This window comes from Budorcas taxicolor, chromosome 11, assembly GCF_023091745.1.
Source record: "Budorcas taxicolor isolate Tak-1 chromosome 11, Takin1.1, whole genome shotgun sequence".
Classification (NCBI taxonomy): domain Eukaryota; kingdom Metazoa; phylum Chordata; class Mammalia; order Artiodactyla; family Bovidae; genus Budorcas; species Budorcas taxicolor.
Window position 1 is genome coordinate 25,610,622 of NC_068920.1, and position 72,089 is coordinate 25,682,710.

General features: G+C 39.3%; 1 non-coding gene and 1 pseudogene across 1 annotated transcript; one reads left to right on the forward strand and one right to left on the reverse strand.

The window, feature by feature from the left end:
• Nucleotides 1-20,819: 20,819 nt before the first annotated feature.
• LOC128056799 (placental prolactin-related protein 3-like) lies at nucleotides 20,820-49,230 on the forward strand (annotated as a pseudogene).
• Nucleotides 42,059-42,167, reverse strand: LOC128057028 (U6 spliceosomal RNA). The gene has a single exon (XR_008200224.1). It is a non-coding gene; the product is annotated as a U6 spliceosomal RNA (small nuclear RNA).
• Nucleotides 49,231-72,089: the final 22,859 nt, after the last annotated feature.

Consider the following 72,089-nt stretch of genomic DNA (forward strand, 5'->3'; position numbering starts at 1 on the left):
TCTAGTGGAAAAGATATGTATTTGAATAAGTAATTGAAATACGAAGAGATGGGGAAACAGGAAGTATTCATCCTGTGGGAGCAGAGAGCAAGGGAACTCGGCTCCTAGTCTAATGGGTTAGGAGTCACTTAAGATGGTCAGGCTTTCTCAAGCAATTAGACAAATTCCTACCTCTTTAGTGGAGAAACCAGATGAAACACTAGGCCTCTGTTTAGTGCTTAGTTTTTAAAAATAAATGATTGTCCGTCTTCTGCTTTTTAAAACAATACATACAATGTTTAAAGGTTGCTTTCTACTTACATTTACTACAAAATGGTAGCTACATTACCCATGTTGTAGAAAACATCCTTCAGCCTACCTTATATCCAATAGTTTGGACATTCGCCATCACTTAATAACCCCCCCACCCACTACTAACCACTAGGTCCTTCTCCACATTTGTGAATCTACTTTTCTGATTTTTTTCAAGCCCATGTTAGTTGAGTAACTTAAAGCTATTCAACTTTACTGCATACAAAAGAAACGAACTTTTCTAAATCTATTTACAAAATCAACACTCAAAGTACTATTCTAATTTTTAAAATCAACTTTCAAGAATAATTGGAATCAATTTATTGTCTAATTTAAGTAGTAAATTACCTAACTCTTTTGCCATGTCATTCAAAACAGTAAAACATCATTGGCCTAATTAGGCATGCTTTTAATGAACTGAGATATTAAATGTGCAGAAAAGAGGGGGGAGCAATGTAAGATTTCCCTTCTCTTTTCTCACTCATATGTGTACATTAATCCAAACGAATCCCAATGTCACGTCCTCCTAGATTTTTATTCATTCTCACTTAATTTTAGAACTGGAAGACAAGTCCAAGATTATCTGCCATGCCAGATTCCTTCTCTTTGCCCTTCTGGATATACTTTCTTCCTTCTCCACCATGTTTATGGCCTCTGTGGGATGGCCTAGGGACCACATCAACAGGCCCCCTCACATTCTGTCTTCCTGTTGCAATCAACAAATGGGAAGCCCTGGAAGGAGATGGATGGAAGGAAACAGAATGAGATCCATGAACTTATTCCCCTGGCTCCCTCCTCTTAAATTTTCCAGATACAATTACAGTGTCTTCAAGGTGTCGTCCTCTGCAGGACTCTGTTTAAGTTCCACAGATGCCTCCTTCTCCCATTTCTTTGGATCTAGGCTGAAAGCAACTCATTTAATAGCAACCAACTCCCATAACTTGATAACACTCTCAAATATTGTCATTTCAGTATACTGTTTAATTTGTTTGATTTCTAAATGCTACAATTTATTTTCCCACATGAAAACACTGAATCTGAAGAAATATGACTGTCAAGTTCAAGTTAACACAACCAGTAGCCAGCAAGTGAATGACGGTGGGAAGAAACCAGAACATTCCTTTGCCAGGAACAGAAGCTTCTCTGAAGCAAATTAAACACACAAAAAGATGGAGATGTTCTTTGGACCACAGAGCAGGGAAGTTCAGTGGGACTGACTTGGAGAATAGGAGGAGGCAGAGTCCAACCTTTATTATCAGGAATGTGTCTCTTTTCTCCACCCTTTCCGTAGCTCCAGGTTGACAGGCAGGCTGTCCCGACAGAACAGAAAATGCAGCTACTAGAAGCTGTATCTTTACTCATCCCAAAAGCTCTAGAGAAGTCCCAGAGGCAAGTATAGTTACCCACAAGCCCACCATGAACAAATTAGGTGAATCCTGAGTGCTCAGATCAAGACAGGTGTCCATTCCTGGAGTGAGGAAATAGGGTCAGCCCCACCCCCAAAACATAGACTCAGGTGGGGAATAGATGATTTCTAAGAGAAAGAGACAGAAAGAAAGCAGAAGAAAGAAATATTTCCCAGAAATAGGAGCAGAAGGAGTGTAGAACCAACAGACAACTGGTATACCAAAGTGAGAACAGAATCAGCTGTCTGAACCTAATTCAATTTATGTTTCACTATGACATATACCCGGAGAAAGCAATGGCACCCCACTCCAGCACTCTTGCCTGGAAGATCCCATGGACGGAGGAGCCTGGTAGGCTGCAGTCCATGTGGTCGCTAAGAGTTGAACACGACTGAGCAACTTCACTTTCACTTTTCCCTTTCACGCATTGGAGAAGGAAATGGCAACCCACTCCATTGTTCTTGCCTGGAGAATCCCAGGGACGGGGGAGCCTGGTGGACTGCCGTCTATGAGGTCGCACAGAGTCGGACACGACTGAAGCGACTTAGTAGTAGTAGTAATATGACATATACCAGAGAAGGCAATGGCAACCCATTCTAATACTCTTGCCTGAAAAATTCCGGATGGAGGAGCCTGGTAGGCTGCAGTCCATGTGGTTGCTAAGAGTCGGACACGACTGAACGACTTCACTTTCAATTTTCACTTTCAGGCATTGGAGAAGAAAATGACAACCCACTCCAGTGTTCATGCCTGGAGAATCCCAGGGACGGGGGAGCCTGTTGGGCTGCCGTCTATGGGGTCGCACAGAGTTGTACATGACTGAAGCGACTTAGCAGCAGCAGCAGCAGCAGCATGACACATACAGCAACCAAATAATCTGACCGAACCTAAATCTTATTCCACGGAACCTAAAGAAAACAATCAAGTTGTACATACCAATGATCAATATTAGTGTTGTAGTTACAAGTCACAGAGAATTATCACATACATTATCTCATTTAATTCAGTTATTCCAGATTCAGATTTCCATATACTTTGCTGGTGGCTAGTGTTGTAGTTACAGGTCACAGAGATTATCACATACATTATCTCATTTAATTCAGTTATTCCAGATTCAGATTTCCATATACTTTGCTGGTGGCCTTTCAAGGTCAGATAAATGTTTGTGAACTTTGAGAATCCAAAGATTATTTCTAAATGCTTCAGTGGTGTTCACATGTGGTTAAGAAACTATAATGTAAACATTTCAGAAGAACTCATGCTTGTCAGTTTTATTGTGCTAAGAATCACTGTGGAAATTCAGCCATAGACCCATTAGGATATATTTCTGGGTCAAAGACCAAAGTTCTTGGAATGGTCATGTCTTCTTTTCTGCAACCTGCATTTTGCCCAGACCCCAGGGATCACTCTAATACTAAAATAGAGCTTCCCCGCTCCCCGTGAAAACCACTGACCAAGGCTTCTGCCATAATATTGCAGAAAAGCATGGATATGTGTGCCTACTTACCCAGAAATGCATGGTTAGTATAAAAACGTCAAACAAATGATCAAGAGGCCAAGGCTGGCAGAGTCTCATTATGGTTTTGGGACAAACTGTGGGTTTTCTCTGGTGAAATTTAGAGGTCAGAAAATGCATAAAGATGACCCCATGATGAAGTATTTAATAAGCTGGGGGAGAAAACAAACTTGGTGTGGATTCTACTCGATTTAGAGTGAAAACTAGAACTTGATTCAGAAGGTTAAGAGGAAAGACCAAACACAATAACATGAAAGAATGTATTTGTTTTGCCCTTTCTTGATAAAGGTAAAAAGTATTTAATACAATAAACCTAGCAAATTATATATATATATATATATAAGCATATTTAAGTTTATATAAATAAATTATAGCTATACATAAAACAGTATATAAAAGTGCATATATACAGTTTCAGACATTTTCTAAATTTCTCAGTTATGACAACAGATGTATTGAAGGTTCCCAAATTTGCAACTGAAACTCACATCATGTGACATTTTCAAATCTACTTTTCTAAATGGTGATGGCAACCATGGGTCAACCCGTTGGCAGACATGAGGTCAGTAATCCCCATGTCAGAGTTTATTTGGTGCTGCTAGTTAGAAAAACTGAAGTTGATACATCTGTCAAAGATCATAACTGTTTTCAGTGCATTTCACATCCGAGTCAGATGGAAACTCACACTCTCTGGAGGAACCATCTCAGAAAACTGGTGACAAATATGATATGAGGAAAGGAAAGGAGAAGTGAGTAAGCAAAGGGTGACTCTAAAATCTTGAGCCTCTAGCTGTGTATTCACTCAACTATGCTTACAGAGCCCTTTGCTTTTATACTGACTACAAAACAGTAGGAAAGAAAGCAGCCCAAGTCAGCCTGCTTTCTTACACCAATCAGTCACTGTGAAATACAAGAAGTAACCGTTTTAGGAGATGCAATCTTATTCACAAGGTGCTGGGAGGTTCCTCTTAGTCTGTAAATTGTTTCTAAGGGGATTAACTAAAAGTAAATTAAAAGAATCTGATTAAAATCTCCCAAGTCCTTTTGGAATTTAAGTAGAAATGAAATGCACGTCTGGTAACCAAGATTTAGTCACAGATGAGTCAGATCCAGAACCAGTTTAGACACATATCTGTTTATCATATCTGCTCAATCTGGAGTCTCCCCATTTTCCAAACAAATGACTGTGTAGTATCATTTAAGATGCACAATTCAGTTTTCATCTCAGTCTACATATGAACTTTGACATGTTAGCACTGTGTTGGAAAGAGGATGCAAACAAGTAGATTTATCAGAGGTTGAGAAGCAAAATAAGAGCTACTGTTGTGGAAGAATAAATGTTGCCTTGCCTAACTGCTGACATAATGTCTAACGGGTTAAGGCAAAGTTAAGGAACAGATCAGAACTCAAGATTCAATCTCTGAGGCTCATATTTTGAGATTTATATTCTGAACATAGACTTCCACAATATTGTAGTTCATTATAATCATTTCAGAAAATAATATGGGGAAACAAGGGTTGTCAGGAGAATTAATTTTCATCACAATATGGATAATAGTTTCTAGCATATCAGATAAGGTATGGAAGATGCATATGTCAAGTAAACACTGATATAATACGTTAAAACATTTGCATGCATAGATGCGCACAGAAGACTTTTTCTATTGTTATCATAAAGCATGTTGAACATGTAAAGAAAAAAATAAAGAGCCCTATCCCCAAAATGTTGTGTAATCTGAAGATACAATTATACTCTACCTAGGAGAATGCCTGACACCCATAAAATGTGTAATCCACAAATACTATAACAATAGTAAAAACTCCTATGAATACAACTAATTTTCTGGGAATCAGTCAGTCAATTCAGTTCAGTCGCTCAGTCGTGTCTCACTCTTTGCAACCCCATGAATCGCAGCACGCCAGGCCTCCCTGTCCATCACCAACTCCTGGAGTTCACTCAGACTCACATCCATCGAGTCAGTGATGTCATCCAGCCATCTCATCCTCTGTCGTCCCCTTCTCCTTATGCCCCCAATCCCTCCCAGCATCAGAGTCTTTTCCAAAGAGTCAACTCTTTGCATGAGGTGGCCAAAGTACTGCACTTTCAGCTTTAGCATCACTCTTTCCAAAGAAATCCCAGGTCTGATCTCATTTAGAATGGACAGGTTGGATCTCCTTGCAGTCCAAGGGACTCTCAAGAGTCTTCTCCAACACCACAGTTCAAAAGCATCAATTCTTTGGCACTCAGCTTTCTTCACAGTCCAACTCTGACATTCATACACGATCACTGGAAAAACCATAGCCTTGACTAGACGGACCTTTGTTAGCAAAGTAATGTCTCTGCTTTACAATATGCTATCTGGGTTGGTCATATCTTTTCTTCCAAGGAGTAAGCGTCTTTTAGTTTCATGGGTACAGTCACCATCTGCAGTGATTTGGAGATCAAAAAATAAAGTCTGATACTGCTTCCACAGTTATCTATTTGTCATAAAGTGATGGGACCAGATGCCATGATCTTGTTTTCTGAATGTTGAGCTTTAAGCCAATTTTTTCACTTTCATCTTTCACTTTCATCAAGAGGCTTTTTAGTTCCTCTTCGCTTTCTGCCGTAAGGGTGGTTTCATCTGCATATCTGAGGTTATTGATATTTCTCCTGGCAATCTTGATTCCAGCTGTGCTTCTTCTATCCCAGCTTTTCTCATGATGTACTCTGCCTATATGTAAAATGAGCAGGGTGACAATATACAGCCTTGATGTCCTCCTTTTCCTATTTGGAACCAGTCTGTTGTTCCATGTCCAGTTGTAACTGATGCTTGTTGACCTGCATGTAGGTTTCTCATGAGGCAAGTCAGGTGGTCTGGTATACCCTTCTCTTGAAGAATTTTCCAGTTCATTGTGATCCACACAGTCAAAGGCTTTGGCATAGCCAATAAAGCAGAAATAGATGTTTTTCTGGAACTCTCTTGCTTTTTCCATGATCCAGCAGATGTTGGCAATTTGATCTCTGGTTCCTCTGCCTTTTCTAAACCCAGCTTGAACATCTGGAAGTTCACAGTTCACGTACTGCTGAAGCCTGGCTTGGAGAATTTTGAGCATTAATTTACTAGTGTGTGAGATGAGTGCAATTGTGTGGTAGTTTGAGCATTCTTTGGCATTGCCTTTCTTTGGGATTAGAATGAAGACTGACCTTTTCCAGTCCTGTGGCCACTGCTGAGTTTTCCAATTTACTGGTATATTGAGTGAAACACTTTTACAGCATCATCTTTCAGGATTTGAAATAGCTCTATTGGAATTTCATCACCTCCACTAGCTTTGTTTGTAATGATGCTTTCTAAGGCCCACTTGACTTCATATTCCAGGATGTCTGGCTCTAGGTGATTGATCAGACCATCATGATTATCTGGGTCATGAAGATCTTTTTTTGTACAGTTCTTCTCTGTATTCTTGCCACGTCTTCTTAATATCTTCTGCTTCTGTTAGGTCCATACCATTTCTTTCCTTTATTGAGCCCATCTTTGCATGAAATGTTCCCTTGATATCTCTAATTTTCTTTAAGGGATCTCTAGTCTTCTCCATTCTATTATTTTCCTCTATTTCTTTGCATTGAACACTGAGGAAGGCTGTCTTATCTCTTCATGCTATTCTTTGGAACTCTGCATTCACATGCTTATATCTTTCCTTTTTTCCTTTGTTTTTCGCTTCTCTTCTTTTCACGTCTTTTTGTAAGGCCTCCCCAGACAGCCATTTTGCTTTTTTGCATGTCTTTTCCATGGGGATGGTCTTGATCCCTATCTCCTGCACAATGTCAGGAACCTCCGTCCATAGTTCATCAGGCACTCTATCTATCAGATCTAGGCCCTTAAATCTATTTCTCACTTCCACTGTATAATCATAAGGGATTTGATTTAGGTCATATCTGAATGGTCTAGTGGTTTTCCCTACTTTCTTCAATTTAAGTCTGAATTTGGCAATAAGGATCTCATGATCTGAGCCACAGTCAGCCCCCAGTCTTGTTTTTGCTGACTGTATAGAGCTTCTCCATCTTTGGCTGCAAAGAATATAATCAGTCTGATTTCGATGTTGACCATCTGGTGATGTCCATGTGTAGAGTCTTTTCTTGTGTTGTTCGAAGAGGGTGTTTGCTATGAACAGTGCGTTCTCTTGGCAAAACTCTATTAGCCTTTGCCCTGCCTCATTCTGTATTCCAAGGCCAAATTTGCCTGTTACTCCAGGTATTTCTTGACTTCCTACTTTTGCATTCCAGTCCCCTATAATGAAAAGGACATCTTTTTTGGGTGTTAGTTCTAAAGGGTCTTGTAAGTCTTCATAGAACCATTCAACTTCAGCTTCTTCAGCATTACTGGTTGGGGCATAGACTTGGATTACTGTAATATTGAATGGTTTGCCTTGGAAACAAACAGAGATTATTCTGTCGTTTTTGAGCTTGCATCCAAGTTCTGTGTGTTTGACTCTTTTGTTGACCATGATGGCTACTTCATTTCTTCTAAGGGATTTATGCCCACAGTAGTGAACATAATGTTCATCTGATTCAAATTCACCCTTTCCAGTCCATTTTAGTTTGCTGATTCCTAGAATGTCGACATTCACTCTTGCCATCTCCTGTTTGACCACTTCCAATTTGTCTTGATTCATGGACCTGACATTCCAGGTTTCTATGCAATATTGCTCTTTATAGCATCAGACCTTGCTTCTATCACCAGTCACATCCACAGCTGGGTATTGGTTTTGCTTTCGCTCCATCCCTTCATTCTTTCTGGAGTTCTCTCCACTGATCTCCACTAAAGGTATCTAAAGGGCTAATCTAGATTATATCTGTTTCTTATTTTATATTTGTCCTTAAAATGCTATTTCTTTAATAAAGTGTAGCTAATTTGCATTCTAAAAGTGTGAGGTGGATAAAAGTTTGTCACTCTTGTAATCTAAGTATAAAAGATTATCACAGGTACAGGCAATTAATATGCAGATTGCCCTACACCGAGAGACCTTTGGGACCCCTCACTAGAAGTAAGGCATATTTGAGATTTCAGCTCAGTTACAAATAGAATTAGGCAGAGAAAACTTATACACCCTGTTCTCATTTTCTCCATTTTCTTTTGAAATTGAGAACACACTTGAGTCACATTGAAGTGATATTATTGACTTGCATAACATTTTTTTTTTTTTTTTTTGCTCTGCAATGTGAATATGCATTGTTCAAATATTAAGCCTTTGATCTCAGTTGCTCCATCAGAACACTCTGTAGAGGCTGGAAACCATTTCTATATATGGGTTTGCTATGCTGAGAGGAAGACTACTTTAGCTTGGAAGAGGTTGTAAATATCCCATCAGAAAGCTCTTTTGAGTCCTCCTCAGCCTAAACACTTTAGTGAGAGGGGTCAAAGTCACCAACTGCTAAAACAAAACCTATGGTATGCAGTTCTCCCACAAGGAAGCCTAGCTAAGTGGAAACTCAGAGTTCACCAACTGGATTCCTAAAGGCAGCAATGGTCAAAGAGTAAAAATGCCCTTTAAATCAACAGGTACATTCTCCTAAATCCTACTGATTTTTACAAGTTGTCCAATAAGTTTAAAAGACTAGCTTCTTAGGTATCAATGTAGAAACAAAATTCAACTGTTCAAGAAGGAGGGAGTGGTAACAATAGTGGTGTAGTCAGTCCAAACTTTGAACTCTCAAAGCAACCAGCCTGCAAACTACAAAGCACCAGATGGTTTTATAAACCTGAAGGTCCATAAATCTTTCTTTACAGTTTCCAGAAAAAGAAAAAAAAAGTGTTTTCTTTGTGGGATTGAGGAAAATGTTTGCCATGGAGTATCTGAGCCCCCCAAACCCTAATAGCTTTTTAAGTTTTCTTGCTCTGCATGCAGGAGACGAGCAGAACAGAGGCCAAGAGAACAAGCTCAGAGCACAGAGTCATCTGGCAGCTGTCTTGCTGGGGAGAGAAGACTGAGCTTCTATTTCTCAATCTTGACTGTCTCACTGTAGTCATCACAAATTAATGAAGTTCTAAGATTTTAAGCATTTATGGACTGAGTTTACAGATTCCTCCTTCAATTGGAAAATAATATATGTTTCTGATTTTCAAATACAACTCCAAATCTCCAGTTTTTAAATCATATTCAGCAGTGGCCAGAAAGAGGGAATGATGGGGAAAAGACTTCCCTGATTGTGTTATTTATTCACTAATTTGTGCCTGATTCTTTTGCAACCCCATGGACCATAACCAACAAGGCTCCTCTGTCCATGGGATTTCCCTGGCGTGAATACAGAATGGGTTGCCATTTCCTTGTCAAGGGGATCTTCACCACTCAAGAAATCGAACCCGTGTCTCCTGCATTGGCAAGTTGGTTCTTTACTGCTGAACCAGCAGTGTAACTTTAATTTGTAATGGAGTCAACTTTATCCCCACAATTTTTAATATGTGTATTTGAGCTACCCATTTCCCACATCTTACCCAGTAGAACATGCTGGAAGAGTACAGAAAATTGGAGGGAAAGAGGGGCAGACCAAAGAGCAATTGTTAGCCACAATACAAATCAGCTCATTTTACTTTTCAAATTCTGTGTACACACCTGTGTGCAGAGCATCTGTGTGCCAACTTTGTCAGGATGGGATTCAATCAGGCAAGAGTCTGCAAAAAATAGGAGGCTTTGATTTTGCTACAAAAATTAGTGAATCCAAAAAGGGCAATTGTTCTTGCCAGACCCATCTATCTTTTGTAGTTTGGCCACTGAAATACGTAAGCATCCCATTATTTCATGTTCTTACATCCATTTCCTGCTCTATTCAACCCTTCATTACACATCACCTTAACTTCCTTCCTTGCTTACCAGGTTTCTTTCTTCCTTAAGTGCATGAAACCCTTATCTCCTTGTTTATCACAATGAGACTACGACCAGCATGGATATAAAATTTGCTTTCTAAATTATGAAGCTTTGAAACAATTTCAATCATGATTATCTATTCATATACCAAAATATCCAAATGATAGAGTACAAATAAACATGAAAAATGCTAAATCCTGAAGATGGCCTACCCTTAGAAAATTATGCTCAAGATCCTTTAATAATCACAAAAAAGTTTATGAAGAATTATTAGGCTAAAGAGGTTTCAAATTCCATGAAAAATGGAAAACAAAACATGGAATGACTTCAAGCTTCAAGGTACATATAATAAGAAATGTCAACAATCTGGGTTGTTGAGTCCTGGGGTGGATCATTAAAGGAGACTGTGGACTGACTTCCTAGGAATTGTATGAGGAGCAGAATGGTCACCATCTGATGTGGTTCCCACTCTGTAACCAAGCAAAAGGACTGAGAGAAATCAGGTCACCCCAATCCTATTTTCTAGTTCCAAATTTGATCAAAGCATTAACTTTTTAAAACTCCTACGCAAAGTCCCTGTAACTTTACTACAAGCACTCGTATTTCAAAATGTAAACTTTCCTACAGAATGGAAAAGTAGTCAAAAATTCCAGCTATTATGGTAACAAATAATAAAAGTATCTTTCCAAATGTAACACATGTTCATTTTAACAGCAGCCATTTCAGATGAGACTTCTATTGATAAGACACTCCCAGAGGTTCAAAAATCAGAGGTGGTAATAGCAAAACAAGAGCAAGTTTCTCAGTTTTTGCTGGAGTCTCACAAAGGCTTTATGATCTGCAGTGTCCAGAAGAAAAAATATATTTCAGCCACATGAAAAATGTCAAACCTTTTAGTGATAACACTAACATAACTCTGACATAACACTGTCAGAGACCTTCTAAATCTAAGTTAATGACATCCTTGTTAGAAAATCCTTCAGCTACCCTTTATGTGTATCTTTATGAATATACTGATGTCTATGCATTTATATTTGTTGAATATTTTTTTAAGATAATGAAGGAGGAATGTTAAGATTTTCTTCTTATTTGAAGGTTTTGTGTGGGATTTTCACATTTTTTATTCACATTTTACTTTGAAAAGAAGAGAATTAGGGCAACAAGATCAGTCTAAATTTTTTATCTTCAGTCACTGGAAAATGGGAACCTAACTTTGCTCTGCATGCCAATCATTTATTATATGGGGTGTGTGGTTGTGATGCGCATATGTATGCAAGCGTAAGACAACCGCTACTGCTCAAGCAGCCTGAAAAATTTCATGCACCACCGATCTAATCCTGACAAGAGTATCCAGCTTGGAAAACAAAACCTCCCCCTCAGTGCTACCCTCAGCCTCTTGGATCTCCTTAAAAACAGAAATTGTACAGAGGAGGCTTTTATTTCACACAGGCAGGTTCAGGTAGAAGTGACTTTTTCACCACTGGGGACTAAGCACCCATTTATAACATTTGTATGGAAGCTGACTTGTTAAATTTGCCCTCAAAGATAAGGAACTTACCAAAGCACTAGAAAGAGGAGAAGCAGGTCCCGTTAAAAGTGAGGCCAGAGGCTGAGGGGCTAGTCATCCACTGAGAACTACTTAATTATTAATCCTTTCGCTTAAGTGATATTTAAGCATAGGAAAAGTCTCCATTTTGCCGTTCTCAGTCGATGCTGCAAAGTTTTTATTTTTCCTATGTAGACACTGACATATATAAATCAAATGTCATGAATATTGACTAGCAAGCAGTATTTTTTGAGACAGAATTCGCAAATAAAACTGTAAGATATTTAAAGTATATAACATGATAATTCGGAGAAGGCAATGGCACCCCATTCCAGTAATTGTGCCTGGAAAATCCCATGGACAGAGGAGCCTGGTGGGCTGCAGTCAGTGGGGTCGCTAGAGTTGGGCACGACTGAGCAACTTCACTTTCACTTTTCACTTTCATGCATTGGAGAAGGAAATGACAACCCACTCCAGTGTTCTTGCCTGGAGAATCCTAGGGATGGGGGAGCCTGGTGGGCTGCCATCTATGGGGTCTCACAGAGTTGGACACGACTGAAGTGACTTAGCAGCAGCAGCAGCAGCAGAAACAACATGATAATGTGATATATGTATATATTATTTTTTAAATTTACTTTTTGCCATAGGTAACTTATACTTTTATTTTTAATATGAATTTATTTATTTTAATTGGAGGTTAACTACTTTACAATATTGTGTTGGTTTTGCCATAATATACAGAGTGAAGTAAGCCAGAAAGAAAAACACCAATATAGTATACTAACACATATATATATGGAATTTAGAAAGATGGTAATGATAACCCTGTATGGGAGACAGCAAAAGAGACATAAATTTACTTATAACTGGAGTATAATTGCTTTACAATATGTTGGTTTCTGCTGTACAACTATGTGAATCAGCCATAAGTATATATGTATCCCCTCCCTCTTGAATCCCCCACCACGCACCCCATCCCACTTCTCTAGGTTGTCACAGAGCACTGGGTAAGCTTCCTGTGTCACACAGCCACTTTCCACTAGCTATCTATTAATATTTTACATTTGGTAATGTACTATGTGTCAACGCTACTCTCTCAATTCAACTTGCCCTCTCCTTCCCCCATTGTATCCACAAATCTGTTCTCTGTGTCTCTCTTCCTGCCCTGAAAATAGGTTAACCAGTGCCATTTTTCTAGATTCCATATATACATTAATATACAATATTTGGTTTTCTCTTTCTGACTTACTTCACTCTACATAACAGGCTGTAGGTTCATCCACCTCAGCTCAAGTGACCCAAATTCGCTTCCTTTTAAGGTTAATTAAAATTCCCTTATACAGATGTACCTCACCTTCTTTATCCATTCCTCTCTCAATGCACATCTAGATTGCTTCCATGTCCTGGCTATTGTAAACACTGTTGCAATGAACTTTGGGTACACGTGTCTTTATGGATTATGGTTTTCTCAGGGTATATGCCCAATAGTAGAATTTCTAGGACATGTGGTAGTTTTGTTAGGACTTCCCTGATGGTTCAGCAGCTAAAGATTCTGCCTGCAATGCAGGAGTCACAGGAGATGGTTCAATCCCTAGGTCTCTTTGGAGGGGGAAATGGCAACCCACTCCAGTATACTTGCCATTTCCACCTACTCCTCTGCCATAGTGCTGACCCTCATTTACATATGTATTAGAAAAGATCTTCCCTGTTTATTAATAAGTCACATTCCTGTCATCTGACATGTTTACCTTTTATTTTTTGAAGAGAACATAGATAAGTTCCCCTCTCTTAGACAGCATCAATTATACAACACAATTTTATCAGTTGTAGTCATCATGCCATTCATTAGATCCTCAGACCTTATAATCTTCATGTTTTAAAATGTATAACCTTTAACAAACCCATCCCTATTTCCCACACTCTCCAAGCCTTGGCAATCACTTACCTATGCTGTTTCTGAGTTCCACGTTTTTTCTTTTTAGATTCCTTACAATTGAGATCATACAGTAAGTGTCTTTCTCTAACTTGTCTTACTTAACATTAGGCCCACCAATTTCATCCATGCTGCCACAAATGGAAGAATTTCTTTCTTTTTCAATGGCTAAATAAAATTCATATATATATATATCACATCACATTGTTGTAATCTCTTCACCTGCTGACAGATACCTAGATTGTTCCCATAATTGGTTGTTTCTAGGCTACTGTGAATATAGATGCAATGAACATGGGAGTACAGGTTTCCTTTGAGAAAATTATTTCATTTCCTTTGAATATATATGCAGAAATGAATATATATACAGAAGTGGGTTAATGGCAGCATTACTGTTACTTGTGAAATTTCATGAGATACTTCCAGAATGTATATTGGAAGTTGCACCAATATACATTCCTCCCAATAATCCGTTAAGACCTCCATTTTCTAAACATCCTGAACCACATTTATTTATTACTTTATGGTAAAATCCATTTAAACAGGAATGAGACGGTATATGTTGTACTTTTGATTTATAGTTCCCTGATAGTGATGTTGAGCATTTGGTGATATACTTCTTGGGCATTCTGTACGTCTTATTTGGGGAGAAAATTGTCTATTCTTAAAAAATAGCATGTATTTTGTAAACTGTACTTGAATATATAAAACTCAGTTACCTATCCGTACACCAAAACAAATAACAGAAATACAATAATCCCATTTACAATTGCATCAAAAAATAAAATACTTAGAAATATATTTAAGCAAGGTGTTGAAACATTTATGTATAAAACATTCAAGACACTCATGAAAGAAATGTATAAAGACACAAAAGGAAACATATTTCATATTTATTGATGGAATAATTAATATTGTTAATACATCCATACTACCCAGTTCAGTTCAGTCACTGAGTAGTGTCCGACTCTTTGCGACCCCATGAATCACAGCACGCCAGACCTCCCTGTCCATCATCATCTCCCGGAGTTCACTCAGACTCACGTCCATCGAGTCCGTGATGCCATCCAGCCATCTCATCCTCGGTCGTTCCCTTCTCCTCCTGCCCCCAATCCCTCCCAGCAGCAGAGTCTTTTCCAATGAGTCAACACTTTGCATCAGGTGGCCAAAGTACTGGAGCTTCAGCTTTAGCATCATTCCTTCCAAAGAAATCCCAGGGCTGATCTCCTTCAGAATGGACTGGTTGGATCTCCTTGCAGTCCAAGGGACTCTCAAGAGTCTTCTCCAACACCACAGTTCAAAAGCATCAATTCTTCGGTGCTCAGCCTTCTTCACAGTCCAACTCTCACATACATACATAACCACTGGCAAAACCATAGCCTTGACTAGACAGAATTTAGTCGGCAAAGTAATATCTCTGCTTTTGAATATATTATCTATATTGGTCATAACTTTTCTTCCAAGGAGTAAGCGTCTTTTAATTTCATGGCTGCAATCACCACCTGCAGTGATTTTGGAACCCCCAAAAATAAAGTCTGACCCTGTTTCTACTGTTTCCCCATCTATTTCCCATGAAGTAATGGGACCAGATGCCATGATCTTCGTTTTCTGAATGTTAAGCTTTAAGACAACTCTTTCGCTCTCGTCTTTCAATTTCATCAAGAGGCTTTTTAGTTCCTCTTCACATTCTGCCATAAGGGTGGTGTCATCTGCATATCTGAGGTTATTGATATTTCTCCTGGCAATCTTGATTCCAGCTTGTGTTTCTTCCACTCCAGCTTTTCTCATGATGTTCTCTGTATATAAGTTAGATAAACAGGGTGACAATATACAACCTTGACGTACTCCTTTTTGTATTTGGAACCAGTCTGTTCCATGTCCAGTTCTAACTGTTGCTTCCTGGTCTGCATACAGATTTCTCAAGAGGCAGGTTAGGTGGTCTGGTATTACCATCTCTTTCAGAATTTTCCACAGTTTATTGTGATCCACCCAGTCAAAGGCTTTGGCATTGTCAATAATGCAGAAATAGATGTTTTTCTGGAACTCTTTTGCTTTTTCCATGATCCAGTGGATGTTGGCAATTTGATCTCTGGTTCCTCTGCCTTTTCTAAAACTAGCTTGAACATCGGGGAGTTCACGGTTCACATATTGCTGAAGCAATATGTGAGAATTTTGAGCATTATTTTACTAGCATGTGAGATGAGTGCAATTGTGCAGTAGTTTGAGCATTCTTTTGCATTGCCTTTCTTTGGAATTGGAATGAAAACTGACCTTTTCCAGTCCTGTGGCCACTGGTGAGTTTTCCAAATTTGCTGGCATATTGAGTGCAGCACTTTCACAGCATCATCTTTCAGGATTTGAAACAGCTCAACTGGACTTCCATCACTTCCACTAGCTTTGTTCGTAGTGATGCTTTCTAAGGCCAACTTGACTTCACATTCCAGGATGTCTGGCTCTAGATGAGTGATCACATCATCATGAGTATCTGGGTCGTGAAGATCTTTTTTGGACAGTTCTTCTGTGTATTCTTGCCACCTCTTCTTAATATCTTCTGCGTCTTTTAAGTCCAGACCATTTCTGTCCTTTATCGAGCCCATTTTTGCATGAAATGTTCCCCTGGTATCTCTAATTTTCTTGAAGGGATCTCTAGTCTTTCTCATTCTGTTGTTTTCTTCTATTTCTTTGCATTGATTGCTGAAGAAGGCTTTCTTATCTCTTCTTGCTATTCTTTGGAACTCTGCATTATGATGCTTATATCTTTCCTTTTCTCCTTTCCTTTTTGCCTCTCTTCTTTTCACAGCTGTTTGTAAGGCCTCCCCAGAGAGCCATTTTGCTTTTTTGCCTTTCTTTTCCATGGGGATGGTCTTGATCCCTGTCTCCTGTACAATGTCACAAACCTCATTCCATAGTTCATCAGGCACTCTATCTATCAGATCTAGGCCCTCAAATCTATTTCTCACTTCCACTGTATAATCATAAGGGATTTGATTTAGTTCATACCTGAATGGTCTAGTGGTTTTCCCTACTTTCTTCAATTTGAGTCTGAATTTGGTAACAAGGAGTCATGATCTGAGCCACAGTCAGCTCCTGGTCTTGTTTTTATCGGAGAAGGGAATGGCAAGCCACTTCCATATTCTTGCCTTGAGAACCCCATGAACAGTACGAAAAGACAAAAGAGGAACTCTCCAGGTCATTAGGTGCCCAATATGCTACTGGAGATCAGTGGAAAAATAACTCCAGAAAGAATGAAGGGATGGAGCCAAAGAAAAAACAATCCCCAGTTGTGGATGCGACTAGTGATAGAAGCAAGATCCGATGCTATAAAGAGCAATATTGCATAGGAACCTGAAAAGTCAGGTCCATGAATCAAGGCAAATTGGAAGTAGTCAAACAAGAGATGGCAAGGGTGAACGTCGACATTCTAGGAATCAGCAAACTAAAATGGACTGGAATGGGTGAATTTAACTCAGATGACCATTATGTCTACTACTGTGGGCAGGAATCCCTCAGAAGAAATGGAGTAGCCATCATGGTCAACAAAAGAGTCTGAAATGCAGTACTTGGATGCAATCTCAAAAATGACAGAATGATCTCTGTTTGTTTCCAAGGCAAACCATTCAATATCACAGTTATCCAAGTCTATGCCCCAACCAGTAATGCTGAAGAAACTGAAGTTGAACGGTTTTATGAAGACCTACAAGACTTTTTAGAACTAACACCCAAAAAAGATGTCCTTTTCATTATAGGGGACTGGAATGCAAAAGTAGGAAGTCAAGAAACACCTGGAGTAACAGGCAAATTTGGCCTTGGAATGCAGAATGAAGCAGGGCAAAGACTATAGAGTTTTTGCCAAGAAAATGCACTGGTCATAGCAAACACCCACTTCCAACAACACAAGAGAAGACTCTACACATGGACATCCCCAGATGGTCAACACTGAAATCAGATTGATTATATTCTTTGCACCCAAAAATGGAGAAGCTTTATACTACTCAAAGCTATCTATATATTCATTGCAGTGTCTTTCGAAATTCCAAGGCATGGTTCACAAAACGGAAAAAAAAAAAAAAAATTCTACAACTTGTATAAAACTGTTATTGTTGTTCAGTTGCCAGGTCTCGTCTGTCTCTTTGTGACTCCACAGACTGCAACATGGCAGACTTCCCTGTTCCTTACCACCTCCTAGAATTTGCCCAAGTTCATATCCATTGAATTGGTGATGCCAGCCAACAATCTCATCCTCTGTCACCCTCCTTTCCTTCTGCCTTCAATCTTTCCCAGCATCAGGGTCTTTTCCAATGAGTCAACTAATCACATTAGGTGGCCAAAGTATTGGAGATTCAGCTTCAGCATCAGTGCTTCTGAAGAGTAAATGGCGTTGATTTCCTTTATGGTTGACTGTTTTGATCTCCTTGGTGCCCAGGAACTCTCAACAGTCTTCTACAGTACCACGGTTTGAAATCATCAATTCTTCAGCACTCTGCCTACTTATTGTCTGTCCAGCTCTTACATGTGTACATGACTACAGGAAAGAGCTTAGCTTTGACTATACAGACCTCTGTCGGCAAAGTAATGTTTTTGCTTTTAACACACTGTCTAGGTTTGTCACAGCTTTTCTCCCAAGAAGCAATCATCGTCTAATTTCATGGCTGCAGTCACCATCCACAGTGATTTTAGAGCCCAAGAAGAGGAAGTCTGTCACTGCTTCCGCCTTTCCCCCTTCTATTTGCCATGTAAATGAAGGGATCAGATGCCATGATCTTAGCTTTTCTGATATTGAGTTTTAAGCCAGCTTTTTCATTCTCTTTCACTCTCATCAAGAGGTTCTTTAGTCCTCTTCACTTTCTGCAATTAGACTGGTATCATACACATATCTGAGGTTGTTGATATTTCTCCTAGCAGTCTTGATTCCAGCCTTTTGGACTCATTGAGTCCAGCATTTCGCATGACATGGTCTGCATATAAGTTAAATCAGCAGGGTGACAATATTCAGCCTTGACAGACTCCTTCACTGATTTTGAGCCTTGTCTGCCTCTAACTGTTGCATTTTGAACTGCAAACAGGTTTCTCAGAAGACAGGTAAGGTTGTTCTGGTATTCCCATCTCCTTAAGAGTTTTCCAATTTGTTGAGATCCACACTGTTTGGTGAGGTCAATGAAGCAGATGTTTTTCTGGAATTCCCTTACTTTCTCTATGTTCCAGTAACTGTTGGCAATTTGACTTCTGGTTTCTCTGACTTCTCTAAATGCAGCTTGAACATCTGGAAGTTCTAGGTTCACATAATGCTGAAGCCTAGCCTGGAGGATTTTGAGCATAACATTACTAGCCTGGGAGATGAGTTCAAATGTTCAGTGGCTTGAACATTTTTTAGTACTGCCCTTCCTGGGAATTGGGACGAGGATTGACCTCTTCCTGTCCTCTGGCCACTGCTGGTTTTTCCAAATTTTCTGACACATTGAGTGGATCACTTTAATAGCATCATCTTTGAGTATTTTAAATAGCTTTGCTGGCATTCTACCAGCTCCACTAGCTTTATGGGCAGCTGTGCTTCTTGAGACCCACTTGACTTCACATGCCAGATTGTCATTGTCTGGCTCTGAGGGAGAAACTACACTATTGTGATTATCTGAGTCATTAAGATATATTTTTGTATATTTCTTCTGTGTACTTTTTCCATCTCTCTTGGTCTACTCTGATGTATTAAATCAGAAAACACCAAAGAGTGAAAGTGATCATGGGAAAGAACAAAGTTTGAGACTAGGGTTGCTATTTTCAAATTGTATTAGAAAGCTATAGTAATCAAGACAGAATGATTTGCTTCTGGCACAAAAACAGACACAGAGATCAACAGAGCAGAACAGAGAAGCTAGAAAGAAATCATACTCATATATTGTTGGTTAGCTTATGAAAAGGGAGCCACTTGTCCATCCAGCGGGGAAAGGACAAGCTTTTCAAAATGGCACTGAGAAAACTGTATAGTCCTTTAAAAAAAATGAAACTGTGTCCCTGTCTTTTACAATACACAAAAATCAACTAAAAAGGGATTAAAAATTTGAGCATAAGACTTTAAGCAATTAAACCCCTAGAAGAATACATTGAGGTAGTCTTCTTGCCATCGGTTTTTGCAGTGACTTTTTGGATTTCACACCAAAAGCAAAGGCAAGAACTCCAAAAAGAAACTAGTGGGACCACATCAAACTCCAAACAAAGGAACATCAACAAAATCAAATGGCAATTTACAGATTGACAGAAGATATTTCCAAATCATATATTTGATAAGGGCTTAATATCCTAAAATACATGAGACATACAACTCAAGGACAAAAACCCCCAAATAATCCAAATTTTTAATGGAGCATAAGAAAAGTAACAGTTTCACCAAATCTGAAGATTAGACTGTAGATGAGAGACACAGAAAGTTTTTCCTTCTAGAACAACAAAAGCCTGTGCCTTCCTGGCATTACTTTCTTCATCTCCACTCACTTGTTGACAACTACTACAGTTCACAGTGTACATCCTTCAGTCAAGAGCAATCACCCGCAGCGAGCTATAATATGTACTAAGAGCCCCACTGGGGCGGGGGGACTAATATTTGCACACTTACTAATGAGGCATATCAAAAGGAAGGTAATCTCCAGAGTTTACCACTCCATTGTTTTCTATGTTTCATTTCAAAACTGAGCCACCTAGGAAGGAAAATAAGTTAAGAGACCTCAATAATATATAGATAGAAAATCAGTTTTAAATGGGTGCATTAATGGATTATAATTTGGGGGTAATGTATTACTACTGTTGTAACTGTAGTCCTTTTGGTTCTCGAATGCATCAGGATAATAATTAATTATAAATATTAATACCAACCTAGGGACACATACACTAAAGTTATAGTGAATAGAGAAAGACACAGAATATATTAGGCAAGAAGTCAAAGTATGGGAAGTCAGCAATGGCAGCGAAGTGCAGTATTGCCTTGAGAGGAAGGAAGGAGCTCAAAGTTTCTTGAAATACCAAGAATGAGCCAGATGTGAGGAATTAGCTTAATTTGTAAAACTGAAACTCTACCAGAAGAAATTTAAGTTCATAAAAACATTACGATGCTAAAACCCAAAATTTAGGTAGATAATAGGTTAGGGTCTGGTATATAGACATTCAAAATTCTCCATTAATTAGTGCATCAGGCACTCCAGGACCACCCTCACTGAAGTCTTTCTCTATTTCTCAACCTGCAGGTACCAGCATGGAGAAAGAGACAGCTCTACTCCACAGGCAGTGGAACCCTATTATATGTCCTCCTGGTTTTCCTTAAGAAGCAGTCCATGCAGCAGATTTCCTCTATCCCATCCAATCCTGCTGTCTCCCAACGGTCAACAGTCATTCTGCAATTCCCATGGCTCCAGCTTCCAGCTTCCGTGGACACCAGTGGACTTACAACCCTGTCCGAGGTATGAAAGGCTGCAGCATGGCTTGTCTATGTGGTTCTCACTCTGTTCAGACTGTGACAGATTAGTTAGTTCACTCCCCAACAGCTTCAAATGCCTCCCCCTTCCCAGGGGATGGCCATGGACGCGGGAATCTCTCCCCTGCGCTTCAGCTCCTTCTCCCCCAGGTGCAGGCTGGTCCCACTTGCTCTGCTCCTTCTTTTCCCTTCCTCCTTGTCCCTTCTTTCCTTTGTCCTACCGAGTTCTGTATGGATCGTGATATTCCTTCTCAGTAGTCAGGAAGTCCTGCCAGTGCTCACCTGGTCTTCTGTGGGAACTGCTGCATCTTTAGACGTTCTTGATGCATCAGTGGAGAGAGGTGTACTCCACTTCCACCTACCCCTCTGTCATCTTGTCCACCCTGATTTGTACATGTATTAAAAACAAAAGAAGTTTCCCTTTCTATTACGTAACACTGTCATCACCATACACGTTTAACTTTTGTTTTTTGAGGAGAACACAGGTAAGTTCCACTCTCTTCAGTTCAGTCATTCATTCAGTGGTGTGCGACTCTGTGTGACCCCATGGGCTCTGGCAACACAGGCTTCCCTGTCCATAAACAACTCCCAGAGCTTGTTCAATCTCATGATTAGATCTCATGATAGATCATGAAGTTCAAACTTAGATCCTCAGACATTATTAATTTTTTATACACAAAAATATTTAACCTTTAAAAATCTCTCCCTATTTGTCCTACCCTCCAGTCTTTGGCAATCATTTTTCTACTCTGAGTTCCATCTTTTTTTTTGAAATTCCTTATACTTGACTTCCTATGATATTTGTCTTTCTCTGATAGTTCACTTGGCATAGTATCCTCCAGTTTCATCCGTGTTGCCAGAAATGGAAGGATTTCTTTCTTTTCCTAATGGCTAAGTAATATTTTCCTATATATGTCACATCACATTGTTCTAATCCATTCATCTGTTGAAAGATTGTTGTTTCTATTACAAGGCTACTGTGAATAATGCTGCAATGAACATGGGAATACAGATCTCTCTTTGAGACAATGATTTCATTTCCTTGACTATATATCCAGAAGTGGGATAATGGATCACATAACTGTTCTCTTTTAAATTTCTTGAGGAAACTCCACAGCATGTTTCTGTGGGAGTTGCACCAGTATACCTCCTTACCAACAATGCATAAGCACTCCTTTTCTCCACATCCTCAATAACATTTGTCTTTTCTTACATTTTTGGTACTACCCTTTCCAACAGGTATGAGGTGATATCTCTTGTGCTTTTGATCTGCATTTCCTTTGATTATTAGTGATGCTGAGCATCTTGTCATATACCGCTTGATCATCTACATGTCTTATTTGTGGGAAAATATCTATTCTTTAAAGATGTAGCATGCATTATGTTTACTATATTCCAATATATGAAACTCAGTTGCCGACCTATCAATCAACAATGAACTATCAGAAAGTGGAATAAAGAAAACAATCCCATTTACTATAGCATCAAAGAAAAGATAAAACACTTAGAAATAAACTTAAGCAAGGTGTTGAAAAATTTTATACAAAACCTTTAAGACTTTGATAAGAGAAATTTAAAAAGAGTTAAATATAGATGGGTCTGCCAAGAACAGTTTCCCTTTTCTGAATCACTGTAGCAAAATCAAACCCTCTTATTTTTTGTAGACTCTTGTCTGATTGAATCCCATCCTGACAAAGTTGGCACACACCTCCACACACAGGTGTGTACACAGAATTTGAAAAGTGAAATGAGCCAATTTACATTGTGGCTAACAATTGCTCTTTGGTCTGCCCCTCTTTCTCTCCAATTTTATGTACTCTTCCTCATGTTCTACTGGGTAGAATGTGGGAAATGGGTAGCTCAAACACACACATTAAAAGTTGTGGGGATAAAGTTGACTCCATTACAAATTAAAGTTACACTGCTGGTTCAGCAGTAAAGAACCCACCTGCCAATGCAGGAGACCCGGGGTTGATTTCCTGAGTGATGAAGATCGCCTGGACAAGGAAATGGCAACCCATTCTGTATTCACGCCAGGGAAATCCCATGGACAGTGGAGCCTGGTTGGTTACGGTCCATGGGGTTGCAAAAGAATCAGGCACAAATTAGTGAATAAATAACACAATCAGGGAAGTCTTTTCCCCATCATTCCCTCTTTCTGGCCACTGCTGAATATGATTTAAAAACAGGAGATTTGGAGTTGCATTTGAAAATCAGAAACATATATTATTTTTCCAATTGAAGGAGAAATCTGTACACTTAGTCCATAAATGTTTAAAATCTTAGAACTTCATTAAGTTGTGATGACTACAGTGAGACAGTCAAGGTTGAGAAATAGAAGCTCAGCCTTCTCTCTCCAGCAAGACAGCTGCCAGATGACTCTGTGCTGTGAGCTTGTTCTCTTGGCCTCTGTTCTGCTCGTCTCCTGCATGCAGAGCAAGAAAACTTAAAAAGCTATTAGGGTTTGGGGGGCTCAGATACTCAATGGCAACCATTTTCCTCAATCCTACAAAGAAAACAATTTTTTTTGGGGGGGGGGAATGTAAGGAAAGGTTTATGGACCTTTGGGTTTATAAAACCATCCGGTGCTTTGTGGTTTGCAGGCTGGTTGCTTTGAGAGTTCAAAGCTTGGACTAACCACACCACTACTGCTACTACTCCCTCCTCCTAGTTCAATTTCGTTTCTACATTGATACCTAAGAAGCTAGTCTTTTAAACTTATTGGACAACTTGTAAAAATCAGTAGGATTTAGGAGAATGTACCTTTTGCTTTTTAAGGGCATTTTTATTGTTTGACCCTTCTTGTGGGAGCACTGTGTAATTTGGATTTTGTTTTAGCAGTTGGTGACTTTGACCCCTCTCACTAAAGTGTTTAGGCTGAGGAGGACTCAAAAGAGCTTTCTGATGGGATTTTTACAACCTCTTCCAAGCTAGAGTAGTTCTCCTCTCAGCATAGCAAACCCATATATAGAAATGGTTTCCAGCCTCTATGAGAGTTTTCTGGTGGAGCAACTCAGATCAAAGGCTTGATATTTGAAAAATGCACATTCACATTGCAGAGCAAAAAAAAAAAATGTTATGCAAGTCAATAATATCACTTCAATGTGACTCAAGTGTGTTCTCAATTTCAAAAGAAAATGGAGAAAATGAGAACAGGGTGTATAAGTTTTCTCTGCCTAATTCTATTGTAACTGAGCTGAAATCTCAAATATGCCTTACTTCTAGTGAGGGGTTCCAAAGGTCTCTGGGTGTAGGGCAATCTGCTTATTAATTGCCTGTACCTGTGATAATCTTGTACACTTAGATTACAAGAGTGTACTTTTATCCACCTCACACTTTTAGAATGCAAATTAGCTACACTTTATTAAAGAAATAGCGTTTTAAGGAAGAATATAAAATGAGAAACAGATAATCTGGATTAGCCCTTCAGATACCGTTAGTGGAGATCAGTGGAGAAAGAATTCCAGAAAGAATGAAGGGATGGAGCCAAAGAAAAAATAATCCCCAGTTGTGGATGTGACTGGTGATAGAAGCAAAGTCTGATGCTATAAAGAGCAATATTACACAGGAACCTGGAATGTTAGGTCTATTAATCAAGGCAAATTGGAAGTGGTCAAACAGGAGATGGAAAGAGTGAATGTCGACATTCTAGGAATCATAAACTAAAATGGACTGGAAAGGGTGAATTTGACTCAGATGACCATTATGTCTAATACTGTGGGCAGGAATCACTTAGAAGAATTGGAGTAGCCATCATCCTCAACAAAAGAGTCCGACGTGCAGTACTTGGATGCAGTCTCAAAAATGACAGAATGATCTCTGTCGTTTCCAAGGCAAACTATTCAATATCGCAGTAATGCAAGTCTATGCCCCAACCAGTAACGCTGAAGAAGCTGAAGTTGAATGGTTTTATGAAGACCTACAAGACCTTTTAGAACTAACACCCAAAAAAGATGTCTTTTTCATTATAGGGGACTGGACTGTAAAAGTAGGAAGTCAAGAAAAACCTGGAGTAACAGGCAAATTTGGCCTTGGAATACAGAATGAGGCAAGGCAAAGGCTAATAGCGTTTTACCAAGAGAACGCACTGTTCATAGCAAACACCCTCTTCCAACAACACAAAAGAAGACTCTACATATGGACATCACCAGATGATCAACACTGAAATCAGATTGATTATATTAATAGCCAAAGATGAAGAAGCTCTATACAGTCAGCAAAAACAAGACTGGGGGCTGACTGTGGCTCAGATCATGAGCTCCTTTTTGCCAAATTCAGACGTAAATTGAAGAAAGTAGGGAAAACAACTAGGCCATTCAGGTATGACCTAAATCAAATCCTTATGATTATACAGTGGAAGTGAGAAATAGATTTAAGGGCCTAGATCTGATAGATAGAGTGCCTGATGAAATATGGACGGAGGTTCCTGACATTGTGCAGGAGATAGGGATCAAGACCATCCCCATGGAAAAGAAATGCAAAAGAGAAAAATGATTGTCTGGGGAAGGCTTACAAATAGCTGTGAAAGAAGAGAAGTGAAAAGCAAAGTAAAGTGGAAAGATATAAGCATCTGGATGCAGAGATGTAAAGAATAGCAGGAAGAGATAAGAAAGCCTTCCAGGGTGATCAATGCAAAGAAATAGAGGAAAACAACAGAATGGGGAAGACTAGAGATCTCTTCAAGAAAATTAGAGATACCAATGGAACATTTCATGCAAAAATGGGCTCAATAAAGGACAGAGATGGTATGGACCTAACAGAAGCAGAAGATATTAGGAAGAGGTGGCAAGAATACACAGAAGAACTGTTCAAAGAAGATCTTCAGGACCAAGATAATCATGATGGTGTGTTCACTCATCTAGAGCCAGACATCCTGGAATAAGAAGTCAAGTGGACCTTGGAAAGCATCACTACGAACAAAGCTAGTGGGGGTGATGGAATTCCAGTGGAGCTATTTCAGATCCTGAAAGATGATGCTGTGGAAGTGCTGCACTCAATATGCCAGCAAATTTGAAAAACTCAGCAGTGGCAACAGGACTAGAAAAGGTCAGTCTTCATTCTGATCCCAAAGAAAGGCAATGCCAAAGAATGCTCAAACTACCACACAATTGCACTCATCTCACATGCTCCTAAAGTAATGTTCAATATTCTCCAAGCCAGGCTTCAGCAATATGTGAACCGTGAACTTCCAGATGTTCATGCTGGTTTTAGAAAAGGCAGCGGAACCAGAGATCAATTTGCCAGCATCTGCTGGATCATTGAAAAAGCAAGAGAGTTCCAGAAAAACATCTATTTCTGCTTTATTGACTATGCCAAAGCCTTTGACTGTGTGGATCACAATAAACTGGAAAATTCTTCAAGAGATGGGATATCAGACCACTTGACCTGCCTCTTGACAAACTTATATGCAGTTCAGGAAGCAACAGTTAGAACTGGACATGGAACAGTAGACTGATTCCAAATAGGAAAAAGAGGACATCAAGGCTGTATATTGTCTGTCACCAAGCTTATTTAACTTATAGGCAGAGTACATCATGAGAAAAGCTGGGATAGAAGAAGCACAGCTGGAATCAAGATTGCTGGGAGAAATATCAATAACCTCAGATATGCAGATGACACCACCCTTATGGCAGAAAGTGAAGAGGAACTAAAAAGCCTCTTGATGAAAGTGAAAGAGGAGAGTGAAAAAGTTGTCTTAAAGCTCAACATTCAGAAAACGAAGATCATGGCATCTGGTCCCATCACTTCATGGGAAATAGATGGGGAAACAGTGGTAAGAGTGTCAGACTTTATTTTTTGGGCTCCAAAATCACTGCAGATGGTGACTGCAGCCATGAAATTAAAAGATGCTTACTCCTTGGAAGAAATGTTATGACCAACCTAGATAGCATATTGAAAAGCAGAGACATTACTTTGCCAACAAAGTTCCGTCTAGTCAAGGCTATGGTTTTTCCATTGATCATGTATGGATGTGAGAGTTGGACTGTGAAGAAAGCTGAGTGCCAAAGAATTGATGCTTTTGAAGTGTGGTGTTGGAGAAGACTCCTGCGAGTCCCTTGGACTGCAAGGAGATCCAACCAGTCCATTCTAAAAGAGATCAGCCCTGGGTGTTCTTTGGAAGGAATGATGCTAAAGCTGAAGCTCCAGCACTTTGGCCACCTGATGAGAAGAATTGACTCATTGGAAAAGACTCTGATGCTGGTAGGGATTGGGGGCTGGAGGAAAAGGGGACGATAGAGGCTGAGGTGACTGGATGACATCACCGTCTCAATGGATGTGAGTTTGAGTGAATTCCAGGAGTTGGTCATGGACAGGGAGGCCTGGCGTGCTGCGATTCATGGGGTCGTAAGGAGTCGGACATGACTCTGCTACTGAACTGAACTGAACTGAGTCCCAGAAAATTAGTTGCATTCATAGGATTTTTTACTGTTGTTGTTTTACTATTTGTGGATTACCCATTTTATGGGTGTCTGTCATTATCCTAGTGGAGTATAATTATATCTTCAGAGTACACAACATTTTAGGGATAGGGCTCTCTATTTTTTTCTTTGCATGCTCAACATGCTTTATGATAACAATAGAAAAAGTCATCTGAGTTCATGTATGCACGCAAATGTTTTAACGTATTATATCGGTGCTTACTTGACATTGTATCTTGCATACATTATTTGACTTGCTAGAAACTAAATATTAACTAATATTACTATTAATTTAATATTAATATTAAACACTGTGATGAAAATTAACACTCCCGACAACGCTTTGTTTCCCCATCATCTTTCCTGAAATGATGATGATGCACTATAATATTGTAGAAGTCTATGTTCAGAATGTAAAGCTCAAAACATGAGACTAGAGACTGAATCTTGAGTTCTGATCTGTTCCTTAACTTTGCCTTAACCCGTTAGACATTATGTCATCAGTTAGGCAATGCAACATTTTTCCTTTCACAACAGTAGCTCTTATTTTGCTTCTCAAACTCTGATAAATCTACTTGTTTGCATCCTCTTTCCAACACAGTGCTAACATGTCAAAGTTCCTATGTAGACTGAGATGAAAACTGAATTGTGCATCTTAAATGATACTACATAGTCATGTGTTTGGAAAATGGGGAGACCCCAGATTGAGCAGATACGATACACAGATATTTGTCTAAACTGGTTCTGGATCTGACTCATCTGTGACTGAATCTTGGTTACCAACGTGTGTTTCATTTCTACTTAAATTCTGAAAGGACTTAGGAGATTTTAATCAGATTCTTTTAATTTACTTTTAGTTAATCCCCTTAGAAACAATTTATAGACTAAGAGAAACCTCCCAGCACTTTGTGAATAAGATTGCATCTCCTAAAACGGTTACTTCTTGTATTTCTCAGTGACTGATTGGTGTAAGAAAGCAGGCTGACTTGGGCTGCTTTCTTTCCTACTGTTTTGTAGTCAGTATAAAAGCAAAGGGCTCTGTAAGCATAGTTGAGTGAATACACAGCTAGAGGCTCAAGATTTTAGAGTCACCCTTTGCTTACTCACTTCTCCTTTCCTGTCCTCATATCATATCTGTCACCAGTTTTCTGAGATGGTTCCTCCAGAGAGTGTGAGTTTCCATCTGACTCGGATGTGAAATGCACTGAAAATAGTTTTGAGCTTTGACAGACGTGTCAACTTCAGTTTTTCTAACTAGCAGCACCAAATAAACTCTGACATGGGGATTACTGACCTCATGTCTGCCAACTGGTTGATCCATGGTTGCCATCACCATTTAGAAAAGTAGATTTGAAAATGTCACATGATGTGAGTTTCAGTTGCAAATTTGGGAATCTTCTATCCATCTGTTGTCATAACTGAGAAATTTAGAAAATGTCTGAAACTGTATATATGCACTTTTATATACTGTTTTATATATAGATATATATAAACTTAAATATGTTTATATATATATATATATTGCTAAGTTTATTGTATTAAATACTTTTTACCTTTATCAAGAAAGGGCAAAACAAATTCATTCTTTCATGTTATTGTGTTTGGTCTTTCCTCTTAACCTTCTGAATCAAGTTCTAGTTTTCACTCTAAATTGAGTGGAATCCACACCAAGTTTGTTTTCTCCCCCAGCTTATTAAATACTTCGTCATGGGGTCATCTTCATGTATTTTCTCACCTCTAAATTTCACCAGAGAAAACCCACAATTTGCCCCAAAACCATCATGAGAGTCTGCCAGCCTTGGCCTTTTGATCATTTGTTTGAGAGTTTTATACTAACCATGCATTTCTGGGTAAGTAGGCACACATATCCATGCTTTCCTGCAATATTATGGCAGAAGCCTTGGTCAGTGGTTTTCATTGGGAGTGGGGAAGCTATATTTTAGTATTAGAGTGATCCCTGGGGCCTGGACAAAATGCAGATTGCAGAAAAGAAGACATGACCATTCCAAGAACTTTGGCCTTTGACCTAGAATTATATCCTAATGGGTCTATGGCTGAATTTCCAAGTGATTCTTAGCACAATAAAACTGATGAACATGAGTTCTTCTGAAATGTTTACATTATGGTTTCTTAACCGCATGTGAACACCACTGAAGCATTTATAAATAATCTTTGGATTCTCAAAGTTCACAAACATTTATCTGACCTTGAAAAAGGGCACAGGCAAAGTATATGGAAATCTGAATCTGGAATAACTGAATTAAATGAGATAATGTATGTGATAATTCTCTGTGACTTGTAACTACAACACTAATATTGATCATTGGTATGTACAGGTTGATTGTTTTCTTTAGGTTCCATGGAATAAGATTTAGGTTCGGTCAGATTATTTGGTTGCTGTATGTGTCATGCTGCTGCTGCTGCTAAGTCGCTTCAGTCATCCGACTCTGTGCGACCCCATAGACGACAGCCCACCAGGATCCCCCGTCCCTGGGATTCTCCAGGCAAGAACACTGGAGAGGGTGGCCATTTCCTTCTCCAATGCGTGAAAGTGAAAAGTGAAAGTGAAGTCACTCAGTCATGTCTGACTCTTAGCAACCACAAGGACTGCAGCCTACCAGGCTCCTCTGTCCATGGGATTTTCCAGGCAAGAGTATTAGAGTGGGGTGCCATTGCCTTCTCCAGTATATGTCATAGTGAAAGATAAATTGAATTAGGTTCAGATAACTGATTCTGTTCTTGCTTTGGTATACCAGTTGTCTGTTGGTTCTACAATACTTTTACTCCTATTTCTAGAAATGTTTCTTTATTCTGTTTTCTGTCTGTCTCTTTCTCTTAGAAATCATCTATTCCTCACCTGAGTCTATGTTTTGGGGGTGGGGCTGACCCTATTTCCTCACTCCAGGAATGGCCACCTGTCTTGATCTGAGCACTTGAGATTCACCTAATTTGTTCATGGTGGGCTTATGAGTAGTGGTAACTTAACTATACTTGCCTCTGGGACTTTTCTAGAGCTTTTGGGATGAGTAAAGATACAGCTTCTAGTAGCTGCATTTTCTGTTCTGTCAGGACAGCCTGCCTGTCAACCTGGAGCTAGGGAGAGGGTGGAGAGAAGAGACACATTCCTGATAAGAAAGGTTGGACTCTGCCTCCTCCCATTCTCCAAGTCAGTCCCACTGAACTCCCTGCTCTGTGGTCCAAAGAACATCTCCATCTTTTTGTCTGTTTAATTTGCTTCAGGGAAGCTTCTGTTTCTGGCAAAGGAATGTTCTGGTTTCTTTCCACTGTCATTCACTGGCTGGCTATTGGTTGTGTTACCTTGAACTTGATAGTAATGTTTCTTCAGGTTCAGTGTTTTCATGTGTAAAAATAAATTGTAGCATTTAGAAATCAAACAAATTAAACAGTATACTGAAATGACAATATTTGAGAGTGTTATCAAGTTATGGGAGTTGGTTGCTATTAAATGAGTTGCTTTCAGCCTAGATCCAAAGAAATGGGAGAAGGAGGCATCTGTGGAACTTAAACAGAGTCCTGCAGAGGGCGACACCTTGAAGACACTGTAATTGTATCTGGAAAATTTAAGAGGAGGGAGCCAGGGGAATAAGTTCATGGATCTCATTCTGTTTCCTTCCATCCATCTCCTTCCAGGGCTTCCCATTTGTTGATTGCAACAGGAAGACAGAATGTGAGGAGGCCTGTTGATGTGGTCCCTAGGCCATCCCACAGAGGCCATAAACATGGTGGAGAAGGAAGAAAGTATATCCAGAAGGGCAAAGAGAAGGAATCTGGCATGGCAGATAATCTTGGACTTGTCTTCCAGTTCTAAAATTAAATGAGAATGAATAAAAATCTAGGAGGACGTGACATTGGGATTCGTTTGGATTAATGTACACATATGAGTGAGAAAAGAGAAGGGAAATCTTACATTGCTCCCCCCTCTTTTCTGCACATTTAATATCTCAGTTCATTAAAAGCATGCCTAATTAGGCCAATGATGTTTTACTGTTTTGAATGACATGGCAAAAGAGTTAGGTAATTTACTACTTAAATTAGACAATAAATTGATTCCAATTATTCTTGAAAGTTGATTTTAAAAATTAGTACTTTGAGTGTTGATTTTGTAAATAGATTTAGAAAAGTTCATTTCTTTTGTACGCAGTAAAGTTGAATAGCTTTAAGTTACTCAACTAACATGTGCTTAAAAAAAAAAATCAGAAAAGTAGGCTCACAGATGTGGAGAAGGACCTAGTGGTTAGTAGTGGGTGGGGGGTTATTTAGTGATGCTGAGTGTCCAAGCTATTGGATATAAGGTAAGCTGAAGGATGTTTTGTACAACATGATTAATATGGCCAATGTTTTGTAGTAAATGTAAGTAGAAAGCAACCTTTAAATATTGTATATATTGTTTTAAAAAGCAGAAGGCAGACAATCATTTATTTTTAAAAACTAACCACTAAACAGAGGCCTAGTGTTTCATCTGGCTTCTCGACTAAAGAGGTAGGAATTTGTCTAATTGCTTGAGAAAGCCTGACCATGTCAGGCTGATTGCAAGACAACAAAGTATGTATAAAACCACATATACCATTCTTTGTGAGTGATTTAAAGAATGTTCAAGAGTAAGTTTTTCTCCATACAAATTTTCCCCACTTATTTAATTCCTGAGTAACAGAGCTATTGTAATGTCACAAATGAATATTTAGACTTGTTGTTGTTTAGTCCTAAATCGTGTCCAATTATTTGCGACTCTACAGACTGTGGCATTAGACACCCCTGTCTTTCAGAATATTCAGAGAGAATAATTCTTTATAAAGATATGGAGGTCTTAAAAATTTAGAAAAAAAGCCCATTCAACTCTGATTGTTTTGTTAGAACTGCATCCTTGTAGACACGAAGTCTAAATGTTTGCGTGTTAACCTATAATAAAGAAACATCACCCTCCTCCTTGGTGATAGTGATGGTCTGTGTCTATAGTCAGGGAAGTAAAACAGGCTTCTACTGTTGTGCGATGGTTCTCCTGTGCCTTGACCACCAGAGAGGTCTGTGTGTGGCCATCTCCATCTATGCGTACCTTGTCTGTGGTTCAACCGCAGTTCTTTAGCACCCCTACCAAGAACTTTGTCTTGGCCACTGGAGGAGCAAACTGCAGAGTCTCAAGATTTTATTCCATCCCAAAGAGTTTCATCAGAAAGGTATACTCCAATAGGAGTAAAAACAGACTCCCTGAAAAGAATACAAACCATGATCAAGATCATGGTCTTGAACGTCTTCATAAATTTAAGAGAAAAATCTCACGAAATGGATTGATATATATTTTCAAATAACATTTTTTATTGGCTGACAGAACATAAAGGTGAAGCATTCATAATCTGGAAGTCACACTGTAGACTCTTTCCACATACTCAGCTTCCTGCCACATTCCTTTCTATTTGCATTGGTGAACTGGAGTCTTTGCATCCAATGGTAGAGTGCAAAATAAGGGATTTGACCCAGAAAAAAATTCAACCTCCCATCACTTGTAAGAAGTGTGAATTATTATTTCACTAAAGATAGAGTGATAGATTTTTTGAGTTTCATCTATGCACTAGGAGGTATAAGAGATGCTTAATGTAGTCTACAATGTCACATTTATATTTTTATTCACATGATCATACATGGCAGGGATGACTCTCTAGTCATTTTATAGCTAGAAAACGTCTTTCTCTCTTGCTTTGCTTATCCCTCCTACATATTAGACTTTGTTGTAAGTTTTGAACATTCTTTTACTTAAATCGTTTAAAGATTTATTTTCTTTCCAGACCTTCTACCACAAACTGTTCCATCAATCTCCAGAGTGATCCCCAGCCCCTGACCAAGATCCCTGAAATCCCCTTCTGCTCACTCTAATAATGGCTCCGTTCTTCAGCGGGATTTTGTTTTAAAAATACAATATAATCATGTCTCTGCTCCCTAAACCCTTGGATGGCTACCCTTTTCCCTAGAGAGAACCTACTTTTCTTCCTGCTGTTCCTGGGTCTCTCCTGGATCTGGCCCTTGCCTGGGCTTCAGCTCCACTCCTGCCCCATTCCCTCCTCTCTCCAGTCCAGCTACATCACACCTGACCAGTTCCCTGAACATACCATGGTCCTGCACTATCTTCCTTGCCTTGATTTGCTCTGCCAAGAACGTTTTTTCCTATAGTTTGTTCAGCTTCCTCCCATGTATCTTTTAGATTTTTACCTTCTGTGTCAGTTCCTTGGACAGTGACTCCTAACCCATTAGACTAGGAGCTGAGTTCCCTTGCTCTCTGCTCCCACAGGATGAATCCTTCCTGTTTCCCCATCTCTTCATGTTTGCGATTACTTGTTCAGATACCTGTCTTTTCTGCTAGAAAATAATCTTAATGAAATCAGTGACCTCACCTGTCCCATTTATCAAAGTATTTTTTTTCTGTAATGTAGAATCTGGTGCTGGGGAGGCATTCAGTAAACCATTGTCAAATACATAAAGATTTTTAAGAACACAGAAGACTGGAGAGGTTGAATCACCTGCCCAGAGTCATACAAGTTATACCTCTGGCCACACCTGAATAAGAACCCACTTGTGTTTATCAAGAGAATCCAGCTTTCCCTCCATTTGAGTGTTACCTTGAGAAAGGGCTGGTATAACTAGGAAGGTTCATTTATACTTTTTCCTGTTTTCTGCTCTGGGAACAGTATTTTGGATGCAGTTTTATATAATGAATAGTTCTAAGATAGTTGTGATAATAGAACATACACTTTAAGAGTATTTTAAAATTATAGATGCCTGCTTAGTGATACCTGAGAAGGCAATGGCAACCCACTCCAGTAAGAGTCGGGCACGACTGAGCCACTTTACTGTCACTTTTCACTTTAATGCATTGGAGAAGGAAATGGCAACCCACTCCAGTGTTCTTGCCTGGAGAATCCCAGGGATCGGAGAGCCTGGTGGGCTGCCGTCTATGGGGTCGCACAGAGCTGGACACGACTCAAGCGACTTAGCAGCAGCAGCAGCAGCAGCAGCAGCTTAGTGATATTTCTACATGTTTCAGAAAGTTATATGATCTAGAACTTTCTTGTGAAATCTATCTTTAACTACTTTTAATTTTCATCTTGAAATTTATGTTAAAATTTAAAGTAAGTATTTTTTGTTTTGTCTTTTTTTTTTTTTTTTTAATCATCTTGGCAGACCCATCTATCTTTTGTAGTTTGGCCACTGAAATACGTAAGCATCCCATTATTTCATGTTCTTACATCCATTTCCTGCTCTATTCAACCCTTCATTACACATCACCTTAACTTCCTTCCTTGCTTCCCAGGTTTTTTTCTTCCTTAAGTGCATGAAACCCTTGTCTCTTTGTTTATCATAATGAGACTAAGACCAGCATGGATATAAAAATTGCTTTGTAAATTATGAAGCTTTGAAACAATTTCAATCATAATTATTTATTCATATGCCAAAATATCCAAAAGATAGAGTGCTAAAGAAGACATGAGAAATGCTAAATGTTTAAGATGGCTTATCCTTAGAAAATTATGTTCAAGATCATTCAATAATCACAAAAAAAGTTTATTAGGAATTATTAGACTAGAGAGGTTTCAAATTCCATGGAAAATGGAAAACAAAACATGGAATGACTTCAAGCTTCAAGGTACATATAATAAGAAATGTCAACAATCTGGGTTGTTGAGTCCTGGAGTGGATCATTAAAGGAGACTGTGGACTGACTTCCCAGGAAATGTATGAGGAGCAGAATGGTCACCATCTGATGTGGTTCCCACTCTGTAACCAAGCAAAAGGACTGAGAGAAATCAGGTCACCCCAATCCTATTTTCTAGTTCCAATATTGATCAGAACATTAATTTTTTAAAACTCTTATGCAAAGTCCCTGTAACTTTAATATAAGCGCTCATATTTTAAAATGTAAAATTTGCTACAGAATGGAAAAGTAGTCAAAAATTCCAGCTATTATGGTAACAAATAATAAAAGTATCTTTCCAAATGCAACGCATGGACATTTTAACAGCAGCCATTTCAGATGAGACTTTTGTTGATAAAACACCCCCAGAGGTTCAAAAATCAGAGGTGGTAATAGCAAAACAAGAGCAAGTTTCTCAGTTTTTGCTGTAGCCCCACAAAGGCTTTATGATCTGCAGTGTCCAAAAGGAAAACCATATTCAGCCACATGAAAAATGTCAAACCTTTCAGTGACTGGTCATCATAACACTGTCAGAGACCTTCCACACCAAAGTTAATGACATCCTGGTTAGAAGATCCTTCAGCTACCCTGTATGTATATCTTTATGAATGTATTGATGTCTATGCATTTATATTTGTTGAATATTTTTATTTTAAGACAATGAAGGAGGAAAGTTAAAATTCTCTTCTGATTTGAAGGTTTGTGTGGGATTTTCACATTTTTTATTCACATTTGACTCTGAAAAGAAGAGAATTAGGGCAACAAGATCAGTCTAAATTTTTTATCTTCAGTCACTGAAAAAGGGGAACCTAACTTTGCTCTGCATACCAATCATTTATTATGTGGTGTGTGTGTGTGTGTTTGTGTGTGTGTGTGTGTGTGATAGGCATATGTATGCAAGCATAAGACAGCCACTGCTGCTCAAGCAGCCTGAAAAATTTCACACACCCCTGATCTAGTCCTGAAAAGAGGATCCAGCTTGGAAAACAAAACCTCCCCCTCAGCCTCTTGGATCTCTGTAAAAACATGAATGATACTGGGAGGCTTTTATTTCACACAGGCAGGTTCAAGTATAAGGGACTTTGTCACCTCTGGGGACTAAGCACCCAGTTATAACATTTGTGTGAAAGCTGACTTGTTAAATTTGCCCTCAAAGATAAGGAACTTACCAAAGCACTAGAAAGAGGAGAAGCAGGGTCCAGTTAAAAGTGAGGCCAGAGGCTGAGGGGCTAGTCATCCACTGAGAACTACTTAATTATTAATCCTTTTGCTTAAGTGATATTTAAGCATCAGAAAAGTCTCCATTTTGCCTTTCTCAGTAGATACTGCAAAGTTTTCTTTTTCCTGTGTAGACACTGACATATATAAATCAAATGTCATGAATATTGACTAGCAAGCAGAGCATTTTTTGAGACAGAATTGGCAAATAAAACTGTAAGATATTTAAAGTATATAACATGATAATTTGCTATATGTATATATTATTTTTTAAATTTACATTTAATTGGAGTATAATTGCTTTACAATGTGTTGGTTTCTGCTGTACAACTATGTGAATCAGCCATAAGTATACATGTATCCCCTCCCTCTTGAATCCCCCCACCACGCACCCCATCCCACTTCTCTAGGTTGTCACAGAGCACTGGGTAAGCTTCCTGTGTCACACAGCCACTTCCCACTAGCTACCTATTAATATTTTACATTTGGTAATGTACTATGTGTCAATGCTACTCTCTCAATTCAACTTGCCCTCTCCTTCCTCCATTATATCCACAAATCTCTTCTCTGTCTGTGTCTCTCTTCCTGCCCTGAAAATAGGTTAACCAGTGCCATTTTTCTAGATTCCATATATACATTAATATATAATATTTGGTTTTCTCTTTCTGACTTACTTCACTCTACATAACAGGCTGTAGGTTCATCCACCTCAGCTCAAGTGACCCAAATTCGCTTCCTTTTAAGGTTAATTAAAATTCCCTTATACAGATGTACCTCACCTTCTTTATCCATTCCTCTCTCAATGCACGTCTAGATTGCTTCCATGTCCTGGCTATTGTAAACACTGTTGCAATGAATTTTGGGTACACATGTCTTTATGGATTATGGTTTTCTCAGGGTATATGCCCAATAGTAGAATTTCTAGGACATATGGTAGTTTTGTTAGGACTTCCCTGATGGCTCAGCAGCTAAAGATTCTGCCTGCAATGCAGGAGACACAGGAGATGGTTCAATCCCTAGGTCGGGAAGCTCCTTGGAAGAGGAAATGGAAACCCACTCCAGTATACTTGCCATTTCCACCTACCCCTCTGCCATAGTGCTGACCCTCATTTACATATGTATTAGAAAAGATCTTCCCTGTTTATTAATAAGTCACATTCCTGTCATCTGACATGTTTACCTTTTATTTTTTGAAGAGAATACAGGTAAGTTCCACTCTCTTAGACAGCATCAATCATACAACACAGTTTTATCAGTTATAGTCATTTTGCTATACATTAGATCCTCAGAGTTTATAATTTTCATATTTTAAAATGTATAACCTTTAACAAACCCGTCCCTATTTCCCCCACTCTCCAAGCCTTGGCAATCACTTACCTATGCTGTTTCTGAGTTCTACTCTTTTTTCTTTTTAGATTCCTTGCGTTTGAGATCATACAGTAATTGTCTTTCTCTAAGTTGTTTTACTTAGCATTAGGCCCACCCATTTCACCCATGCTGCCACAAATGCAAGAATATCTTTCTTTTTCAATGGCTAAATAAAATTCATATGTGTGTGTATATATATATATCACATCGCATTGTTTTAATCTCTTCACATGCTGACAGATACTTAGATTGTTCCCATAATTGGTTGTTTCCAGGCTACTGTGAATATAGATGCAATGAACATGGGTGTACGGATTTCCTTTGAGATAATTATTTCATATCCTTTGAATATATATGCAGAAATGAATTATATACAGAAGTGGGTTAATGGCCATATAACAGTTCCTTGTGAAATTTCATGAGATAATTCCAGAAGTTATTCCATGGAAGTTGCACCAATATACATTCCTCCCATTAATCCATTAAGACCTCCATTTTCTAGACATCCTCAATCATACTTATTACTTATTTTTTGGTAAAAGCCATTTAAACAGGAATGAGGTGGTGTATGTTGTACTTTTGATTTGCACTGCCCTTATAGTGATGTTGAGCATCTTGTGATATATTTCTTGGGCAATTTGTATGTCTTCTTTGGGGGGAAAATTGTCTATTCTTAAAAAATAGCATGCATTTTGTAAACTGTATTTGAATATATAAAACTCAGTTACCTATCCATGCTGCTGCTGCTACTAAGTCACTTCAGTTGTGTCTGACTCTATGCGACCCCATAGACTGGACTATGCAGCCCCCCAGGCTCCGCCATCCCTGGGATTCTCCAGGCGAGAACACTGGAGTGGGTTGCCATTTCCTTCTCCAATGCATGAAAGTGAAAAGTGAAAGTGAAGTCGCTTGGTTGTGTCCAACTCTTAGCGACCCTATGGACTGTAGCACACCAGGCTCCTCCGTCCATGAGATTTTCCAGGCAGGAGTACTGGAGTGGGGTGCCATTGCCTTTTCCAATACACTGAAACAAATAACAGAAATACAATAATCCCATTTACAATTGCATCAAAAAATAAAATACTTAAAAATATATTTAAGCAAGGTGCTGAAAGATCTATGTATGAAAACATTCAAGAAACTTGTGAAAGAAATGTATAAAGACACAAAAGGAAACATTTCATATTTATTGAATGGAAGAATTAATATTGTTAATACATCCATACTATCCAAAGCTACCTACATATTTGTTGCAGTATCTTTCAAAATTCCAAGGGATTTTTCACAAAACAGAAAAAAAAAAAATTCTACAACTTGTATAAAACTGTTGTTGTTGTTCAGTTGCCAGGCTATGTCTGACTCTTTGTGATCCCCAGACTGCAACACGCCAGCCTTCCCCTGTCCCTTACCATCTCCTAGAATTTTCCCAAGTTCATGCCCATTGAATCGGTGATGCCATCCAACCATCTCATCCTCTGTCACCCTCTTTATCTTCTGCCTTCAATATTTCCAAGCATCAGAGTCTTTTCCAATGAGTCAACTAATCACATTAGGTGGCCAAAGTATTGTAGCTTCAGCTTCAGCATCAGTCATTCTGAAGAGTAAATGGGGTTGATTTCCTTTACGGTTGACTGGTTGATCTCCTTGCTGTCCAAGTTTGAAAACATCAGTTCTTCAGCACTCTGCCTTCTTTACTGTCTGCCCAGCTCTTACATGTGTGCATGACTATAGGAAAGAGCTTAGCCTTGACTATACAGACCTCTGTTGGCAAAGTAATGTTTTTTCTTTTAACACATTGTCTAGGTTTGTCATAGCTTTCCTCCCAAGAAGCAATCATCGTCTAATTTCATGGCTGCAGTCACCATCCACAGTGATTTTAGAGCCCAAGAAGAGGAAGTCTGTTACTGCTTCCACATTTTTCCCTTCTATTTGCCATGTAAATGACGCGATCAGATGCCATGATCTTAGCTTTTTTGATATTGAGTTTTAAGCCAGCTTTTTCACTCTCTTTCACCCTCATCAAAAGGTTCTTTAGTTCCTCTTTGCTTTCTGCCATTAGCGTGGTACCATTCAAAAATCTGAGGTTGTTGATATTGCTCCCAGCAATCTTGATTCCAGCCTTTTGGACTCATTGAGTCCAGCATTTCACATGACATGGTCTGCATATAAGTTAAATCAGCAGGGTGACAATATTCAGCCTTGATGGACTCCTTCACTAATTTTGAGCCAGTTTATTACTCCTTGTCAGCCTGTAACTGTTGCATTTTTAACTGTATACAGGTTTCTCAGAAGACAGGTAAGGTTGTTCTGGTATTCCCATCTCCTTAAGAGTTTTCCAATTTGTTGAGATCCACACTGTTTGGTGAGGTCAATGAAGCAGATGTTTTTCTGGAATTCCCTACTTTCTCTATGTTCCAGAAACTGTTGGCAATTTGATCTCTGGTTTATCTGACTTTTCTAAACACAGCTTGAACATCTGGAAGTTCTAGGTTCACATAATGCTGAAGCCTAGCCTGCAGGATTTTGAGCATAACCTTACTAGCTTGGGAGATGAGTTCAACTGTTCAGTGGCTTGAACATTCTTTAGTACTGCCCTTCTTGGGAATTGGGATGAGGATTGACTTCTTCCTGTCCTTTGGCCACTGCTGGCTTTTCCAAATTGTCTGACACATTGAGTGGAGCACTTTAATAGCATCATCTTTGAGGATTTTAAATAGCTTTGCTGGCATTCTATCACTTCCACTAGCTTTATGGGCAGCTGTGCTTCTTGAGACCCATTTGACTTCACATGGCAGATTGTCATTGTCTGGCTCTGAGGGAGAAACTACACCATTGTGATTATCTGAGTCATTAAGGTATATTTTTGTATATTTCTTCTGTGTACTTTTTCCATTTCTTCCTGGTCTATTCTGCTGTATTAAATCACTAAACACCAAACAGTGAAAGTGATCTTGGGAAAGAAGAACAAAGTTTGAGACTAGGGTTGCTGATTTCAAATTGTATTAGAAAGCTATAGTAATCAAGACAGAATGATTTGCTTCTGGCACAAAAACAGACATATAGATCAACAGAACAGAACAGAGAAGCTAGAAAGAAATCATACTCATATATTGTTGGTTAGCTTATGAAAAGGGAGCCAAGAATATCGAGTGGGGAAAGGACAAGCTTTTCAAAATGGCACTGAGAAAACTGGATAGTCCTTTGAAAATATGAAACTGTGTCCCTGTCTTTTACAATACACAAAAATCAACTAAAAAGTGATTACAAAGTTGAACAAAAGACTTTAAGCGATTAAACCCCTAGAAGAAAACATTGAGGTAATCTTCTTCCCTTTAATTCTCTGCTATACTAGGTTGATTTTTATTTAAAATAGTAATACCAACATAGAGCCACATAGTGCTCACGTTACAGTAGATTGAGAAAGAAAAAGCTTATGAGGCAGGAAGTGAAATCACAGAAAATTAGCAATAGTATCAAAACAAGGGGCAGCATTGCCTAGAAAGAAAGCAGAGTTCTCTAATTTTTTGGAGACAACAGGAACAAGCCAGATGTGAGCCAACTAGCTTAAGCTGTATACCAGAAACCTCACCAGAAGGAAAATGAAGTTCATAAAATATGCTGATGCTAAACATCAAAATCCAGACAATAAGAGAATAGGGTAGGGTTTATTTAGATGCTGAAAACTACTCAGAGAGGTAGACATGGAAGCAAATACACTAATGAGAATCAGAAAAATCAAAGCACAAGAGGGTCAGAAAATCATAAAGAGACTGGGTAGTCTGATCAAAAGAATAAGAGAATCAAATTAGAAAACCAAATATAAAGACTTCAGCACATGTTAGAACCAGAGAATGGTCAGCAGAGAAAATTTCAGCCTTAGTGACCAGCGAACAGAAGCCTCCAGCGTCAGGAACAAACACTCTGGGCAGGACTCATGACTGTGCACCTCTGGGAACAGCCTCAGTTTCAAAGTTTGGGCACTATGCCTCCTAAAAGCAAATGCAGACAAGGATTATAGCTTGCTATGACACGGAATCACAGATAGTAGTGTTTGTCAGTTTATTTTTCTCATGCAACTATAAAGTTAATGAATCACTAACCAATAATAATTGACACCACCAGTTTCCAGTCAGATCCTCTTTAGTCATACAATGGATATCTGAACCTGTTATATGATCAATCCCCAGTAATAGTTTTAAAAATCGAATTTATTGATGTTTAATTGAAGGGTAATTGCTTTACAATACTTTACTGCTTTCGGCCAGACATCAGCATGAATCAGCCATAGGTATGCCTATGTCCCTCCCACTCTTGTCTCTCCTTGCCACCTTCCTTCCCGTCTCATCCCTCAAAGTTGTTACAGAAAAATATGGAAGGCTTCATGAATTTGTGTGTCATCTTTGGGCAGGGGCCTTGTTAATCTTCTCAGTATTATTCCCATTTTTTAATATATGTGCTACCAAGGCAAACACACGTATAACATTTTAAGAGAAAAAAAAATCATATAGTTAGTCATCTACCAATAAATAATCAATTACATTAGGAATTAAGGTGTGCTGCTATATTTACCACCCCTAATAAAATCAAATTTTATAAGGTCCAAAGTTCCAAGAAGGAATTCAGTTCAGTTCAGTTCAGTCGCTAAGTCGTGTCCAACTCTTTGCGACCCCATGAATCGCAGCACAACAGGCCTCCCTATCCATCACCAACTCCAGGAGTTCACTCAGACTCACATCCATCGAGTCAGTGATGCTATCCAGCCGTCTCATCCTCTGTCTTCCCCTTCTCCTCTTGCCCACAATCCCTCCCAGCATCAGAGTCTTTTCCAATGAGTCAACTCTTCGCATGAGGTGGCCAAAGTACTGGAATTTCAGCTTTAGCATCATTCCTTCCAAAGACGGAATTAAGCATATATTTATGCATAACACATGTATATACGCACAGAAATAGATACAAATATGTCCATGTTATACAAGCTATTATTCTCCTTGCCTGTCACAATAAGCTCTTTAGTTGATAAGAGAGATAGTTCCAAATTTCTCTAACTTATATGTCTTCCTTTTGAGAACCACTTCTTTTATTTTCATCACCTAATTTTAACTAACAATTTTATTCTTAGATACCATGACCCTTTATACTAACTAAGAGCAGACAAAACCTAGTAAATGCTAATATCTTATCCTTAATTAAATTACCACTCTTTGGTGAATTGGAAAAAAGAATCATGTTCAGATCTCATTCAAGAGGATAAAATCTCTATTTTATCAGTTCTCTTCTACAAACTCAATTCTTGCTCACTTCAGTCTTAAATTCTGCTTACTTACAAAGGACAGACAGGAAAAGTAATATTAAAATCATGCTTACAAGAGTCTATGATTTTATGCTTCTGTTGGCCAAAGGTAGGGCCAGGAATAATTTCTGAAATACTACAATACATCACGGAAGCATGAAGGTCTAGTTCTCCTATCAAAGAGGAGATGCTTGGAGATGGTTCAGAAACTAAGCCCCATGGGTTGTCAGGATGTACTCCCGACCAGACAGATAAATTGTGTCCTTAAATAGTCAAAGTCAGGAAAGGGCAGGCTTTGTTTGCAGAGCTGATGACGGTGTCTTGGGTGCTGACCAGGTAATATTCTTGTATTACCATTTGGAGATTTATTTGCTATTTTCTCGAAGAAACAAATGTAATGAGAAGATTAAACATGCATAAAAAGAGAAGAGCTGTCAAGGTGCCTAGAAGAAAGGCTAGCCAGGAGAACCAGACCCCACACTGATAATTGTCAGAGACTGTAACAGTGAGTGTTTTATAGACAGAGCAGAACAAGTGGATAAAACCAACGTTCTAGGGTCACTTTGTTTTGCAGTCAAAGACAAAATAGTTTTCTCCTAGGTACAGTCATCAAGCTTGGATGTGGTCCTGGTTGCACACATGCAGACCGAGAGCCACAGGCATGTGTGATGTGACATCAGGAAGTGAACAGATGAGTGTATTGGTGCCCAGTCACCTGCATCTGCTAATAATGGGACCTGGGGAAAATTACTTGCCCTCTTCAAGTCATTGCATCTTCATTAACAAAACGTGATGATCATAGTGAAGATTAAGGCTATCTCACAAGGTTCTTGTGAAACACAAATTTTAAGATGTTTTAAAGCTTTTGGGAAAGTATCAAAGACATGCATGGGGTTACTAATGTGAGTGAGAAGATCCAAGTACAGTATCCTTTTCTCTTAGTATTCTCTCTGTACTCAATATTAGCAATCAGTCAGTCATTTGTTTCCTCTTACCCCAGCATTTTGGTAAACCACACAGATCAACTGGACTTTTCTTGTCATTTCAGTGTCTAAAATTCAAGCATTAGTCAACGTAGAGTGAAAAAATTACAAACTCCTAGAGGGCCTCGATGCCAGAGTCTGCAGAATCCAAACATTAAACTGTCTTAAAAATATGGCCTAAAAACTCTGGCTCAGAATTAAGTTCCAAATGTTTGCAGAGCACAGAAGTACTTCGGGGAGCAATATAAAATTACAGGGAGTAATCTACTTCGCCAACTATCTATCTGTGCAAATATCATCATCCTTTTAAATTGCCACAGAAAGCACTCCTTCTTCACCAACCCAGATACTACAGTACCAATTCCTGCTCAGAGCAACAGGGAAGAAGAAGGCTTCCCTCCACAGGACGGATTTGATAACCTCAGGTGACTAGCTCATCTCAGAATGGCTCATGTTTTTAATTAAACAGGGTCCTGCCTGCTCCTGCTGCTGGTCATGTCAAATCTGCTCTTGTGCCAAGGCAACTCATGCCTGTCCTCCTGTCCCAACATGATTGACCTCCCCCTGGAATCCCTTACGTTACTGGTATTCAATGCCTCCAGGCTGTCCCACAACATCTTTAAGCATTCCAGAATAATGTTCAATGAGTTTGTAAGTACTGTGGTGGTGGTGGTTTAGTTGCTAAGTTGTGTCTGACTCTTGCGACCCCATGGACTGTAGCCTGCAGGCTCACAGATGGAACCCTTGCATAAGTGACTTGGCTATACTGTCCTTTCAACAAGAAGGCTGCATCAGCCAAACTTCAAACAACACAATCTCTAGGTCACAGAAGCCATCAGCTCATAAGATGTGGAATATGAAGAAAGGATCAGATTTGTGAAACCTCAAAGATTCCTAAGAAATGCAATAACATTTTCAATTTCCTTTCATTCATTTTCTTTTGTAAATTTCTGAAACAAATGATTTTGTATTTGTCAGCCATGAATGCCATAAAATAATACAATAGACTCAGTGGACTAAACAAAAGAAATTTATTTCCTCACAGTTCTGGGGGCTAGAAGTTCCAGATCAGGGTGCCAGCAAGATGAGGTTCTGGTAAGAATTCTTTCCTCCCAGGCTGGATTCTCCATGCCTCCTCACACAGGGTGGGGGGTGGGGAAGAGAGATAGAGGAAAAGACACAGAGACACAGAGACACAGAGGTAATTCTCTGGTGTTTCGCTTCATGAAGACACTAAATGTATTGCTTCAGTGTTCCACCCTAAGAGCTCATTTAACCTTAATGGGCTTCGCTCATGCTCAAATGGTAAAGAATCTGCCTGCAATGTGAGAGACCTGGGTTCTATCCCTGGGTCTGGAAGATTCCCTGGAGAAGGGAATGGAAAGCCATTCCAGTATTCTTGCCTGAGAAATCCCATGGACAGAGGAGTCTGGTGGGCTAGGGTCCATTTCAAAACACAGTACTTGGGCAGTTAGGGCTCTAACACGTGAAGTTGAAGAACACACATTCAGTCCACAATACTACCTGACATAAAGCACTTTTAGGTGGGACTGGGGAAAAGGAAGCATGTTGATTTTCTGGTCCTTCAGTGTCTCTCTGGGCTTTCTTCTCCAGGCTCAGAGTAAATACCCAATAAATGAGAACTGCTCTGCAGTGAACTTGGTGGATGGAACATATTAAACAAAGCTGAATCCTGGTCACAAAAATGAATACTGGTGGTTTTTTTAATGCTACAAATTATTGTTTTAAGATTTGCAGTGAATAGCTTTAGAGCTACAATAGGAGGGGAGTTTACAATTGGAAACAATTATTCTGTTTCTAATGAAAGTATTTGAAAGTTGTATGTTCATTCTTTTAGGTCAATCAAGGAGCACAAAGTAGAGCAGACAGCTAATGAAAAATGGTGCTAAAGGTTTCTATTAAAGAATACTGGAGTAGGCTGCTCGACCCTCTTGCAAGGGATGCTCCTCACCTAGGGATCAAACCTGAGTCTTCTTATATCTCCTGCATTCACAGGAATGTTCTTTACCACTACTGTCACCTGGGAAGCACCAAGTATTGGTTCAAAAGTACTATATTTGGTTCAAATACTAAAAAAAAAGAAAAAGATAATAATAAAAAAGAGAATGGAAAAGGTTGAACTTAGAAAAGTTAGATGTAAAATCATTTCTACAGACACAATGTATAGACAAAGTAGGAAAAGGATGACTGTCAAATTTTGTCATGCCCGCTCCTTAAAAAAATTAAACAACTGTCAAACATGTTAATGTTCTGGTAATGGAGTCACCTACTGAATATCCAATAACCCTAACTAATTGCCTGATCACTTTCAGGATGTAAAATATGCCCAGGGCCAAATGTACTATATCAATGCCACCAACAGCTGCCACAGCAATTCCCTCCACACTCCTGAAGAAAGAGAAAAAGTCCTAGAGGCAAATGTGAGTCTTTCACCTGGGTTTTTCACCAGATCAAACGAGACAGTATGTAGCTTACCAGGCTTCATAATATTAGAGGCTATGGTAACTGTACATGTAGAAAATGGTGGAGGAACCATAAGCAACTGAAGAGAAATTATATTATGCACATGATAAAGCATGAGTGAAGTCAAGGGATGACTAAAGATCTGTAGTAGCAACATAAATAACAGATCTATAAATTGTCCATGCAGACAACGTTAGTTCAACCAAAGCATTAGACACAGGATTGCAGCTATTATACTCTATGAAAACAGGAAATGAATGGGAACTTCCATATGCAAAATAGAAGTTTGCAAAATTCATGAATATGTCAGAAACACACGCCAGTTTTGAGTACTCCCTGTTACTAGTGACGGCTAAGTGGTAGTCCTATACTGCAACACCCGAGCCCCTGCATCTGCCTTTCAAGGCTCTCCTGATTCTGCTTCTACTCTCTGACAACTTCATTCATCGTTCTCAATGACTCTTCTGTCACCTTTTAATTTATAAGTCTCCCCCACAATGGCCTATAAAATGTTGCTTTGCTTCTCATGTCCGCAAAAATTGCCTCTGTTCTCAGCACAACACAGTTTACATATCAAGCCTCAATCATTTATGGCAGCTCCAAAATTTTCACCATTATGATTTCTCCTTTCTGATTTCATGCATTATCCTTCATCCTAACATTATTTAAAATCTTTTAACACGCATCCCCCCTTAAAATACTATCTTCTCTCTCTACAACCTTCTTAATGATCCCAGAATTCTTTTCCTCTGTTCAGCTCGTTAGTAATGATGATGATCAAGTAAAGAAAAAGGTAAAGAGGAATAAGAGGAGGGATTGTTCAATAAGCTTAAATTTAACGTTTATTGAGAGTTACTACATGGCCATACATTTTACTAAGCACTTTATGTGCATTACTAATTTAATCCTATTCAGTTCTCTGTTCTTTACCAGTAAAACAGTTCATGGCAGTAAAGAAATCAAGCATATTAATTAGAGATCTTCAGCCCCCGGGATTTTCAGGCTCAATTCTGCTAGTAGTACTGAACTGGGGCAGGGGGGGACCCTCCATTGTGAATCCCACTGATGCTGTAACTAAAGACAATGTTGTGCCATTTTCTGCCTGGAGACATGTCAACAAAACAGACTGTTCTGATATCAGCAGGGGGCTGGTGTTGGGATCAACTGAGGAGAGAAAGCCAGTTTAGGAAAATCATGTCTTCTCATTGTCTCTTTGTTGTAATATCATAAAACAATTACTGATCAAACATCAATACGAATGACTCACCTGATTCATTAATTGGGAACACATGTAAGAATTAAAGATTTTAAAATTAAAAAAATAAAAAACTTTAAAAAAAACAAAAAAACAAATGAATCACTGGGTGACAATGACGTGGGCACAGGTGAAATCCCTCTTTCCTGGGTTAGGCACTGCAGGCACATACTGACTTGCCGTAAATACTTAGATTCTCTCACGCAAATATATAAACATAAAAGAACTCTCTGAGTGGTGGTAGAATTTCAGAGGAAAAAAGAAAATTCTTCATGTTATAAATTAGAATGCATCAGAAGAATCAGTTCCTAAAATAACCTAGATTTTTAATAATTCACCAAAGTGTGAACTAATAGCTTACATTTTATAATTTTGTAACTTTTACTATCTTCAAAAATCTCCACATACACATAGGAATAACCAAGTGTTTTAGGTCAGCTGCTCTGAGCAAAGATCACATGTTACCAAAACCACTGAATTATGCATATTTAAATGAGGCTGTTTCTTCTGGTTGCTTAGATTAAAGACCTTAGTAAGTGGATACTCATGTTACTGTACTCCTGGAATAGACCTCTGTATCATCTAGTCACGGACCTGCGGAGTATGAAAGAAGTCTCAGATACTATCGTATCAAGTGCCAGAGAGAGTGTGAAAAATCTACTAGAACTTCAAGCACTCATAGAGAGGCAATTCTGCCAGGTGAGCATCCTGCAGAGGGCTTTCTTGCTTTGCTTATCAATGAAAGAGGTGACCTCTGTAATGTGTAAGGTGTTTGGAATTATCTCATTTTGTAAGAAAAAGATTCATGACTTCTATATGCTAGACTGCTACTACATAAAGCAGGAGCCTAGGCATTCATAGTGATAGACTCTACGGTAAAGGAATCAGAACTTCACTGCAATTTTTGACATGGGCAGCCTTCCCTGCATTGCACACAATTCCACCAAAAGCTTGGCTCTTCCTGGGCACAGGTGGTTGAAATATTTTCAAGAGTAAGAGAGCTAGAGAACAGAATTTCCAAGATCAGCATTTTCTTCAAAGTAACCCAGGACGTATGCTATTGAACTTCCAACTCTCTTCTTTCTCTGTTTTCCTCAAATCAAAGGATGAGAGTAGGAAGGAAGAAAAGAGAAAGTTAAAACTAATCTTGAGTTATGTTTCTACATTTTAGATTCCTAATAATTTTTTCATAGACTGGCTTCAAAATCCATATATATAGAGTTTTATATACGTATGTCTTCCCCAAATCTTAATTTGATAATTAGAAGCAAAGAAAAAAAAAGCAAATCCTAATAAAACACATAAGAAGTCTTTATCTTTTGGGTATTCAGATTATTGTTCCAGTAAGGCGGAAGATGCTGAAGGCTCACATTTACTGGTGTGGACTCCCATCCCTGGAGTCCAGTGATGAAGATTTGCGTCTTTCTGCATTTTATAAGCTGTTCAAGTGCCTGTATAGGGATTCACGTAAAGTTGACACATACACGAAGATGCTGGGATGCCGAATCACCAACACGTGCTAAATCCACATCCATCCCATCCGGCTCTGAGGTGGTCATGATGATGTATCCCATAGCAAGCTTGTTTGAAATTTATAGCCTTTTAATGCATGCTCTTTGAAATGGGTCTCCTCTTAAAAAAAAATAAACACAGACTCTGTAGAGATGTCAAACTAAGAGGGCAATTTCTTAACATTTCTTATCTTCATTTGATAGAAAATCAAAAGAAAATTCACCCCTACAATTGAGAGAATGAAGCTCCTATTAAAATTAGTCACAAATAGCAGAAGCTGGCATTACAAAGAAAACAATTAAGAGATTACTTAAGAACCACAGCCAATTATTTGGGTCAAGTTATTAGAATCAAAGTATTAGACAATTGTTCATGGTTCTGGTCATGCTACCAAGAAGACTGAATTCTCAAGATTCTTTATGAAAGCCAGCCGTGAACTATCAGCCAACTATCACAGTGTTACATCAGACAATATAAGTGCTTCACCTTTGTATAAATAGCATGAGGTTTACTGAACTCTCTAAAGATTGTTACAATACTGTCTTAGTCCTTCCGGGTTGTTATAACACAGGCTTAAAAACAATGGAAATGGGGTTCATGTTTGGGAACACATGTAAGAATTAAAGATTTTAAAATTTAAAGAATAACTAAAAAATAAATAAATAAATAAAATAATTGGTAAAAAAAAATAAATAAATGAAAAAAAAAAAAAAACAATGGAAATGGATTTCCACAGCATGGTCATGCAGGGTCCTTTCTGGTCACACACTTCTTACTGTGTCCTCCAACGGGGAGGGGGGGATTGGGAGCTCTGTGAGTGTATATATATATATAATATACATATATATATATAAACACTCATCTCATTGAAGAGGCTCCATCCTTATAACTCCTTATAACTCCATCACCTCACAAAGGCCCCACCTAGGGTTACCATAACCATGGGAATCAGGATTTCATCATATGAAATTTCTGGGGGACACAAAGGCTGAGACCATAGCAGATACAAAGGTGAACTGGCTCATCCTCCTCCAGGGGCTGTCGTCACCCACACTCCACTGCATCCTCTTCTCCTGCATCACTGGGCAGCCATTCCACACATTCCATCACTCTGGGTTTCCCAAGTCCAGGTCAGTCAAGTGTCAGCTCCATCTCATATTCAGCCTATTCAATGTTTCCCTCTCCCCTGCTGAGGCCCAGGGGACCTACCAGGAAGTGCAGATGTGTCCATTTCTGCAAGGTTCCTTCTCTTTCCCTCTGGATCTTCATTCCTTGGGCCATGTTGGAACAAGGTAGATGGAAACGAGATGGGAAAGTTCTGACATCACTGACTTACATGGTGCTGTTGTAGCCTTCTCTTGGTCCAGATGGACTGATCTGAAATTCCGCCTGACTGACAAGTGTTTCTCTTGAGGGGTATCCTTGTGATTTTCCAGGACATTCACAAGTTGGGGATCCCCAATGTCATAGTTTCCTTTAATCAGGGGAAATGTTCTCGAACCCACAGCTCCCCACCTGCAGTATTCACCAGAGCCTCTCTGTTTCCCTCACTCTGCAAGCACCATCTGGAGAATATTAGCAGCCCACAGTCAGCTGCCTACTAGCTGACACACAGGAAACCCATGTATCATAAACACTCTAAATAATTGAATGGCAGAAATACTGGTGTGCATCTGTCCCCCGCCTAAGGATTCTGGACAATTGTCCAACTGGTCACATAGACACTGAGTAGATCAGAAAGCTGGATTCAAAAACACATTTATCTGAAATGTGAGATACCATTCTCTCTTCCTTTTAGAGTAACTATCCTTTTTATTAATTATTTGGCCTTACAAACATGCCGTAGTAGGTCCCAGAATTATAAAATCCTCCAAATAAACTGAGTCTCTACTGAGACTGGATTAGGGTTGCTCAGCTTGTTCAACAGCTTCCAAACAAACTGGGATGAGGGCCAATCTCTTGACTGGTTCTCCTAAGAAGTCAGTGATGTTGCTGGGCCGGTTTTGTGGCATGTTTAGGGCTTCAGCAGTAATTCCTGGTAAACAGAAAATGGGAAATCAAAAGGTAGAAGGGAAAGGCGAATGAATAAGAGAGAAGGAAAAGAAAGACAGAAGGAAGGAAAAGCTGCAAAGAGAAAGTGAGTCAAGGACTCGCAAGAAGGAAATTGTAACTATTTCTAGTGACAGATGTTCACCAGACTAATTGCAGTGATCATTTTGCAGCATACAGCAAATAATTACATTGTACACCTGAAACCAAAATAACATTATATGTCCATATGATCTATGTATTATGATACTGAAATTGAAATAGCATATTTGTCAATGTGACCTATATATAATGATCATATAATCATTATGTTATATACATAACACATATGCATACCTTCAGTTAAGTTCAGTCACCAGGCTCCCCTGTCCTCCACCATCTCGTGGAGCTTGCTGAAACTCATGTCCATCAAGTTGGTGATGCCACCCAACCATCTCATCCTCTGCCATCTCCTTCTCCTCCTGCCATCCATCTTTCCCATCATTAGGGTCTTTTCCAATGAGTCAGTTCTTTGCATCAGGTGGAAAAATTATTGGAGCTTCAGCTTCAGTATCAGCCCTTTCAATGAATATTCTGGGCTGACTTCCTTTAGTATAGACTGGTTTGATCTCCTTGTAGTCCAGGGGACTCTAAGAGTCTTCTCCAACAGCGTAGTTCAAAAACATCAATTCCTCGGCGCTCAGTTTCTTTATGGTCTAGCTCTCACATTCATACTGACTGCTGGAAAAACCATAGCTTTGACTAGATGGAATTTTTACACAGAGATATGTAACGAAAAGTTTTGAAAAGGAATATAATTCTATTTTGGATGAAGAAAACAAATCAACTTGTATATATATTTTTTGCTAATGTGCATTTTAGCTATCATGTTAGGTATAAAACTTTATCTTCAAATGTAGGTTTTGTTTATGCTGATGAAACAGAAACGTGTCTTAATTTTGTAATATTAACTGCAGAACAGCTTATTTACAATAGCTATGAAACCACATAATTTTGAAACCTATAGCCTGCCCAGTACTCTGCTTTTTGTCCTTTAACCAATTGATCATTGACTTAATTCCTCCTTTACTCAGAAACTCTTATAGGTGCTTGCTGCTGCTGCTGCTGCTAAGTCGCTTCAGTCATGTCCAACTCTGTGCGACCCCACAGATGGCAGCCTACTAGGCTCCCCCGTCCCTGGGTTTCTCCGGGCAAGAACACTGGAGTGGGTTGCCATTTCCTTCTCCAATGCATGAAAGTGAAAAGCGAAAGTGAAGTCGTTCAGTCGTGCCTGACTTTTAGGGACCCCATGGACTGCAGCCTACCAGGCTCCTTCATCCATGGGATTTTCCAGGCAAGAGTACTGGAGTGGGGTGCCATTGCCTTCTCCGTATAGGTGCTTAGTTTACATCAATAAACTAAGCAGGCAGACACCTATCCTCATGGAACTGATATTACAGCCTGGGGAAGACCAATGATCTCCAATAAACATGAATCCAAAGTAACTAACCTCCAATTAAATAAATTTATGTTAAAAAAAAGAAGTTTTAATCTTGCAAGTACATTATATGATATGTTAACAGGTGATCTGTACTATGGGAAAAGAAATAGGAAAGCAGAGGACGGGGTTTCAGGAATGAATGTGAAGAAAGGGACATGTTTTAAAGAAAAACAATTTAGACCACACTGAGGGGAGCAAACATGCTCTCTTGCATTCAAGATTCAAGTTTTCCCTTGTCCAATCAGGACTCTTGGTCTTCTACCCAACTTCAAAAATGTTTCCGTCTCTGAGGCTCTATGCAGACTCATGCAAACATGGATGTTCTGAACATTCTGCCTCTCTTCATTTGAACTGGTTTCATAAAAAATGGTTGATAAACTCCCCCAAATTAAGGAACATTTTATGCAGCAAATTTTGATAATTTTCTGATTCCTGAAGATCTAATATCCAAATTATTTTCATTTTTCAACACACTGTCAGTGACCTAATTATATTATGTAAAAATATTATATATGCATTGCTATTCTAATATATTATGACTTTTAAAAATATACACAAAATATAAACTAAATAACAGCGAGATAAAAATAAATAGAAATGGAAATGGTAACATTTTCTTCCCCAAGGGATGAAGACACTCATTTTTATGGCCACTGGACTAATGGATTCTAAATGTATACACATAATTATACCAGTTGTTTAACTATAATAATAATGTAATTTCCTTTATATATAGCTTCAATCAAAGTTCTCAGTTCTTTCAATCAAAGTACCACAAGGGGCCAAGAATAAAATATAAGTGAATAACTCTCTTCATATGCATATATAAAATTTTGAGCTCAGTTAAGTAATCATTTTAAGTTCTATTGTTATTCCATCAATTCATCTACTGGTAAGTAATCCAAACTCTACAATAGATTTCTTTTTTTCAGGATTTAAATCACAAATCATAATAAAAGCAGAGCAATGGTCTTGAAAAAAATGGCATAGTGAAAAAGTTAGCTTAAAGCTCAACATTCGGAAAACGAAAATCATGGCATCTGGTCCCATTACTTCCTGGCAAATAGATGGGGAAATAGTGGAAACAGTGGGTTTTTCTTTATTTTCTTTATTTTTCTGAGCTCTAAAATCACTGCAGATGTTGATTGAAGCCAAAAATTAAAAGACGCTTACTCCTTTGAAGGAAAGTTATGACCAACCTAGACAACATATTAAAAAACAGAGACATTACTTTGTCTAAAAAGCCCATAGAGTCAAGGCTATGGTTTTTACAGTGGTCAGGTATGGATGTGAGAGTTGGACTATAAAGAAAGCTGAGCACCAAAGAATTGATGCTTTTGAACTGTGGTGTCGTGGAAGACTCTTAAGAGTCCTTTGGACTGCAAGGAGATCCAACCAGTTCTGGGTGTTCATTGGAAGGACTGATGTTGAAGCTGAACTCCAATACTTTGGCCACCTGATGCAAAGAGCTGACTCATTTGAAAAGACCCTGATACTGGAAGAAATTGAGGGCAGGAGGAGAAGGGTATGACAGAGGATGAGATGGTTGGATGGCATCACTGACTCAAAGGACATGGAGTTTTGTGGACTCTGAGATTTGGTGATGGACAGGGAGGCCTGGCGTGCTGCAGTTCATGGGGTCGCAAAGAGTCGGACATGACTGAGTGACTGAACTGAACTGAACTGAACTGAAATGTCATAGAATGATAAATAAAATGTTGTATAGATATCATTTTATTTATATATCAGTTCAGTTGGTTGATAACTTTTCTTCCAAGGAGTTAGCGTCTTTTAATTTCATGGCTGCAGTCACCATCTGCAGTGATTTTGGAGCCCCCCAAAATAAAGTCTGACACTGTTTCTACTGTTTCCCCATCTATTTCCCATGAAGCGATGGGACCGGATGCCATGATTTTCGTTTTCTGAATGTTGAACTTTAAGCCAACTTTTTCACTCTCCTCTTTCACTTTCATCAACAGGCTTTTTAGTTCCTCATATATATATGTGTGTGTGTGTGTGTGTGTGTGTGTGTATTGTACAGAAAATTAATGAAATAATACAGAGGACTTACCATTTTCTGAACCAGAAAGTGTACTCACTCAGAGCTGAATATACATGTAATCTAGAAAAAAATACTTTTTCCATTTCTGATGACTTATAAAGAAAGGGACTCCATGACTTTCATCTCCATCCTACTGTAGACTCCTTTCCACTTTTCTGCTCAACTTCCTTTCATGAAATCTCTTCCCTAGGTTATAAAACACACTTCAGGTTTCTGGTTCAGACAAGATGACCTTGATCTTTTGTGCCCACTCCTCTATTTATTCTGGAAATAAGAAGAGACCACTAAAGGGCCTTTTTATATTTGACAAGAAGAAGGTGAACTAGATTAGGGCCTGAAGAATGGAAGATAAACACAGCAGCACCTGACAGAAGACAAGCCAGGCCCAGGATTCCTGACCTCCAACCTAGGTCAGAAGGCAGCCTGAGTAGGGCTGTTCCTCCCAAGGAACAAATGTGAAAGAACACCAGGTGGTGGGTTAGTTGCCAGGCTGTGCCTGACTCTTTGTGACCCCATGAACTGTAGCCCACCAGGTTCCTCTGTCCATGGAATTCTTCAGGCAAGAATACGGATTCACATATCCTCCTCCAGGGGATCTTCCCAACCCAGGGATTGAATCTGGGTCTTCACAAGGCAAATGGATTCCTTACTGTCTGAGCCACCAGGAAAGCCTGAGAAATTTAATAATGGCATGGATATTTGGAAATTAAAAGGATAAAAACATTTGTTAATATTAGATAAAGTAGACTTTAGAGCAAAGAAAATATCTAAGGACAAAGGAAGACAAGGACATTACATAAGGAAAAAAGAATCAATCGAGCAAGAATACATAATATTCCTAAATATGTATACATCAAACAACATAATCTCAAAATTCTTGAAGCAAAAATAGAAACATCATATGAATACTCCTATAAACTTTAATGAGATTGAAATTGTGACATAAAACTTTTGAAAAAGAAATCGTCAATCCAAGATAGGTTGACCAGAGAATTCTAACAAATATTTTAAAAATTAAGATCAATTGACATAATCTCTTCAAGAAAATGAAAGAGTAGGAAACCATTCCGAACTAATGCGATGGGGCCAGTATTGCTCTATATCAAATTCAGACAAAGGCAGTACAAAAAGAAATTTTAGACTAATATCTCTCACAAATTTGGAATTAAAAGTTTTCACTCTCACACATACAAATAACCAAATGAATTCAACAATGTATAAATACATATCTTGATAGTTTCTGGTCCCTTCCTAAGTCTTGTCCCATTACCTATGTCTTCAAAGGGTTTCAGTGAATCAAGGATACAGTTAGTTAGGGTCCCAGTAATAATATTTTGATACCAGAAACACAGTGACAAATACTCAAGTCTAGGTAAAATCAGAAACTGACTTCTCCCATTAAAGTTAATCCTACCCAGGCATCCTAAATGCCTAGCAAAAATATCTGCAACTAGATTCATAAGAAAAAGAAAACATATCTACTACAGAGAAATGGTCGGTGTGTTGGATATTCTTTACATGCCCCTCAGGAACCCTGTTGATCATTTTCTATTATGTTATGAACCTTTGGAGGCTGAGAAGATCAGACTTTATCCCTCTAGAACTCCTGGCCTCTGACTTCTACTTGAGTTTGGCAAGGGGTGGACAAAAGAGATTGGAGAGTCAGTGGATAAAGAGATCAGTGAATTGATTCTTTCCTCTGACTCCTTTCTTGCTGGGAAGTGGCCAAGTTTCTCCACTGAAGCCCAGAGCTCTGGTCAGAGGCCCTCGCTTTTAGCTGCAGCTATGTACAAGACTCTTTAGAGACTGCAATATCCATTTTCTGTCTTTGCCCTGTTGGCCTGTAAGTGTTCATGCATCCATGTTCTTGCCTGTCTCAAACAGCTTTCCTTTTCCTTTTAAGCTATCCTTAGCTCTGATACAGTTTCCAAATCCTTAAAGTTTATTGTGTTACTCTCTCAGGCATGTCTGCCTTTTTGTGATCCCCATGGACTGAACCTACAAAGCTTCACTCTCCAAAGGATTCTTCAGACAAGAATGCTAGAGTGGGTAATCATTCCCTCCTGCATGGATCTTCCCTGCCCCACAGGTGCAACCCAGGTCTCCCATGTTGCACACAGATTCTCTACCATCTGAGCCACCAGGGAAGCCACTTTTCTTTATTTTCCTTACCTGTGTAAATCATCTTGATTTCTGAGAATGATAGGGGTGGCTATGGAGCTGCTAGATAAAGATGGTCCCTCAAAGATCTAATGCTAAACTGCTTACAACAGGAGGGAGACATCTTTTTTCCCTACTCCAAAATCATAAATACAAGAAATGTCATAGGTCATGTAAAAACAAGTGCTGAGAAATCAATGATTTAAGAATGAATTTGGTAAAAGTGCACTAATTTTAAGCTGTAAAATAATGCATAAGTTCTGAGTATCTAATGTGCAACATGGTGACTATGGTTTGTAATGTGTTACTGACATTTGTCGGAGAAGGCAATTTCAACCCATTCAAGTACTCTTGCCTGGAAAATCCCATGGACGGAGGAGCCTGGAAAGCTGCAGTTCGTGGGGTCAGGAAGAGTCGGACATGACTGAGAGACTTCACTTTCACTTTTCACTTTCACACATTGGCAATGGAAATGGTAACCCACTCCAGTGTTCTTGCCTGGAGAATCCCAGGGACGGGGGAGCCTGGTGGGCTGCCGTCTATAGGGTCGCACAGAGTTGGACACGACTGACGTGACTTAGCAGCAGCAGCAGCAGCATTGACATTTGTGGGGCTTCCCAGGTGATGTTAGTGGTAAAGACCCCTCCTGCCAGTGCAGGATGCATAAGAGACATGGGTTGAATCCCTGGGTCAGGGAGATCCCCTGGAGGAGGGCATGGCAACCCACTCTAGTATTCTTTCTGGAGAATCCCCATCCACAGAGGAGCCTGGCAGGCTATATAGTCCGTGGGATCACCAAGAGTTGAACATGACTGAAGTCAATTAGTACACATGTAAGAGAGTTAAACTTAAAAGTTCTCACCAAAAAGATCTTGAAAGGTAAATATGTGAGGTGATATTAGTAGATATATTAATTAATTCAATGAGGGAATCCATTAATCATATATACCTATTTAAATTGTCATCTATTCTTTAAATATCTTGCTATTTTATCTGGAAATTATATTTAAAAAAAACTGAAAAAAAACCCCCAAGAATTTCAACGCTTTTTATATATAGTCTTGTAGACATTTCAGCCATTATTCTGGTATGTAAGAGGGTTTTTTTTTTTTTTTTTTTAAATTCCAGAGAATAACCAGTGGGATTCACTGGATATTTAGAAAAGGAAGAAATCTTAAATTATCTAGAAAATCCTCCCATATTAAGAATATATAGGTAAATACAAGAATGATTAAGTCACTTATCTAAACTCATAAAACTCAATGAAAAGTAGCAATACAAACCAGGTTTCCTAGGTTTAGGTGAATCTTTACCGAATTACTCGGCAAATGGAAATATCTCCTATGTGCTGCAAACTTGATTCTTATCTCTTTCACAGAACTGATCACATTCCACCTTGTATTCACTGTCCAGTTTGCATAAGTTTTACCAAGTAAATTAAATTATTTGAAGGTTCAATCCTGGCATGTCTGATCTTCTCACTCTATATTCTCACATATGGCTAACTCTTTATAAATGCCATTCCTTCTCCCTGGAAGACCCTCTCTCTTTTATCTCATGACTTCCCTGACATCTTTCAGATCTCAGTAAAAACCACTTCCACAAAGCAGCCATTGCTGATTCTGACACAGCTCAGGTCTCCTTGTTATGTGGACATATGGCATTCTATGCTTTTCCCTCTCAACTCGTGTCCCAATTGTGGTGCAACATCTTACTTTGAAATTTACCTCTTTCTGTTTTTCTATTAAAATTTAACTCCTAATTCACAAAGCCCACATGTGTGCTCTTCCCTGCTGTCCATTCTTTGCATCCAGCAGGCCTTAGTTAGGTGTTTGTTTAATGAAATACTTTTATTCGTGCAGAGTTAAATTTCAATGAATTATTGATGCTGCTCTCACAGCATACAGTGAACTAAAACCATTGGTCTTTTCTTCCCACCCAAACCCTCATACCCTGATTATTTGGACACAATTACAGAACTAGAACTGTGGGGGCTTCCCTTGTGGCTCAGCTGGTAAAACATCTGCCTGCAATGTGGGAGGTCTGGGTTTGATCCCTGGGTTGGGAAGATTCCCTGGAGAAGGGAAAGGCTGCCCACTCCTGCATTCTGGCCTGGAAATTCCATGGACTGTATAGTCCATTGGGTCACAAGTTGGACACGACAGAGAGACTTTCTTAACAGAACTGTGGATGCATTTGCTTTTAGTTGTTACCCTATTAGATGGAAAGCACTGGATTTTCGGTCTTTTATTCCACATACACTAGCCCTCATAGTTTCCTGTCCTAAGATAATGTGATAATCGGGTCACTGACCAAAAGGCTGAATAGGGCAGAACTAGAGACAGTACTCTGAACCTGAGGCTTGAGTCTACTTTTACATAGGATTCTCAACTTCACTGGAGGAGTTCAGTTTCTTAGCTGTACTCTCTGGTCATGACAGATAAAAATACTTTAAGGTGAGCCTACAAATCAAATATTTTTACATTGTACACAAACACCTAATCTCTCTTAGAAGGTATAAAAAAATTCACCTCCTTGATGAATTGTTATCTACTTTTCCTAGATGAAAGTGCCATCTTCCTCCTTATGGCTTCCTAATTTCATTCTCACCATTTTTATCTCACTGACCACATTCTGACTTATAATATAGTTAATTATCTAAACAACACCAAACCCCACTCCTTTAATTCAGTTCCCCTGGGGCTATAAGGATACACCAACTGCCCTGAAGTTACTATTTATTGAGTATTAACCATAGCAGAAATTGGCCAGCCATTTGTTCTTTCTGAGGTAAATATTATAATTAAAGGCAAATACCTAGCCTCTGGTATTTTGGATAAACTGACAACTGGACAAAATCTTAACTACTATTCCAAATAAAAGTTCCTTTTGTGTTAATGTCTTTCTTTTAGAGAGAACTTGCATTCTAGATAGCTTTCAAGTGATAAGAAATGGGACTGATATATTATCTGGAAAAAACCCACTTGTTGAAGGAGAAAAAAGCAGATAAATCAGACATCTTCTGTATAGTCAAGACCCATTTATTAGGATCTGGCAGCTCAGAGAGTAAAGAGTCCCCCTGCATACAGGAGACCTGGGTTCCATCCCTGGTCAGGAAGATTCTGGAAGAGGGCATTTCAAACCACTTCAGTATTCTTGCCTAGTGAAACCCCATGGACAGAGGAGCCTGGCAGGCTGAGGTCCAAGTGGTCCTCAGTCCATGGGGTTGTAAAGTGTTGGACACGACTGTGCAACTACTCACAGCAAACTTCTCATGTTGACATCCTGACATGTAAGCACAGCTACTTTCATTAGTGTGCTTAACTACAACTCCTGCTTTTCAATGGAAGATCAAAGATAAAAGTAATATTCCATAAGTCAAGTAATTATTTCTATCAATTATTTTTTCTTAAAGCTAAGCGAGAGAAGTACACTGTGAGAGAGAGCTGGTAATGAGAAGTATAAGAGATCCAAACAGGGAAGCTGCTCAACCAATTGATAATTTTCTTTTCGGGAAGAACAAACCTCAGTTGGAATCATGTTTTATACTGTGATTTGCATAATTTTTGGAAAGGTAAAGGATTTTCTACTCTAATTTTCCTTTTCTAGTTGAGAAAACCAAGCCCTAGAGAAGTGAAGACAGGTTTTCTAAATCAAAGTGTAGTCATGTTAGGATTCTGATGAGAGCCCAGTGACTGGACTTAGGGTCCATTTTCTTCATCTTTATGCTAACAGGTGGGAGATTAGGGTCCCAGTAATGGTGCCATCTTCAGGCTGAATTGCTTTTATTTTGAGAAACTTCTATCTTTGCTCTTAAGGCCTTCAACTGATCACATAAAATGCACAATCTATAAGTTTAAATGTTAATTAACTCTAAGAATATGTTCCCACGTGAACATGTCAAAGAATTACAACTGGAAAGAAATGTACAATTCTATGGAATATGTTACCATGTGCCACAGGAATTGGATATCTATGCTACCTCTTTCACATTCATGAGCTTGGAAGGGAAAGCAAAATTGACAATTTTTTTTCCCAATTCATGTCCAGTGTTTTAGTGCATGCAGGCTGCTGTTACAAAATGCCAGAAGCTGAGTGGTTTATAAATCACATTATTTATCACAGTTCTGGAGGCTAGAAGTTCAAGATCAGGGTGCCAGCATGGTAGAGTGAGTGAGGGCCTCTTCCAGGACATATCCCTGAATAGAAGGGATGAGCAAGTATTTCGGGCCTCTTTCACAAGAGCCCTAATCTCATTCATGTGGGCTCTGCCCTCATGACCTAATCATTTCCACTGGTCCCACCTCCTAAAATTATCAATTTGGGAATTCAGTTTTCAACCTATGAATTTTGGGAAAACACAAGGATTTAGACCATGGCACCCAACGAGGAGACTGACTTGTCTAAAATAATCCAATGCCTCATCCATACTGAATGCTCTCTGGTGCTGATAGGAAGCCAAGGATTAAGGAAGCTGAATAAGGACCAGCAGCCCCAGGTGGAGGGTCTGAGATGGCAAACTCCTTGATGTATTTCACAGCAATATATGAGTATTTCCAGAATCTTCCTTGGTTATCAGTCATTGAGCAATCTCCCCTTCCTATAGATGTTCCTATTTGAAATATGAGTTAATTACTGAGTTCTTAGACAAAGTACCATTTGACCAACATGATAATATCACGACTATGCATATGAAGAAAAGGGCTTTTGACAGATACAAATTTCAGAGTGGAAAGTCCTCAAGACTTTATTCATTTCAGATAGCAATGACAAGTTTGGGGATCTCCCAAGATCATTCTTGGGTTCCCTAATCAGCTAGTACTCCAAGGGCTCACTGAAAGCTGTTACATGTAGTTATGGTTTATTCCAGATCTTTGATTTATTTTTAATTCATTTTTTATTTTTAATGCAGTATAATTGATTTGCAGTGCTGTAAATGTCAGTTTTTGTTGAACAGTGAATAAGTTATACATATACGTATATCCACTCTTATTTAGATTCTTTCCCATGGAGCAACAGACAGCTTCCAAAAAGGGAAAGGAGTACGTCAAAGTTGTATATTGTCACCCTGTTTAATTAACTTATATGCACAGTACATCATGAGAAATGCTGGGCTGGATGAAGCACAAGCAGGAGTCAAGATAGCTGGGAGAAATATCAATAACCTCAGATAAGCAGATGACACCATCCTTATGGCAGGAAGTGAAAGAGAACTAAAGAGCATCTTGATGAAAATGAAACAGAAGAGCGAAAGTCTTGGCTTAAAGCTCAACATTCAGAAAAACTAAGATCACGGCATCCAATCTCATCAATTCATGGCAAGTAGATGGGGAAAATGGACAGTGGCTGACTTTATTGTTTTGGGCTCCAAAATCACAGCAGAAGGTGACTGCAGCCATGAAATTAAAAGACTTAGTTATGACCAAACTAGACAGCATATTAAATAGGAGAGACATTACTTTGTCCACAAAGGTCCTTCTGGTCAGTCCAGTTCAGTTCAGTTCAGTCACTCAGTCTTGTCGGACTCTTTGCAACCCCATGAATCACAGCACACCAGGCCTCCCTGTCCATCACCATATCCCAGAGTTCACTCAGACTCACGTCCATCGAGTCTGTGATGCCATCCAGCCAGCTCATCCTCGCTCATCCCCTTCTCCTCCTGTCACCAATCCCTCCCAGCAGCAGAGTCATTTCCAATGAGTCAACTCTTCGCATGAGGTGGCCAAAGTACTGGAGCTTCAGCTTTAGCATCATTCCTTCCAAAGAAATCCCAGGGCTGATCTCCTTCAGAATGGACTGCTTGGATCTCCTTGCAGTCCAAGGGACTCTCAAGAGTCTTCTCCAACACCACAGTTCAAAAGCATGAATTCTTCGGCGCTCAGCCTTCTTTACAGTCCAACTCTCACATCCATACATGACCACAGGAAAAACCAGAGCCTTGACTAGACGGATCTTAGTGGGCAAAGTAATGTCTCTGCTTTTGAATATACTATCTAGGTTGGTCATAACTTTTCTTCCAAGGAGTAAGTGTCTTTTAATTTCATGGCTGCAGTCACCATCTGCAGTGATTTTGGAGCCCAAAAAATAAAGTCTGACACTGTTTTCACTGTTTCCCCATCTATTTCCCATGAAATGATGGGACTAGATGCCGTGATCTTCGTTTTCTGAATGTTGAGCTTTAAGCTAACTTTTTCCCTCTCCTCTTTCACTTTCATCAAGAGGCTTTTTAGCTCCTCTTCACTTTCTGCCATAAGGGTGGTGTCATCTGCATATCTGAGGTTCTTGATATTTCTCCCAGCAGTCTTGATTCCAGCTTGTGTTTCTTCCAGTCCAGCGTTTCTCATGATGTACTCTGCATAGAAGTTAAATAAGCAGGGTGACAATATACAGCCTTGACGTCCTCCTTTTCCTATTTGGAACCAGTCTGTTGTTCCATGTCCAGTTCTAACTGTTGCTTCCTGACCTGCATATAGGTTTCTCAAGAGGCAGCTTAGGTGGTATGGTATTCCCATCTCTTTCAGAATTTTCCACAGTTGATTGTGATCCACACAGTCAAAGGCTTTGGCATAGTCAATAAAGCAGGAACAGATGTTTTTCTGGAACTCTCTTGCTTTTTCCATGATCCAGAGGATGTTGGCAATTTGATCTCTGTTTCCTCTGCCTTTTCTAAAACCAGCTTGAACATCAGGGAGTTCACGGTTCACGTATTGCTGAAGCCTGGCTTGGAGAATTTTGAGCATTACTTTACTAGTGTGTGAGATGAGTACAATTGTGTGGTAGTTTGAGCATTCTTTTGCATTGCCTTTCTTTGGGATTGGAATGAAAACTGACCTTTTCCAGTCCTGTGGCCACTGCTGAGTTTTCCAAATTTGCTGGCATATTGAGTGCAGCACTTTCACAGCATCATCTTTCAGGATTTGAAACAGCTCCACTGGATTTCCATCACCTCCACTAGCTCTGTTCGTACTGATGCTTTCTAAGGCCCACTTGACTTCACATTCCAAGATCTCTGGCTCTAGATGAGTGATCACATCATCATGATTATCTGGGTCGTGAAGATCTTTTTTGTGCAGTTCTTCCATGTATTCTTGCTACCTCTTCTTAATATCTTCTGCTTCTGTTAGATCCATACCATTTCTGTCCTTTATCAAGCCCATCTTTGCATGAAATGTTCCCTTGGTCTCTAATTTTGTTGAAGAGACCTCCAGTCTTTCCCATTCTGTTGTTTTCCTCTATTTCTTTGCATTGATCTCTGAAAAAGGGTTTCTTATCTCTTCTTGCTCTTCTTTGGAACTCTGCATTCAGATGTTTATATCTTTCCTTTTAGCCTTTGCTTTTCACCTCTTTTTCCAGTAGTCATATGTGGATGTGAGAGTTGGACTCTAAAGAAAACTGAGTGCCAAAGAATTGATGCCTTTGAACTGTGACATTAGGGAAGACTCTTGAGAGTCCTCTGGACTTCAGGAGATCCATCCAGTACATCGTAAAGGATATCAGTCCTGGGTGTTCACTGGAAGGACTGATGTTGAAGTTGAACTCCAATACTTTGGCCACCTAATGTGAAGAGCTGACTCATTTGAAAAGACCCTGATGTTGGGAAAGATTGAAGGCAGGAGAACAAGGGGATGACAGAGGATGAGATGGTTTGTTGGCATCACCTACTCAATGGAGATGAGTTTGGGTAGACTCTGAGAGTTGGTGATAGACAGGGAGGCCTGGCATGTTGCAGTTCATGGGGTCGCAAAGAGTTGGACATGACTGAGCGACTGAATTGAACTGAACTGAGGTAGCTCATTACAGAGTTGAGTAGAGTTTCCTGTTCTATACAGTAGGTCCTTATTAGTTATCTCTCTTGTATATATTAGTGTGTACACGTCAATCCCAATGTCACCATGCCTCCCTCCGTTCTTCCCCCTGGAACCATAAGATTATTTTCTACATTGTGACTCTCTTCCTGTTTGTAAATAAGTTCATTTATAACATTTTTTAAATATTCCACATATTATTTGTATCATATGCATTTGTCTTTTTCTGTCTGATTTACTTCACTCGGTATGACAATATCCACGTCCATCCATATTGCTTCTGATAGCATTATTTTGTTCCTTCTTATGGCCTAGTAACATTACATTCTATATCTACACTGCATCTTTTTTGTCCATTTCTCTGTTGATGCGCATTTAGGTTGCTTCCATGTTCTAGCTATTGTAAACAGAGCTGAAATGAACACTGTTGTGCTTATTCACCCAGTCGTGTCCAACTCTTTGCAACCCCATGGATTGTAGCCTGCAGGGCACCTCTGTCCATGGAGATAGTCCCTGTGGACAATAACAGGCAAGAAGATGGGAGTGGGTTGCCATGCCCTCCTCCAGGAGATCTTCCCAACCCAGGGATCAAATGCAGGTCTCCTGCACTGCAGGCAGATTCTTTACCATCTGAGCCAGCAGGGAAGCCCTGATGAAGCAAGGAACACTGAGGTGCATGTATCTTTACAAAGTATTATTTTCTTTTGTTATACATCCAGGGAATCGAAGCTTTTTAAAGGATACAGATGAAAAACTGCCCAGGAAAATGCATATAGGGCAGAGTCAAAGAAAGTGTGAAACATGGAACTTTGGTTTGCTCTTCCCAGGGTGTCACGGGCAGCTTTGTGTTCCCAGCACCGATGTGCTGGCATTGAGCACTTGCAGACATGAGAGCTCGCTCCAGGCTCCGTGTCCAGAGTGTTTACTGGGGCTCCATCGCCAAGGCATGACTGATCGTCCATACAGCTGATCTCAGGTTCAAACTTCTCTAGAGGGGCAGCTGATACTACATGACCATAACCCCCATCCTGAATCACATCATTCTTGTGGCCCAAAGTTTTTACCCTAAATCATGCTGTTTACATCCTTATCAGGCTCAAGATCCTCACATAAACAATAGCACTTTTCTCAGTGTCAACCTTTGACAACTTTAATCACCCTTTCCCAGAGGAAACAACCTAAGGGTTTAGAGAGGAGCTCCCAGGAAACAAGGGCAAAGTCCAGATGTCCCTTTGGATGAGGCTGAGCCCTTCACTACACAGCCAGGTGGCTAGTTTTGCTTGACAAGTCTCCCTCATTGTAACTTCACAGTAAGAAAATGTGAAGGGACAAACATTGATCAAGCATTTATCTTCTTCTGGTCTTTCTCTGAAATGTTTTTCTTGCATATCTTCATTAACTCTTATGCAACTCCGTGAGGTGGAAACTATGAATGGCATTATGGAGAGAAGTAAATTAAAGCTCGCCTAAAGATTCAGAGCTAGTGAGTGGTAGAGTGGCAGTATGTACAAGGGCTACAGGACTCCAAGGTTCATACTTATAGCCACTATGTGGCAAAGATGCCAAAATTTCTTTTTTAGCATTTTTGTTTACTTGGTGGTGTGTTTCTCAATGTTGCACATCTGGATCTTCCAACTCTCTTGGCGCATGTGGGATCTAGATCTGCGAGCAGGGATTTAGCCCCAGGGCCCCTGCATTAGGAGCAGGATCCTTAAGCACTGGACAATGGGGAAAGTTCCAACACCATTTCCATTTGGAGTAAATGTTCATATGCAAGTGTACATCCAAAGAAGATAGTTGAATCAATATTGTCCAGTCCTTTCATTCTCTTCCACAGTATATATGAATTAAGAAAGATACAACACTAACTTTTCTTGCTATCCATTTAACAGAAAAAAAAAAAAAAAAGACAGAAAGACACGAAGACTTACCATAAGCTCATGATGCCATGATCAAAGAAGGCTTAGTCGACAGGAGCATTTCAAATTGTCTTTTGGTCTGGCATCCCAGAAATTTGTACACTCTGGGACATCACACAATAGTGATGATGAAAGTGAAAGACATGGCTTTCTTTATCAAAGAGGGCCAGGGCAATTCTGAAATGGGAGGAGGGAAAGAAGACCAGTATCTTAGCCTTCAGATACAAATGCTTTCTCAGAGAGAAAATTTTAGAAAAGAATTCATATGAATGTTGAGAGTCTGAAAACTGTTTCCTTAAAACTCTCCCCAAGAGCATACGACATGGAAAACTTAGTGTACCCAAGAATACCCTGGTTTGTAAACACAGTCTGAATGATCCAATATTCTAAAGATTTTCTTAATTATGGGTGAAGCTTTCATGAACTTCCCATGTGACCAATGGTGTTGATAACTGATAAATCAATTGGAATGAGGTTCCTGAAAATGGAGTGGGCAGATGAGAAATGTAATCTGAAGTCTAAGTGAAGGGAGTTTGATACACAGTGGGAGAAAGGATTTTCACTTTTCTGAGGACTGGTGGTTGGTGAGATGTGGTGCTCAAGGTTCTATGTGAAGGAGCCCACTCCCTGCATCAACTGAGGACAGGGAAATGGATGGAGTCTAAGCTCTGGTGGCAAGACAGAAGTGTTTCAGCCCACAGCTCTTCATTATAGACAGAGCGAGCTCTCTGTAGGCAACAGTATCCAAAATAGGATACCAGGAACAGCAATACAAATAACCCAGCGATGGCGGAGCAACACAGACCTGTTTTAAGCAACAGAAGGGGTTCTTAGTGTGAAAATATTGATGGCCTCCCCACCCCTTACTTCTTAGTTCTACTTTTGTCTGAGAGAAAATTTCCTCCAAAAAGGATAGGAGTTCACTCTCATTCTAGGAAGCCAATTGGGGAGTCTAAGCCATGGAATCATCATTTGCATCTAGAGTCACTTTTATAACAATGGTGTGTCTCCCACTCTTCAAGTGGGTGGTCTTGGAAACAGCAGTTACAATCATGATTTTAAAGAAATAGTAAATACAGATGTTCGTCTCTTATAGTGCCTGTAAAGTTTAGAAACAGATAATTGTGAAATTGTTTCTTAAAGATGGGACAGCTGCCTGCATTTTAATTACCTTGATTACTGTAGAATATGCCCCGAGGTTAAAATGTCTTTTGCTGAGAAAAGGGACTTTTTCGCTACCACACCCAATGTATCATCTTCTTCACTAAATTTCGTGCAGCAGTGTGACTTCTAATTTTTAATTTCTTAATACTCAGTGTCCCCAGGAAGAGTTGCAAAGAGTTAAACATGACTAAGCGACTGAACTGCACTGAACTGAATACCCACTGTCCCCAGGAGGTAAAAGCTTTATGGAAATATGAGTACCCTGTCTTCATACAAAGTGTCCTGTATGGCTACTGTTCTTAAAGACCCAAAAGGCCATTCTTTCCTACCACCCAGCACTTTATTCAGTGCACATTTTTACATTTATTTATGGTTCTCTTCTTTTTGTCCAATGTCAGCATTAACCATACAATTTTTGTTTTACTTTTGTCCCCCTATTGTGTCATTAGCCACAGGATTTCTTAGCGAATGTAGTAGGTTCAGTGTGAATTTGAGTCATGCTCTATGATAAAGAATACAAGTTTGAGATATAAATCAGGATCATTAAAGAAACGTGGTAGTTGGTTAAAAAGTGTTGAAATGTGGTTATCCTAAGGCTACATAATTCTTTAACCACATTTATCTTGATGGAAAGTTTGAGTTAGGTATTTGATAGGCCTCACATGTTTTATTTTCTTGGGAAAATCATCAGTGCAAATGATGGCTGCAGCCATGAAATTAAAAGATGCATGCTCCTTAGAAGAAAAGCTATGAGAAAACTAGACGGCATATTAAAGAGCAGAGACATCACTTTGCCAAAAGAATGACTGTATATTCAAAGGTATGGTTTTTCCAGTAGTCATGTACGGATATGAGTGTTGTACCATAAAGAAGTCTGAGCATGAAGAACTGATGTTTTTGACCTGTGGTGCTGGAAGTACTCTTGAGAGTCCCTTGGAGTAAAGGGATGAAACCAGTCAATTCTAAAGGAAATCAACCCTGAATATTCAAATTCAGTTCAGTTCAGTCGCTCAGTCGTGTCTGACTCTTTGCGACTCCATGAATCGCAGCATGGCAGGCCTCCCTGTCCATAACAGTCTCCCAGAGTTCACTCAGACTCACGTCCATCGAGTCTGTGATGCCATCCAGCCATCTCATCCTCGCTCGTCCCCTTCTCCTCCTGCCCCCAATCCCTCCCAGCATCAGAGTCATTTCCAATGAGTCAACTCTTCGCATGAGGTGGCCAAAGTACTGGAGTTTCAGCTTTAGCATCATTCCTTCCAAAGAAATCCCAGGGTTGATCTCCTTCAGAATGGACTGGTTGGATCTCCTTACAGCCCAAGGGACTCTCAAGAGTCTTCTCCAACACTACAGTTCAAAAGCATCAATTCTTTGGCACTCAGCCTTCTTCACAGTGCAAATCTCACATCCATACATGACCACAGGAAAAACCAGAGCCTTGACTAGACAGACCTTAGTGGGCAAAGTAATGTCTCTGCTTTTGAATATACTATCTAGGTTGGTCATAACTTTTCTTCCAAGGAGTAAGCATCTTTTAATTTCATGGCTGCAGTCACCATCTGCAGTGATTTTGGAGCCCAAAAAATAAAGTCTGACACTGTTTTCACTGTTTCCCCATCTATTTCCCATGAGGTGATGGGACCAGATGCCGTGATCTTCGTTTTCTGAATGTTGAGCTTTAAGCCAACTTTTCCGCTCTCCTCTTTCACTTTCATCAAGAGGCTTTTTAGCTCCTCTTCACTTTCTGCCATAAGGGTGGTGTCATCTGCATATCTGAGGTTCTTGATATTTCTCCCAGCAGTCTTGATTCCAGCTTGTGTTTCTTCCAGTCCAGCGTTTCTCATGATGTACTCTGCATAGAAGTTAAATAAGCAGGGTGACAATATACAGCCTTGACGCACTCCTTTTCCTATTTGGAACCAGTCTGTTGTTCCATGTCCAGTTCTAACTGTTGCTTCCTGACCTGCATACAGATTTCTCAAGAGGCAGGTTAGGTTGTCTGGTATTCCTATCCCTTTCAGAATTTTCCACAGCTTATTGTGATCCACACAGGAAGTACTAATGCTGAAGCTCCAATAATTTGGCCACCTGATTCGAAGAGTTGACTCATTGTAAAATACACTAAAGCTGGGAAAGTTTGAGGCAGGAGGAGAAGGGAGCGACAGAGGATGGGATGTTTGGATGGTATCACCGATCTGATGGACATGAGTTTGAGCAAACTGCAGGAGATAGTGAAGGTCAGAGAAGCCTGGTGTGCTGCAGTCCATGGGGTCACAAATGTCAGATATGACTTAGTGACTGAACAACAAGAAGAACAAGGCCTCATGTGTGGATATGAAGTTTAACATTTATGAAATATAAGCAGTCTTGCATTACACGTATAGAATAACTTCAGTAATCTGAGTTGTAATAAAGGCTAATCACAGCACAATTTAAGGCCCAATGTAATCACAATTCTTCGATGTGTTGTTACTACCAGTTTCTAATTGTTGTTGCTATTTAGTTGCTAAGTTCTGTCTGAAACTTTTGGGACCTCCCGGGCTGTAGCCCACCAGGCTCCTCTGTCCATGGGATTTTCCTGAAAAAAAATATTGGATTAAGTTGCCATTTCCTTCTGCAGGGGATCTTACCTATAGAACTCAGTGGTCTCTCCCAAGGTCATGTGAGGCTTGTCTCCAGGACAGACAGGATTGGAAGGTTTGCTCCTAGGCACATGTGTCCATTTGTCTGTCTGAAAGTCCACTCATAGGAAGGACACAGCTACAGGGAGCAAGTGAGATGTGTGAGTCACCAGCTAGGGATCTTTTCTGTTTTTGCCTGGCGCTCCCAAAGATAGGAGACAGTCGATAAAATTCATCATCTTTCCCCAAACCTGAGGTGCTCTTTGGATTTTAAATGTCTTTCTTTTTATAAGCTCTTCTCCAACCTGGAGTCCTGTCTCCATCTACTCCTGGGGAGCTCCTCCAGATCTTATTTCACTTCCTTTTTGAAAATTCTTGTAACTTTTCCAGACAAATCAGCTCTTCTCTCCTTTGGGTTGCTATGTTAAGTTTTACTTACATTCACCAAAGAAATGAATACAACTGAACTAATTATTTATTCACATATTTATCTCTTTCTCATGAAAAATTTGGGACCAACAAGATTAAATTTAAACAATAACGCCTCCAATATTCCATTAATGTATGTTGAACAAATGCTCAAAATACACATTTTTTAATAAATTGGTTGTTGATTAATTGCCATGGTCATTTCTTATGCCAAAATGCCTTAGGCTATGTTTCAGGATAGTATTACATTTTTATTAATGTAAAGGAGTAAAGTAGTAAACTCAAAATCAGTTAAATATTTTGCAAACATGAATAATTTCAAAAACTCATGTATAAATACAAATTCTTAACATAAAGGGATCCTTGAAAAATATTGAGTTTTTATACTTAACATTCAAGGTAACTTTTTTCTCTTGAATCCAGTGTGGCAAAAGGCAGAGGGTTTATCTGGAAAGTCTGGGGCATCTTATTTTCTGTTATCCAGGGTCAAATGCCTGTTGAAAAAGTATTACAACCTAGACTCTCTTTCTTTCCCCTCCTATGTCAGGAAAATTTCACAAGTCATCAAGTTTTTCAGGGCTATATCCTCCTAGATTCTTTTGTCAGTTAATAAAGGTGAAAAAGCAAAGGAGAAAAGGAAAGATATAAGCATCTGAATGCAGAGTTCCAAAGAAGAGCAAGAAGAGATAAGACAGCCTTCTTCAGTGATCAATGCAAAGAAATAGAGGAATACAACAGAATGGGAAAGACTACAGATCTCTTCAAGAAAATTAGAGATACCAAGGGAATGTTTCATGCAAAGATGGGCTTGATAAAGGACAGAAATGGTATGGATCTAACAGAAGCAGAAGATATTAAGCAGAGGTGGCAAGAATATGTGGAAGAACTGTACAAAAAAAATCTTCATGACCCAGATAATCATGATATGGGATCACTAATCTAGAGCCAGACATCTTGGAATGTGAAGTCAAGTGGGCCTTAGAAAGCATCAGTATGAACAAAGCTAGTGGAGGTGATGGAATTCCAGTTGAGCTATTTCAAATCCTGAAAGATGATGCTGTGAAAGTGCTGCACTCAATATGCCAGCAAATTTGGAACACTCAGCAGTGGCCACAGGACTGGAAAAGGTCAGTTTTCATTCCAATCCCCCAAAAAAAGGCAATGCCAAAGAATGCTCAAAC